At 34.6% G+C, this 60948-nt stretch overlaps 8 protein-coding genes across 25 annotated transcripts; 2 read left to right on the top strand and 6 right to left on the bottom strand.

Annotated features, from left to right (window-relative positions):
• Positions 1–4832: 4832 nt before the first annotated feature.
• Positions 4833–8225, bottom strand: LOC105158313 (cinnamoyl-CoA reductase 1). Of its 2 annotated transcripts, XM_011075026.3 has the most exons (5): positions 7937–8225; positions 7682–7836; positions 5932–6117; positions 5460–5812; positions 4833–5178 (listed from the first exon to the last, which is right to left on the bottom strand). In XM_011075026.3, the coding sequence occupies exons 1-5, from the start codon at positions 8055–8057 to the stop codon at positions 4995–4997; spliced, it is 999 nt and encodes a 332-aa protein (XP_011073328.1). In that variant the 5' UTR covers positions 8058–8225; the 3' UTR covers positions 4833–4994. The 2 variants fall into 2 exon arrangements, with proteins under 2 accessions (XP_011073328.1, XP_088734347.1); XM_088878221.1 differs by lacking the exon at positions 4833–5178 and having other exon boundaries at positions 5456–5812.
• Positions 8226–11552: 3327 nt separating this feature from the next.
• On the bottom strand, positions 11553–20347 carry LOC105158314 (sister chromatid cohesion protein PDS5 homolog D). 5 transcript variants are annotated; one of them, XM_011075028.3, is made up of 14 exons: positions 20151–20345; positions 19748–19880; positions 18213–18416; positions 17920–18101; positions 17644–17770; positions 17397–17546; positions 14377–15075; positions 14242–14298; positions 14084–14163; positions 13392–13443; positions 13000–13083; positions 12823–12866; positions 12327–12398; positions 11553–12199 (listed from the first exon to the last, which is right to left on the bottom strand). In XM_011075028.3, the coding sequence occupies exons 2-14, from the start codon at positions 19865–19867 to the stop codon at positions 12058–12060; spliced, it is 2013 nt and encodes a 670-aa protein (XP_011073330.1). In that variant the 5' UTR covers positions 19868–19880; positions 20151–20345; the 3' UTR covers positions 11553–12057. The 5 variants fall into 5 exon arrangements, with proteins under 5 accessions (XP_011073330.1, XP_011073332.1, XP_011073331.1 ...); XM_011075030.3 differs by lacking the exon at positions 20151–20345 and adding an exon at positions 20016–20150; XM_011075029.3 differs by lacking the exon at positions 20151–20345 and adding an exon at positions 19971–20083.
• A 2118-nt stretch (positions 20348–22465) lies between these two features.
• Positions 22466–28255, bottom strand: LOC105158315 (uncharacterized). Of its 12 annotated transcripts, none has more exons than XM_011075034.3 (9): positions 28097–28255; positions 27796–27947; positions 26847–26999; positions 26655–26748; positions 26359–26451; positions 25426–25587; positions 23750–23821; positions 23629–23672; positions 22466–23212 (listed from the first exon to the last, which is right to left on the bottom strand). In XM_011075034.3, the coding sequence occupies exons 6-9, from the start codon at positions 25528–25530 to the stop codon at positions 22717–22719; spliced, it is 717 nt and encodes a 238-aa protein (XP_011073336.1). In that variant the 5' UTR covers positions 25531–25587; positions 26359–26451; positions 26655–26748; positions 26847–26999; positions 27796–27947; positions 28097–28255; the 3' UTR covers positions 22466–22716. The 12 variants fall into 12 exon arrangements, with proteins under 12 accessions (XP_011073336.1, XP_011073334.1, XP_020548222.1 ...); XM_011075032.3 differs by having other exon boundaries at positions 25426–25590; XM_020692563.2 differs by adding an exon at positions 27610–27676 and having other exon boundaries at positions 25426–25590; positions 26359–26748.
• A 727-nt stretch (positions 28256–28982) lies between these two features.
• Positions 28983–33766, bottom strand: LOC105158317 (uncharacterized). The gene is made up of 12 exons (XM_011075035.3): positions 33580–33766; positions 32831–32860; positions 32542–32590; positions 32269–32355; positions 32132–32172; positions 31141–31224; positions 30870–30921; positions 30616–30696; positions 30496–30530; positions 30192–30243; positions 29951–29994; positions 28983–29796 (listed from the first exon to the last, which is right to left on the bottom strand). Coding segments are annotated over exons 5-12 (966 nt in total). The 5' UTR covers positions 32134–32172; positions 32269–32355; positions 32542–32590; positions 32831–32860; positions 33580–33766; the 3' UTR covers positions 28983–29180.
• A 2421-nt stretch (positions 33767–36187) lies between these two features.
• LOC105158318 (stromal cell-derived factor 2-like protein) lies at positions 36188–39597 on the top strand. The gene is made up of 6 exons (XM_011075036.3): positions 36188–36610; positions 37317–37457; positions 37573–37713; positions 38963–39012; positions 39101–39230; positions 39320–39597. Exons 1-6 carry the CDS (start codon positions 36512–36514, stop codon positions 39401–39403), a joined length of 645 nt encoding a protein of 214 aa, XP_011073338.1. The 5' UTR covers positions 36188–36511; the 3' UTR covers positions 39404–39597.
• Positions 39598–40919: 1322 nt separating this feature from the next.
• Positions 40920–42839, bottom strand: LOC105158319 (small ribosomal subunit protein eS12). The gene is made up of 5 exons (XM_011075038.3): positions 42721–42839; positions 42210–42251; positions 41676–41964; positions 41295–41360; positions 40920–41217 (listed from the first exon to the last, which is right to left on the bottom strand). Exons 2-5 carry the CDS (start codon positions 42215–42217, stop codon positions 41158–41160), a joined length of 423 nt encoding a protein of 140 aa, XP_011073340.1. The 5' UTR covers positions 42218–42251; positions 42721–42839; the 3' UTR covers positions 40920–41157.
• A 2675-nt stretch (positions 42840–45514) lies between these two features.
• Positions 45515–47087, top strand: LOC105158320 (putative CCR4-associated factor 1 homolog 6). Its single transcript, XM_011075039.3, has 2 exons — positions 45515–45836; positions 45997–47087. Exon 2 carries the CDS (start codon positions 46116–46118, stop codon positions 46926–46928), a length of 813 nt encoding a protein of 270 aa, XP_011073341.1. The 5' UTR covers positions 45515–45836; positions 45997–46115; the 3' UTR covers positions 46929–47087.
• Positions 47088–48517: 1430 nt separating this feature from the next.
• On the bottom strand, positions 48518–60645 carry HBT (CDC27 family protein). Of its 2 annotated transcripts, XM_011075041.3 has the most exons (17): positions 60515–60645; positions 60152–60350; positions 59321–59393; positions 59050–59153; positions 58808–58854; positions 57332–57429; positions 54330–54622; positions 53586–53741; positions 52813–53026; positions 52087–52307; positions 51935–52000; positions 51085–51204; positions 50414–50490; positions 49991–50110; positions 49686–49905; positions 49317–49598; positions 48518–49018 (listed from the first exon to the last, which is right to left on the bottom strand). In XM_011075041.3, the coding sequence occupies exons 2-17, from the start codon at positions 60254–60256 to the stop codon at positions 48968–48970; spliced, it is 2247 nt and encodes a 748-aa protein (XP_011073343.1). In that variant the 5' UTR covers positions 60257–60350; positions 60515–60645; the 3' UTR covers positions 48518–48967. The 2 variants fall into 2 exon arrangements, with proteins under 2 accessions (XP_011073343.1, XP_088734886.1); XM_088878760.1 differs by having other exon boundaries at positions 60152–60576.
• Between the last annotated feature and the right edge of the window lie 303 nt (positions 60646–60948).

Consider the following 60948-nt stretch of genomic DNA (forward strand, 5'->3'; position numbering starts at 1 on the left):
TCTCCTATGACAAGCTTGTTTATTACTATATTAATATATATAGATATACATATGTATTTATTTTCTTGCAATATTTTAATGTATTATGTAACATGATTTCTTGATTCATGCACAAATGTCGTGATCCCATGATGGGATTGAGATCATGCCCAGCTGTGGACCCTCTGAATCGACCATGAATTGAAGTCCATACCACTATTTGATTGCTAATGCCAAATAATCTATATAAAATACTCTCTCTCTATTATAGAGGACCTAATAATATAAGACAATGAAACAATGTATTGTTTTGACACTATTCCAACACAATATGCAATTAATGAAGACTTGTCAAGGTTTCTCAGAGTTTCATAGATGCATGCTTCGGTCATTCCTTTGAATTTGTTTGAGTTCATATGTATCTGCCTTATTTCTTAATTAATTCACAATAATTAATAAACCTGATCTCGCTTTTGGTTGGCCTAACTACCAATTAATTACTAATTAATTCAGAGACAGGAAAATTGGGTCTTGTTATTTGAGAATATATTCCAACAATAATGTAAGTAGTTTATTACCACTACAACTATGTTGTATCCTTCTTCTTTCTTTTTCTTTTCTTTTCTTTTCTTTTTTTTTTTTTTTGAATTTGTTCAATCGCATGGCAGTTTTACTTAATTACATGTCATTTCTGGAATCAAGTTTGATGTTGCGTGAGGTATTGTTTGTTTTTCACTTTGTTAGGAAGAAGAGACTTCGAAGGTTTATAAACTCCTCAAATTTTTCGTCTGCAATTATTGAGAGACGTTTATCTACATCATTAGCTCCTCAAACGAGGAGGTTGGGACAGGCAAATGGTATCATTCCCACTGACGGAGGAAAATGATACGACTTGCAACTCGATATCGGTATCTCACTGTGCGGAGGAAAATGGTATCATTCCCACTCCTTGTTTTGCAATCGATGGGACACCTACCTACATCAAAGTTCTACCTATAAACATTTCTTAATTGTTAGGGATAATTACATCCACACCTTTTAACCTTTGATCTATTTACACAATCACCCATATTTTTTAAAATTACATATACACTCACCATAAATGTATAATATTATTTATACAAACTACTCTTATTTTTTAAAAAAATTACATATATATCCCGCAAAACATCGATATAATTACATAAATTATCCCTAATTTTTTTGTTGACATGAGGAATTTCTATAATTAAGCAAATTAAAAATATAAATAATTAATATATCAAGAAATATGCATATAGTTATCCTTAATTATTAGCGGAGGATGTTATCAATAATGTAAAGACACTTGAAAAATAATTTGATATAGCATCAAACGCTCCACTAACACACATGATCAAAAGACGAGTCAGACAAATTCGACGTACAAATATGGTAGGGACTATTAGGGCTGTGTATTTCGGTGAATCGAATCGAATCGAACTGAATTTCTGATTAATCTAAAATTCGGTTCGGCAGTTTTAAAAACCAAACTGAAATTAAAATTGAAATCGATTCGGTTTTTAGGTTCAAAAAATCCAAAATTTATGTTTTTATAAATAATATATATCTATATATAATTTTGATATTTTTCAATTTTGTTCAAAAATACATGTACTGAAGTATCAAAATTTAAAAATTAAATGTATCATGAAAAGAATATTTATGAATACAATTCAAAATTTCAAATCAAAAGAAAAGAACAAAATAACAATCCATCCATTTAATTTAAATTCAAATTTAATAGTACAAGTTACAAATGTACAACTACAATATTTAATATCCAATATATAATGTATTTATTTTATATTATATTAATATTACTATATAAATATAATATATAATAATGTATTTTAATATAATATAAATAATAAAAAGATCAGTTTTCAATTCGTTTCGGTCACCAAACAATCACAAAAAAACTAAATCGAAAAACCAAAAACTGAAAATCGGATTGAATTTTTTGGTTCAATTTTTGGTTCACACCGAATTTTCAATAAAATCAGTTTAGTCGAATTTTGAACACCCCTAGAGACTACAAAGCATATTTATTTGGTACATTTTACGACCATATATACACGGTCTATTTTAATTGTTTTTTTTCCAAAATTCAACAGTAAAATAACTAAAATACTAAAATAACACTAATTGTATTCATAATTCCGGAATTTATTTGGTTTTTACAAATCCTATAAAATTGCCTCAATATTAACATATACAAACAATTAGTAGTAAACTAAATAATTACTCACATACAACTAGAACTTAAATTTATGATTTTATAATTACTAAATTTCAAACATTAATTCCAACAAGCTCTCTTAAAATTTGGCATAATTATAAATACTCTCTTATTATTTGAAAAAATTATCAATTCCCCCTCATTGTTTGAGAAAATTATCAATATTCCTATAATTTTAACAGTCATCCAACAACTTGCCTAATTCATTTGTCTTTGTTAAATTTTCATCCATTTTTTGTAATGAACTAATCAATATGCCTTACAAACTATGAATTATAACTTAATTTAAAAATTGTGGACTAAGCAGATAATTTCTCATTTTATAATTATTCAAGTTTTTTCCTTCATCGTGTTCGGTTTAAATTTTTAAATTTTTTTAAAAAAAATAAAAATTATATAATTTTATCAAATAAAAAAAATTCTGATAATTTTTTAAATAATAAAAAATATTTTTAATTATAGCAAATTTCTATCGTAATTTAATTTAAATTTCGGCATCTGCTGATAGAACGCAGCTTTTCAACCACATAAAAGTGTGTACATCATTGGAGGCACAAAGTATTCTGAGGGAGTTGTTTTGATGGCACACCCATTCAGAGGTGGTGGTTTCTTGTAGGCTGAAGGGCATTCGCCAATCATCTCTCTCCAAGTAACCCTTCCACCACAATTATGTAGCCAATAATAATACAACCCCTCAACAATTTTCACTTCAATCAATCATTCATTCCTTCCTTTGTTATTACACTATTATATGACATGTCTTTCTCTTACATTTACTACAATTATAACTGCAGTTGGGAATTGGAAAAAGTTAGAAATATGGAGAAATAATAATGCTGGAATACGTTTCATATTGATTGTACATAAAGAATTTGTTGGCCTTCTCTTTTTAGCAATGAGTCTTTTCAAGATAAAATTGTGAGGCAAGTACATAATCACAGTGAATAATATCTTATGCAACAGAGTATCGATTGAATCGCAAGTCATATCACATAAAAAAAATTTGATCCTTGCATTTTTTTTTTAATTTTCGAATTTGTATATTACCATAATTGTGAGGGAGGACGGTGTAATTAACCGTAAATAAATATAAGGTCACGAGTTTTGAATCCCACTACATATATGCATATTTATGTTACTCTATGTGAATTTGTAATAATTTATTTTTTTTATCATTAGCTGTAATTTAAATGTTATATATTAAGAAATATATTCAAGTATTGACAATATTTGAAAAAATAATGTAATTATTATTTTTATTAAAAAAAAAAAAAACATGTGCACTCAAACAAGATATTTTTTTATTTGTTTGGGATTTGATAATGATTGCATTTCTACAATTTTGAGATTTTAATTAATTGAGTCATCCAAAATTAATTTTGATCATAGTTTCTTGGCAACGTGCTCGCAATTGAGCTGCTCAAAGTTGACGGGCTGTTATATAGTTATATGTTTTTTTCTCGAATATTTTATGACAAATATTTCGAAAAATAAATACTTAAAACAGAGAAGTTATAGTTGAAATTGAATTTGATTAGACCTGAATTAAATTATGCGGCAAGTATAATATATTTATTTTATAATTAATTGCGTTCAATCAAACTATATTTAAATAAAAAAATTTCACCATGTCAAGTTAAAAAATAATTGAACTTTTTTCTAGCAATCAAATTCTGCAGACAAGAAGAATAGGACCAAAATGTTTTATGGAGAATGCTATTATACATATCAATGGGTCTGAATTTTTTAAAGCCTTAGAGAAAAAACTTGCATATATATATTTTTTTTAACATCAAATATTAAAATATTAAATAATAATTTAAGTTTTGGAATAATAAATCATATTATAATTAAATTAAATAAAAGATTTTAAGTTTGAATTTCAAGATTGGTTCACATGTATGCTTCACAAAAAAGAATATATAACACATTAAATAACTAATTAAATATGATTAGATGAATCTTGTATCTAAATTATATATAATAACTAAAATGCTTAAATGATGCAGTGTTGAACAGTAGGTTGGATGTGACTCCATACAGACCTTTTTCTTTAATAAAAATATAATATGTTTTAATTATGCTAAATGTTTAATATGAAAATGTTATCTTTTATATATAATATATTATCATCAGAAAGACAGAAACGTGCAACAAAACCCTCATCGTCAAATTAATAATTAAATCCATCAAGGGATCGACAACTCATGATTATGGCATATTAAATTAATTTTAATTAGACTAGACACATTTCCAAAATTTCATTATCAACAATAATGTCATATCCAGCTACAACAAAAAGCTACTCAATAATCTCAAATATAATTATTAATGCGTTCATATATATATATATATATATATAATTGTAGTCTTTATTGATTATATATATATATATATCAATATTAGAAGAAATATTTCATATATTAGTCATGATTAAAACAAACAGTCGTAATAAATAGTGATTGACTATGATCATGCTATGATTGTTGACCGTGCAAGGTTTTTAGGTTTGGGTGTAATATTGAGTGGGATTCAAATTCATTACCTCAAATGTAAAATATTTTATTCTAAACCATTAATATATCTTGTGGGATGAATAAAGTTCCGGTTTTTAGGTTTCAAAATTCAGATGATAGGTTTAAATATATTTCTTGGCACTTCCTCATGTGTAATTACTATTTAGCCCATCTCCTAAAAAAAGAAAAAACCGAGGAAGAACACACTAAAGGCCAGCAATTAAGTACAAGTTATGGGCCTAAAGCCCAATAGCAATGGGGTTAGCATTCTGAGTTGGGATTGGAAGGTGACCTTTTTCCTCAAGGCTTTTGACTGTATCATACAAACACTGCTTCACGGGTGTGAACTCCAACCCCAACTCCTTCAGCTTTTGGTTTGAGAATTTGTATGCCTTTTTTCTTGGATTCTTTTCATCTGAGCACCTGCACATTCAAAATAATAATCAGATTTTCCATATTTTTACTCTAGGATATTTACAACTTTTTAAAGTACATTACTACGGAAATCATAATTGGTTACTCTCATCATGTATCACCCGCCAACTCCATTCATTAACTTGAGTCCCACCAAATCAAATTCAACTAGAATTGACATCACATTTCAAATTTGACAATGACATTAGGATTAGGTGAGGACATTTTAATTCTTTCCACTACTAGCTAGGCATGGTTCAATCGTGCGAAAATAAAATGATTCAACTTACTTGGAAGGGATAGGATATTCCGGGAAGAACTTGGCCAGAATCTCCACCACCTCACTGCGGTGGAGGACGCTCTCGGCGCAGAGGTGCCGCCCTGATGCAGCCGGTGCCTCAAACAAGAGTATGTGAGCCAATGCCACATCCTTGACATGCACATAGGCTTGGATGGAGTTGGCATAAGTCTTTGCAGATCCAGTCAAGTACTTGAGTATATGAAGAACGCTGGCGTTCACAGTCCGCTGAAGCAACGGACCAAGCACCAAAACCGGGTTGATCACCACCAAGTCCACCCCAAACTCCTCAGCTGTATCCCACGCTGCTTGTTCAGCCACGGCTTTGCCGTAGCAATACCAATTCTACAACAACGGCACATTGCAGTTAATGCACAATCCTCTTAGCAATATTAGTAGGTTTCAATATTTTCTAGCTATAAACTAAAGATTATGGTGATGGTACACGTAGATGAAATGCAAACCTTGGTGTTTTTGCAGAATTCAAGGTCGCTCCAGCAAGTCTCGTCCACAACTTTATCAGGGTCTCTGTTGGGATCCATGTATATTGCACCTATTGAGGAGGTCAAGACCACACGGCTGACCTTGGCTTCTGCTGCCGCCCGTATCACATTTCTGGCCCCGTTCACTGCCGGCTCCACCATTTCCTCCTTCATTTACACACACATCAGACACACACACCATATGCAAGCTGTGATCAAACATGGGAACGCAAGACTAAAACACCAAGATAGGATAAACTAAGTACTAGGTTCGGCCGTCGGGAAAGTTGAGTTGCAATCAATATTAGTAAGTATTAGGCAAATAACATGCTCATCCATTGTATCATGTAGATAAGAGGCAAATCAGGACAAGTGACTTAACCTCCGCCATATCCCAAGATTATTCAGGGTCCTAGTTTAGGTTGATCAACTTACGTAAGATCATGAAACGATCTCAAAGAAAATTCAAAGTTCAGTTGTTCCAACTCTCAAACGTCATTTTCCATATGCATCACTAAGACTCCTACGTCAAATGCAAGCATGCTCACCACCAACTCTTACCACCTACCACCAATCACCAACACCACCGCCACCGCCACCCACCAACCACACCATCCCCGCAGCCAACTTAGGATCACATATGCCTAAACTTCAACAATCCGTTTCTCTCAACTTCACTATTCTTTATTTTTTTCAAAAACATCTCAAAACAAAACCTTTTCTTAAAATATATGACAACATGGCATCATTAGCTCTCAGAAATAGAGTAAAAAAGAGAAAATCGATCACTTCTCCAACTTATATGTAAAATTTGGACGCAAATAAAATGAAAATCATTCTTTTTAAGAGGGAGTAAGTTATTACTTGTTTAATATCTATAGACAACCACATTTATTAATCTTCAACAACATTTAGAGGAAACATCTTATAAGCTCCTACATAAGATGTTTTAATAGCTTAAAGATGTCTCTTATTTTAAAAATAAGCTTTTAAAATGTTTAAATAAATAAAGATGTTAGAGTTTATAAGATGTGTGTTTAGTATAATAAATTTTTCATATTATAATAATGACTGAAAAGTTATTAAACTATTAGAATTTAAAATTATATAAATAAAATAATTTTGCTTTGAGGGAAACACGTCAATTATATGAAGGGTAAAAATAAAATACTAACAAATTATAAATGTATTTTTATTTATTGAATATTAAGATTAGAGAGCTTATAAGATTCTTTAAATGGGCGAAGGTAAACTTTTTAAAAAGAGCTTATAAAATCTGAATAATCTTATATTAGGATCTTAGAAGCTATTAGAGAAAAAAAAAAAAAAAAATTTTGCCAAAACGTTTTCATTGTATCATATCTCTTTTATATATATTTATATATATGTATGAGGATATACTAATTTTTTTACTTGTAGGGACTATAGGAAAACATTGTCCATGTTTTGGTCCATATAAAAAATGAGGCAAAATCGAAACCAAACATTATGATAAGATTTGCCCAACACCCTCTTAATCGAAAAGACTAAAATGGAAAATGCGGAACCAAGCCTTGCTCATTTTCCAGACTATGCATTAACGTTGTGGTCCTAAAGAGAAAGAACGAAATTTTCCACACGGATAAAACGTGAAAAAATACTCTTGATAATATCCATAAATTAATAAAAATCATTTCTTTATTTCTTCAAATATTTACTCACAATCACTAAAAGTATCAGAAAGGGTACTCACTGGATCATCAGTAACCGGAGATGCAGTGTGGAAGACGCCATCGCAACCGTTAATGGCCTCCTGTAAACTCTGATAATCATTAAGATCAGCCCTGCACAGAATCAATCTCTCCTCCGCTCCCTCAAGCTCCCTTAGATGTGAATTCTTGGGATCATCTGCAACCCCCCAAATAAATAAATAAACAAAATTAACAAAACCCTACATGCAAGAACAGAGAAAAGAAAATTAATTAAAAATTGTTCCTGAAAATTTCACCTGGATTTCTGACGGTGCCTCTGACGCTATAGCCTTTCTCAAGGAGAAGTTTAACCAGCCAAGAAGCAACAAAGCCTCCGGCACCTGTGACGCAGACTAGCTTTCCGGGAACCGAGGCCATGGCGGCGTTGAGCGGCGGAGGTTGGTGGAGGAATAGGGGAAATGATGAGCGAGCCAAGAATGACAGTAAGATAGCGCGGTGATTGTGATGATGAAAGAAATTTGTGAAGCACCGCGCTGTATTTATAACTGTAAAACTATAATGCAATCACTTCACCAACCACTTTCGAATTTAAATGGAAAAGAGTTGCAACTTTGTGAAATTGTAGTTGATTTTTACACCTTTTACTTGCAACTTTTTTAGACTGTAAGTCAAACACAAATGTAGTAGAATTTAGGAGTAATTATTTTAAAAAATTATATTTATTATTTTTAAAATTTGTTTTTATTTAATAATAAGTTTCTTCATTAGGCAAAATATATTGAATTTATTAGTATTATAAATAAAATAAAATGAAAATCGATATTTAACACAATTGATTTATTATTGAGTTATTACAAGTCAAACAAATATTTTGTAATTAAACTACATGTTTATAACAGTGAAGATTTGGTCATAAAAGATATATTTAGCCTGTAATGAATTAATAATAAGTCAATTGGGATAAAAATATGAATCTTTATCCATTTTTTGGTTAGTACCATTAAATTTGGTAAATTTTAACTTTTGGGTTACTTATTTTTTAGATAAAAATAAATTTAAAAGGTACTAAATGTAATTTTTTTAAACTATTGGGAATTATGTATAATTACACTAAATATCAGGAGGTATAATTATTCCTGAAATTAATACAAGAGGGAGGGAAGATTGCTAATTTATGATTTTCGGCTAAAATTGTCTTGATCAAATTGCTATTTTTTTTAATTAGAGGAGTAAATTACCAAAATTAATTTCCAAATATTCAAAATTACCATCCTTATATTTAAAGGAGTGGTGTGCAATGTAATTGTTGTCTCGGTGCGAGTAATATTCTCTGTTACAATTTTATATGATGCTCATAATTTTATCGACTTAAAAAAACATTTCACTAGAAAGAGAGTTCTTGAAACTTGTAAGCCAATCAAACTTCTCATCTGCATTCGACTCGACACGAAGATAGCAAAATGACCGTAACTCCACCATCTCAAGTAGTCTAAGTTGGCTAACAGCGTTAGCAACTAGTGCACCCATATAAAGTAATTGGAATGACCAATTTAATCACAAGAACCCCATCAACGCATTAGAATTCAAAATTCAAATCCTCATTCAATCAAGTATTATAAGTTAACCCATAATATACTTAACTAAAATATGTTTGAATAAAACTGAGAGAGAGAGAGAGAGGGAGAGGAAGGGACAGAGAATTGGCACTCACCAACATGAAAGGGTGGCCTACTATTTTGACTATTTCCAAATCTTGTGTATATTTTGCTGAAATTCAATTGAAGCATATTTTCTTGTGTCATACGGAAATAGTAATTCACCCCTTTATATTAAAAATTTAAGCAATTTATTCTTTTGTGGTCTTAAAAAAAAAGTAAAATATCGCCCTCATGCGAGAGGTGCAACATATACGTCCTATGTGTAATTTTAATTAAATTTTACCTATAAAATGATATTTATATTCCTAAATTTGTGTCTTGGAGCGGTCTGTGAGGGAGGGGGATGTGTGTTGTGGGGTTGGACTATACATACATATGTATATTATATTATCTATACATATATTTCAAATATGTATTTTAAAAATTTTGAATATAAATTATATATGCAAATTAAATTTGGACTGTTGATTTTTTAAAATAAGATGTCAATTGTTAATTTAAATAAGATTTTATATGAATCATAGATTATTACAGATGTAATATGAACCATTGATTTATATTAGATAAGATCTAACAATTATAAAAAAAATATACAAAAAATAATTTAAAAAGAAAAATAGGTGTGTGTATCACACAACTCTCATAAGAAGGGGGGGGGGGGGGGGAATTTGCTCATTTTATTAAAACACATGGGGTAAATTACTTATTTCTTTTAACACGATGAGGTAAATTTCTATTTTCGCATAGCACGGGTGGGTAGTATGCATTTTGCCCTATTCTCCTTTTGCTTCAAACCATTTTATACTTCTTCATCTTTTTTTCTAATGCAAATTCTATTTAATACTCCACTACTAATTATGCATATCAAATCTTTTATTGCAAACTCTATTTTATGTTTTATTTCATTCAATATTCAGACATTATATATATAGTTTTTTTTAAATAAAATATATAATATTATCTTTATACATCTGATATGTGTATATTTAGTAACGTAAATAATAGAATATAATTTATAATAAAAAATTCAATCCGCTAATTATTACGAGAATTGGACCATTGACTCTTCCCCCTTCACAAGTTATTCTTAGGACATTGGAAGCTGCACGTCCCACCAAGCAATAAATCATCAACATATTACATACCAAAACCTCCCAAGATTTCATCTCTCCTACTTACAAGGATAATTACGCATCTCCCGAGATTTGATATAATTACATATAAATTTTATATAATTTAAAAAATTATATTTAATATTTCTAACATTTATTTTTATCTTAACAAATAAACCCCTCATTCGTTAGTCAGAATTTTAATTAAAATTTATTGATATTAGCAAAAGATTAAATAAAAATATATATTTACCTTTAATTGACTTAGTATTTATTTTTTATAAGTCAAACAAATCTTTTCTAATCAAACTACTTTTAAGATGCATCTTCACATGATAATGCATGTGAGAAAATATATCTTTTACCCTTATAAGGATATTTTTGTTAAAAAAAAAATTATTTGACCTCCAATAAATTAATAATAAGTCAATTTAAGATAAATTTGAATTTTCGTTCAATTTTTTACTAATATCAATAAATTCAATGAATTTTAACTAACGAATGAATTTATTTGTTATATTAAAAAAAACAAAAAGAAAAAAAGATCAAAAGTATTAAATGTAAAATTTCCCAACCACAAGGTATGTAGATATAATTATACAAACCTCAAAAAAGAACAATGCAATTATCCCTAGTATTAGTTTCTTCGTCATGATATAAACATACGACAATTGAAAACGTGGGCTCAAAACTACCCACCAACTAAAAACGTCCTTTTAAAAAAATTATACAGGTTAAATTACATCAACACCCCTTGATATAAAGTCTAATTACACAAACACCCAATATCTTTTATAAAATTACAAATACTCCCCTTAAGAAGGTGTTAGTATAACCCACCTTGGGGAGTATTTGTGTAGAATTTCGGTATTAAATGGGGAATTTATTTGTAACTACAAGTACAACCTCAAAAGTACTTCTAATTTTGCAAATAATAAGAGATATTTATATAATTGAACCTAACCTCAAGAGATGTTAATATAATTTACCCTTTATAAATATAAGTCATGGATCATTCAAATATAAAAAACTAATTAAATACATAAAAAATTCCGATCAGAATAAATAACTACTATAATAATAAATATATACCGAACTCATGGGACTCAAATCCACGACCAACACTGGGAACTACAAGTCAATTTAGGATCTAACTACTATGATAATATATATATACCAAACTCATGAGACTCAAATCCACAACCAACACTGGGAACTACAAGTCAATTTAGGATCTCTTACACGCATATATTCTACATACAAACGCTACAAACCATATCAAGATAATCTATCCATCGTTTCGAAAATTCCTAGATATGATCAAAACCTTGAATATTCCGCGAGGCAAAAGTACACTTTCGGAAACCGAACTCATGCTGACACATGCTACGAGAAATCTACATAATCCATGCATCAAGGGACCAAATGCAAAGAAGAGTAGCCAAATACAGCCATTTGCCAAAGTACTATGAAATCTAAGAAGACAACATGATATGACAGATACCACAGAAATGAATAGCTGTCAAAGTTGGAACAAGTCAAGAAAAGGCCAATACACTCCCCGATCTTGGCCACTTCCACTTCCTCGAACAATAGTCAAGAAATCTGCATGTTAGCATGTGTTTCGGTTCTCTTCATCGATGTTTCCTACTCTTCCTTGCCTGCGTGATGCTTTACGTCATCCTTTCTAAACACATTTGTCTCGTGCATCTCGTAGTTGGATTCATCATCCAGATGAATGATGTCGGGCACAGAATTCTTAATGATGCTGCTGTGTTCACTTTTTGATCTGACGGTAGAAAGACATTACGGGCCATCAAGATACTTAAAACTAAGCATTGGAAGTGTTGGACTGATTGGATCTCTATACTCGAATCCGCCTTTGTAAATTTCAAATCTCAGAAAGGGAAACTGACCTTTTGGATGATGAGGCAGCATGTTGTTTTTTCAATAAACCTGCTTTCCCTCTCGCAGTCTTTTCTTGAGTCCTGATAGAGTTGATAAACAAAAACAAATTCACTTTTGTCACGGGGCAAAAAGTTGTAACAAAACCGACCAAAGTGTTAATGGAGGTTACGATAATTCCAAATGGTGAATGAACATCCACGAAAAGTATGAGATCCCCTCAAACCAAAATCTAAGGTTGCCATATATATGAGTTAAAAGTTATACTTGAAATGATGAAAAAGGAGTACCATAAATTTTGACTAAAGTACTACTGCCTGAAGCAGGACAAACATGCACTTGCTTAATTAGACAAGAATGGCCTTCAAACTCCACCTCTTAGAATGCAGGAAACAAAGCTCTATTCTTTAATCATAACAAGGAATAAAGGCTCAACGAAGATACAAAATAATTGAAGAAAAACATCTGCAGATCAGATATATTTGGTACTCCTTAAATTACACTTACTTGACACGCTCTTTAGCAGGAGATGGATGGTCGGATGCTCGTTTCTGGGAGGATTTTGAAAAAGACAATCAACATTTGCAGGGAAATGTTAGCACCAAAAATGTAGGATGCAACTACAATACCACAAGGAATAACTTTAACTATTAGATAACAAATAATCAAAACAAAGAACCTTACTCGTCGAAGCTGCTCATGAGCAACCGGTTCCCATGTTTCTTTTCTCAGGTTCAAGATTTCTATTTCATCGTCATCATAGATAATCTGCAAGAAAACAAAAGGAAACTAAGCCATTAGATAAGAAGGTAACTAGAGCAATATAATGCAACGAATTCACTACGGTGGATGCATGATCTGCAGTAGTTAGTATAGTCCCCCAGTCGGAGGACTCCCTTCCTCAATTGAAAGAGTAGAATGAAGATGGAAGGAATTGCATGTTCAGAGGCTCAACAAAAAGTTCAGTTCTGAAATTCTAGTCAAAAGTAAGGAGTACTCAAGATTCATGCGTATGACAGCTAAGTAGTCAACTAAAGGAAAATACAGGAAGAAGAAGAGAAGAAGCATCTCAGCACCGTGTGCTTCTTTGTCACAGGATCAAAAGCTTTAACAGTGCCTGGATAAAACCTGCATATAATGAGTCTTGAAATTAGAAAGAAGTTCGATACGTCAAAAAGAGGCTTTATTTTGCAGTTGAGAAGGAAACAGTTTCACAGGTGAAACTTGTGGAAACCAAGTTTTATAGAAAGTGACAGTTTACTATTTCATGCAATCACTAAAGGTGTACACAGATATATTGATAGATCAATTTTATTAAAGCAAATCAGGGGAAGCATTTAATGAAACGTTTAGTTTCCACATGTAAGCAAGGCCCATTGGTAAGTAAAGCAGAAAAGTTATTCTTGCATTTTAAACCCATAATCCCAAAGTCACCTAGGAGCTAGATTATCATAAATGAAAAGAAATGCCAAATCAGGCAGCATTATCAACATTATCGGAAGCTCACAACAGTATTTTTTTAATTAAAGCAAAGAAAAAATTAATGAAATGATCTGCTTTTTCCTTTAGTCAGGCTGGGACAGCAGGGTGGCCTGCAGTTTTGGGATTTTCTAGAACAACTAAAAAGCTTCAGGTTTAGAAAACAAGAAACGTGATCCAGGTCAGTTACTATGATGCCAAGTGGTATAAGAAAATAGGATATACCATAAGATGATGTGATCACAAATAAACTACTTTAATGAGAGAATCTGAACACGTAAATACTCACATTTCGTCCATCGGCCACCAGACCTGTATCCTTAAGTTAACTAATTCCTCTCCATAATCAACTCTGGACCTCCTGGACTTCTGAATTGATAGCACACATTCCAAGATAAGGCATCTGAAAGAATATTTTAAACTTACGGCATGGTCAATTGGAGGTACCTTTTCATTTTCTTTCCTTGGGTCCTTGGCTTGCTTAGACATAGGAAGCTCCTCTATCTGCATCAATTATCCCAAAAGCAGTTAAGTCTAAGAACATGTAACCCCAAAGAACAATCACAGACATAATGTGACTACCTTGTTGGCAACGTCATCCTGTACATGTTTCTGAGAAATAAAATCTTCCCTGATTTCTTTCCTTCCGTACTGTTCTTGAGGTAACAACTCATGTTTTGCTTTCATGCGGGTATCACGAAGGATTCCTTCTTCCTTCTCAGCCCTGATATTACTCGATGCAGCAAGAGCTCTCTTACCTGTCTTCTTTGGGGCATTGTTACCTCTCTCCTTCAGCTTACTTTGCAGGATGTTCCTTTTCACAGTGGACGGAAATTGCAGATTGTTGTGCTGAGTAATCATGCTCTTTTTCTTCTTTGACTGACCCATTTTGGGTCGACTTGCTTCATAAGAAGAACGATCTTTTTTCTGTGAAGAGTCGCTTAGCATGCTCATGCTTCCCAGCTCTGATGGCAAAGCCAAGTCCTTCTTCTCCTCATTATAACCATCAGAGGATAGTTCACCGGAATACTTGCCACCTGTTGTCCCAGTATGTTCATAACCCTCCTGTGGTCTTATCACAGAACTAGGTTTTCTGCCCCTTCTCTTTTGAAGAGCACTATTACCCGTCCCTGACTTTCCGATCTGCTGACAATCTTTTAATGCCTCCACTGAATTTTCATCATCCAATTGAGTTTCATTACCATTTTTATGAGCACTCTTAGAAAGTCCATCTAACTGGGATGGCCCATCACCAACAGTCGGTGCAACTGCTTTTGACACCTGATTCATCAAATAAATGATAGTGTGGAAACAATTGCTTTAATTGCTTGGCTATTTGGATAATCACACAAAACACAGTTACAAAATTAGACATTAATGCTTCATATCATGATTATGATACTTTTCATGGAATACCAACAAGTCCAATATCGAAACGCCATGATAGACTGTCATGATTTGCAAAAAAAGTATAGGTCAAGTTCCGTAATGTTTCAATGGTAACAGAAAGTTCCAACTCATAAGTTTGTCTTTGATGTTGTATTCTAACATAATTTTGGCATGCGACCGTCTCTAGATGCATGATAGATGTTGTATTATAACATAAATTCGGCATGAGTATCTCCAAATGCATGATCAGATCTCATCATGGTTTATTTTTAGAAGAACCGAGCTTGTAGAGAAGAATTAGCATTTATTGGGGTAGTCGGTATAAAACTCATTTCCAGTATAAATATTAGCCATAAGTGTTGCCAGCTAGATTTTATGTACAGATTCCTATTTGAAAAAGACCGCCAACAGGCCGAGCCTATTACAGCAACAGGTCTAGTCTCAAGTTTTCTGTTGGTTGATGAGACAGACTTAATCATAACCTCAAAAATGTGTTGGTTAGGTCCACCCGTAAAAGGAAATAGTAAAGCCATAAATATGATATAATGACGTCCAAAGCTAAGTGTACATGCTACTCTTCTTCTAATTATATGAAAAAAATCAAATCAGTTTGCAGAAGTCAGACTTGGTTTTTTAAATCATAAGATGTCAGAAAGCATAGCGTGTCTAACTAGGTTTATCTTCATTAATGAAAAATATACAAAGGCATGCTCATTGACCCTCTGGATAACTGGAAAACTGTCACCAAGTCTCCTTTCCCATTTATCTGATATTAAATCTCAGTATTTCCCCAATGGCTTCTCTCTTCAGTCAATAAAGCAATCAATCAAGCCTGATTTGCCAGCACTCTGAATTACGTTATAACTACAGAGCAGTAAGGAAATGGACCACCTAGTTCATCTGCCCTCTCGAGGTCACACGACACCGAAGTAAAAGCTAGAAATTCCTAAATTCTACCCATTTATGTGACTCAAAGACTTTGGTTATATAAAGAATAACAATACAATTATTTGCTTAGGATGGAGCTCATTTGGAGTAATTATCAACTACTCTTGCACCATAAAATATGTGCAAACTACACGCAGGACAAAAAGAAGAAATGTGATACCCATGTAAATTGAACACTTTATAAGTTTTGGAAAAAAAAAACTCAAATGCAACCCTTGGATACCCCTTTCTGGCAAGTTGCTCATGGCCTAATTTTAGGGTGTTGGTGGGCTCAAAGACAATGAGTTCACAAACCGGAAACATGACAAACAATATCAAAGTCGATCATTAGGAGGAACGTAGAACTAAATGCGATATGGGAACCACCTCTTGAACCCATAAAAACCACCTAGATTCCCAATATCCGGCAACTGATCACAGGTTATGTCATGATGTCGCTTTCTGAAGGAAAAGTGATTGTGATACAAAGTCCCACATCAAGTAAGAAATGATAAGTGAAGACTTCATACGCTTTGACCAAAATCTCAAATATAGCTATTAGATATCCTTTTTGCTAATGCATTCAATGGGTTTGGAAGCAATTCTCATATCCAACGGGCTTGGGGCTGGGAGTGATAAAAAATGCCAGCTGTTAGTACTGTGTTCTTATTATTCTTTCCTAAACTGCCTATTGTGTAGTATAATCATTTATATTTCTCCAACTAGCCATTTACATTCTATCATAATCACCTCAAATAGTGCTGGAAATCTAAATTCCATGATCCACTTAAGGCTGCATTTGTAGCTAATACATAGTTGCTCAATTCCTAAATGTACACCTACTTGTTTTTGTAAAAATCCCTGAGTTGCTTATATGTTACCATGTATATCTTATTTATAGCTTGCACAGATCCATTTTCCATATTTCTTTGTGTTCACATTGAACGGGAAAAGAACAAGAATAAAACACATTGTAGTTTTAATAGAACAAGAATAGTTACGTTAGTTCCAAAGTATGACCAAGGCTTGATATCAAGGTATTGGCATTAACAAATGACCATCTGTGATTACACATTAAAGCAGAGGCCAGGTGTTCATCTCTTTCATCTTCCATAAACATTTGATAGTCTATCATGCAATATGATTTTTCCCATGTTCTATCAGGTTGCTGAAGCATTGATCATCTGACAAACTGAAATAGTATGGCTTAAATGAATTTGGTCCAACAGAAAGCAATGAAACAAAGCACAATTTTAAATTCAGAGACTACATGGAGAAGCACGAACCATATCATGGCATATAGAAGTAACTATTTCAGCATAATCCTCAAGAGCCAGATCCATTGCCTTCACTGCTTCTCTGAGATAAGGCTGGACTTTGGTTGCACAATTTTCAAGGACTTTTTTCCCCAAGTCCCAGGAAATAGATGAAGTATTCTGAAGGAAAGAGGAGAATACAAAATACATTTTGGTAGAAAGAAGTAGAATAAATAACAGAACAGTATAATGGATGAAATATCAAGGAAACTGCTACCTGATTGTCCATCTTGACACTAGCTAAAAGGGGCCTCAAAAGTTCAAATGATATTTCATCACTTTCTTCTATCACTAAAGTCATGATCATTTCCATGTATTTGAAGACAAGAAATGGATGATTGGACCTTCAATACAATTAAAAGCTTATTTAATAGGCATTACAAAAGAATCATAGATACAGCAACCCGATAACACACTAGCATTGCAAAGTTCAGCCACTACATTAGCGGAAAGCAAGAATCCCAACCCTTTAAAGTATACTAAAGTAACTTACCTAATATTATTGAGAAAAAGTTGGAACATCTCAACAATCAGCCCATCAGAATCTATGTCCAACAGCATCAGGGATGACCTGACTCTTGCAGTAGTTTCAAGAATCTTCTGAGCCCTAGAATAATTGCGACCAGACTCACAGGGCAAATGCTTAAATGCAATCATGAATAATCGGAAAAATACCTGTCACCACCAATAAAAACTAGTAGGTTTGTAATAGCATGATGTGTTCATAAGAAGGGAAGAATAGTTATACAATTTACACAGGAGAAAAAACTGGCCACATCTGCATACCTTCATTTCATCGTCTTCATAAGGGGGATCTGGAGCAGTTATTCTTGTGAGTTCATTAAAACAAGATGCAACTGCAACTTGGATGCTTACATCACCATGGTGCAGTATCTCATCAGTGATCAGTGCCTTCATGGCTGGAAGAAGTGCACAACATAAGGACCTCGGCGGCTTTTGCCATACCTTGGCTAAAAGGATCTCTACTTCCTGAAAGAACAGAAGACTAGTCATATCCACCTAGCTACAAACAGGATGGGTAAAATGAAGGAATGGAAAAATAACTAAAAGGTCAAGAAAATATAACAAAGTTGGTGAAAAATGTTGTATACGGTAATATCAAAGGGGAATGATGTCTGTAGCAATCACCAAGAAAGAAAATTTCTCTCTACTATCAACAGTAAACAAGCTATTTTGGATCGTAAGGCAAGCTACTATTAATGCAGTTTTTAGTCCTCAAAACTGATAAAGCAGCAAAGAAAATTGGAGATGTCTGTAGCAATCACGCATGAAGCAGATTTCTCTCTTCTGTCAACAGTAAATGAACTATTTTGGTTTGAAATGCAAGCTGCTACTAAAGCAATCTTTAGTCCTCAAAACTGATAAAGCAGCAAAGGAAATTGGAAATCAATCAAAATATCCATCAAATAAGCACTTTCTACGCAAGTGCCAGTTGCATATAGTCTAATGCAAGTGGATCAACATAAAAACAGGATAAAAAACAAGTTTTTATGGATAATATTTTTAATGCATAACCATTTTCAATCAATAACGAATCGCTTTACATTTCTTTAGATGATTGTAAGTGTGAGAATATAAGTTGCAGGTTTGTCTAATTTTTTTATATGTATTTGTTGTTCCGACAAGCAATATATATTGTAGCACATAGAGAGAATCCCACCACTACCACCACCACCACCACCACCACTCTTATCTACAAGCTGATTCAATCAACTTTAACCATAAGGAGGAAAGATGTTTCTGAAACTCGCAAGTCCATGCTTTCCAGAAGCATCCTATCATCAAGAACTAGAAACTATATGAAGGCCATACAATTAACCATTGGCAGCCCAGAGTGGTTACCAACCCAATCAAAACACAAAGTTGCACGAGCAAGATACATCAGAGATTGAAAAAATTAAACAAAGAAACAAAAATTCAGTCTGTATGTCTGCATTGATCCTCCACCAATATACAACAACTACAAATCTGAATAAGGTAAGAATGCAAGCATAAAAACTGGATCTTTAACACAAATAGGAAACTCCCACATATGCAACAATAATTAGACCATCTAAACATGCCGGAAATTCACAAAAAGGGAAAAAAACATGTGAATAGAAAATTGGAATTTCACATATTAAATAGGAATTTGAACGAATAGTTCTCCTGCATGGCATAAAATACAAGATTCTCCACACATTCACACAAATGGTCCCCTGTGTCTCCACATGAACCAGGATTATACACATAACAACATTAAAAGCACATAGACACAAGCCCGAATGGATGCGTGAGCCCATAAAAGGTAAGCTCCATACCCCAAGCAGGATGAGTAGCTCATCAGTTGATGAAGGAAGCGCGAGAAGCCTATCGCCAGCACCAACCAAGTCATCCTCAAGCGTTTTCTGGGAGACTTCATCATAACTAGCAGACCCCATTTCTCCAATTCACCTGTTAAAAAGGAACAAACAGTAAGAAAAAAGAAAAGCCAAGAACACACACACACAAGAATCAAGAACCCCAGCAGCAGCAGCAACCCACAAAAACTCTCTTATTCAAAATGCACTTCAATTTTATGATACACACCAAAAAGAACAAAAACTGAAGCTCAGACACAGCCAAAACTAATGATGAAATGGTGGGTGGAGTAAAAGAGGGGTCTTTTACAAAATGTCTTGCATGCAGAGCCCCTCTTAAACCTCCACCCGGATTTCGCCTCACCCCATCAATTACTACTAATTCTTGGGTTTCAAATCCGTGTATTACAGATTACAATTCTTTTCCCCTCCTCGCTGATGTGTTCGTTTCTTTGTGTGTGTGATTAGAGAAGCGGATTAATGCAAAAACTACACACAATCTTCGCTTTTTTACTGTCTGTTTGTCATGTCTGAAACTTTGGGGTCAGCATTGCTGAGCTGCAAAGGGGCCTTTAAAGTGTTTGTTGTAATGAGGAAGAAGAATTACGTAACTGCCCTTGGGGTCTTAGGAATTTGTACAATTTGTAGATTTTTTTCTTTTTTTAAAATAAAAGCAATGGTCTTAGGAGTTTGAGGGTGTTTTTTGTGGGTTTGCTTTTGTATTTTCCTCATTTCTAAAAGAAGAAAATAATTTTGTTCTTTATATTTATGTAAATATCTTTTAAAAAATTAAAATCTATAATTTAAATTGAAAATTTTAATTAAAACACTTAAATTAAATTATATTGTATAAAGAATATTTAATTAATTTTTTTGTATAAACATAAATCAAAGTTTCTAGCTCAAATCAATTTTTAAAAAATATAAATCAATTTAATATAAAAACTTAAAAATAAAAAAAATTTAAAAAAATAAATCTAGGAGGCGGCGGCGGCCCCAACTCTACCAACGCGGTCGCCTAGAGCAGATGTTGGCGACCACGACGATGGCCACGACGTATTTTTGGGTTTTTTTTTTAGTTATTTTAGGATTGTTTTGATCTGATTCAAAACGGAGGCGAGGGCAAGGTGAGGGGGGCAGCATTGGGGTGACCGAATGTGCCTTATATTCAATAGTAAACATGAAACTTTATTTTCAATAGTATTATGACAAACAAATTAGCAAAACGTAAAGAAATTAGTACTAAATCCTATTCTAACGTGTCACAAAAATAATCACAACTTAATTTAAATAAAACATTATTCCATATCAGCTAGTAAACATGGCCTAGTACTCCTAACTACCTATGTTAGTCGAAGTAGGCACTGAAAGATACTGATTTTCCACCTCTATCTTCTCACCATTCCTCTGCTTATAATCCAAATAAAATAAGGAATACACCACATTGTTGAAAAAAATCGTCAGGCAGAAAAGAAGTGTTGACAGCAGCAGGAAGCCAAATTGTGTGATCAGGCCATTCCCGTCATCATCATCTGTAGATATAACATAAAACAGGACATACACTGGAACACTCAGTAGTATTAACATGAGCATCAGACAATAACCATGGAATCTTCCCTGTCTAGTGATTTCTCCGGCGCGTCTAAATGCCGTTTTCCAGTGGCATTCATCCTCCACACTGGAAATGACCATCACAAGGTTACAAATGGAGGCTAAGTAGGGATAAGTTAGTGCAGAAACAACTCCGATTATAGTAGTTAATCGGGTTAAAATCACGGTTACACCAAAGAAAGCAGTCATGAGAAATGAAATATAGAGCCCAGAAACAAAGAGATTTTTCCATGTTGATTTAAGGGACAGCAAAATGTCCTGCAAGCCAAGGGATGCACTCTGGTGAGCTGAGACAGATGCAGAAGTGGTAATAGCTGAAGCAACGAGCAATAGAAGAGAAAAGGCAAATGCAAAAGGGATTTCTATTGCCACAAGAGAGATTAAATCTTGATGATCTAATGAGGAGTTTTCATAACTATCCTCCACCTTTGCCATTAAAGGAGTGACTATCAAAGAGTGTAGCAGAACAAGAATGAGAAAGGAAAACAGGATCAGAACAAATACTTGGCCCATGACTTTCTTGTTTTTGAGTGGAAAATATATGGCTTTTCTAATAATGCTACTGACTGAGGGAGAGGGAGATGGAGATGATGAGGGTGATTTCATGTTGCAAGATGGGGTGAGTGGAATTCCTTCTCCCATGGCTTTACTCTCTGCTCTCTAGTGCTTCTTTAGTTAGGCTGAATCTCTTCTTTCTAGACAGCATCATAACTTATATCAGTATCATAGAAATTTGTGGGGAAATGGTGATGTTGGTGAGGTGTTATTTGGGCAAACTAAAAACTTGAGTGAAGTGAGGTAGCTGTTATTCGGGGAGGGTGGTCTGATGAGGGACTGAGAGATTGTACCTTTTCTTGGTGAATGGAAGCTATACCTGCAATATTATATAGTAAATGCAGATCATAATAAGACATTAGATTTATAAAGAAAGGTTGGCTTCTTATGTTGATATACTAATATTTCCAATCAACTCAGAGTTGGTAACAATGAATCATCTGCCATGCTCACATCCTAAAATTCAAATTAACAATGCAAAAATGTAAAATAGCATGAAGGAACCGAAGCAAATTCAAACTCCAAAAGGGTTTTGAGACATAATATCATATCTGATATTATGATAAGTATAATTATTTAATACAAGCCCAAACCATACTCCAAACCAAACATAACTTAGTTCATGCAAAGTTAAAAACCAATTCAAGTCTCCACACAAAGAAACTAAAACATTCATAGAATGTCATGAAATTGTCTCATTCTCCAAAGTCCAAACCACACGCTTATTTCTCACAATCCTTTAACCAGATTCCAACTCCGAGCTCTCAGACCTCCTGATCAAGCAAGCTACTTTGCACTTTCTTGAAGCGCTTCTTGGCCATCATCATCATTTTCTTCTTTGCATCAAAGTCCTTTGCAGCTGCTTTGACAATGAGATTTCTTATTTCATAGAGCTCCTCGAGGGCCTTCTCCAGCCAAGAAGTGTCTATCTCTCCCATCTGTGCAACTGGTGCAAGAACCATCATATCGTCCAGGTCAACAAGGACGGTATGGAAGTCGTTCTGTACTATCTTTTTAACAACATCACAGACGACCTCAAGCAGAACAGCAGTGATTTCTGGGTGCCTCATGAATGGGACGTTGGAAGCAATATCCCCATGCTTAGCAAAAATACGACGAACCATAGGTGCAAAGGCAGGCCTCACTGGGTGCCCATCAACATACTCCAACTCGATAATCGGGATTACACGTTCAATATATATTGATGTGCGGCGAAGTGCTCTCGGTCTTCTCACATATGTTACAGTTCTTGAGGCAGTCCTGTTATATAGTTCCATCAGTGTCAAAGCAGGCGGATGGCAAGATGTCACAAGTTTTGTGGAGATTTAGTTCTATGTTATCAGTAATTAATCTAAAATAGATCACAGGTTTGTCCCTAGTCACCTATCTGATCCCGTCTCAAAGATCATTTAAGGTAGTTTTACTAGAAATTGAAGACCATCATGTATTCTTCTATTCATATTCTCAAATAAAAGTTATAGGAAGAAAAAACATGTTCTAGTTTAACTAATACTAAATTATCGTGTTAAGATACACCATACCATCAGCAGCTAATTGGTAATATCAAGAATAGGAATAACTAACTCAAAATTGAAAACTGAGGCTTGATATGTGCAGTTATCACCTTTTAAAAGAAATAGAAAAGAAATCCACTGATTCTACATTTGCATACTTACATTCTGGAAACAGCAGCAGCATTTCTCTTACGGATTGCACGACCCTGTTGAGTACTTAAGAGTAAGATATGGCACAAATTCTGACATGAGGAATTTGTAGTAGATGCAGAAAGTAGCTCACCTCATCCCTTGATTTTCTTTTAGCATCCCTTTTCGTTTCATCATTTAAGGCTGTTTCCCTTCCAACATCAATCTGCAGAATAAACAACAGTCTCAAGACCATCTTATTTGACTGCATAATTGCATATCTGTTGCCAATCTTTCAGGAGTGAGAGCCTGATACTGTTAAGTTACAAGCTGCATTCACTCTCAAAGATGGATACCGGTACCAATAATTGGTAAGTTATATCCACCTTTCAAGAAGAGAGATAAGAAGCTTGTAGTTGAACCTTAGCCATGAGAATACCTCTAGCAAGGTTTCAGGGTTAAGGTAGGATTATGAGCAAAACATTGTGCCTATCCTCTACATCAAACCTCATCAAGAACAGGATGAAGAATCCAACCATCAGCTGCTGTGTATTCTCTAGTAAATTACACTCCTTGACAACATAGCATCAAAAGATAATATGTGGTGAAATAAAAAGGCATGTAGTCACATATAAAGTAATATAAGAATTAAGATGGATAAGTTATTGACAGTCACAATTTTTCCCAAGCACAATACCCTCAAATAGAGTAAAAAGAAAAGTGTAGAAATGAAATTGGGAGACGCAGCACTTGAAGACAGGGAGGAGATCATGGGAAGTACAACTCTGTATTGACACTTGTTCTACATTTTTAGAAGTCTGAACATCTTATACACCTTCACATCAGTGAAAACATGTTTGCTTCATATTTTCATAGAAAATATATTGATTTGACACCACAATCCAATATAAAACACCATTTCATTAATTAATCCAAACATATTCTCATTTCACCAGAAAACCTATACAAAATTGAAAATACAAACTGAAAATGAAAACATAAACAAACAAGCATGTTTGTCCAAATAATCTGCAAAGGCAATTAAGGTCATTGAATCAGAAACCTCACTTTAATCTTAAATCTAGTAGCGTACGAACTAACAGCCAGAAGTATCCCACTCTTTCTCAACTATCCCCAATCAATTTCTAATTCTTCTAACTGTTTGGTAAAAAGACAAAGAGATCCTTCTGAATATAATCAGCTCTGATAGGACATGTCCAGAAGAAGAAATAAGGAGGTATCATAAGCAACTGCAAAGTTAGTAAGGAGATCATGTCTGCTCTAAATTAAAAACAGAGCAATAAAGCTAACTGTCGAGTGATAATTTCCTAGAAGATCAATCTCTTTTCACTAAAACATTTGCTTTCATATCATTCATTCAGCAACAGAAATCGAGATGATCTAAAAAATCACCTTCTTATTTTTCGTACTCAAAAAGTTAAATCATTTATACAGTATCAACTATCAAACACACATTTTAATACATCAAACGGAAACAATGAATCAGCAGAGGAGATTTACTACTCTTGGCAATGGTTACCTAGGCAAATTCTGATGTGGGCTACAACGCATCCAAGTTTGTACGAATAATCAGCAGAAAAATCATCAATTAGTGGAGTAAAAAACTTACCATTCTTAACTTTGTATCAGTTTATCACGAATCATTAAAAGAAAATCTATTACAAAAACCACCAAGAGCCAAATATTAACTCTGGGGCCAGATCCATGAAACTCATTAGATATTCATGTGATTGAAAGAGAAAGATGAGGGATTCATCCCATATTTGCAAGAGTCAGAGAAAGACGGACGATAAAGAAGAGAATTTCCACCTGATCCTGATGGAGATCTCCCTCCAACATCTCTGAGGAAACAACATCAGAAGTCTCATGTTCAGACCCTTTCTCCTCTGTAAAACCCAAACTTGAAGAAGCCATTCCTCTTTGTGTCGAGATCCAGAAAACCAAGAGAAACCTCTACTCGGGGTAGCGCCGCTGCTGATGCAAGACCCACAAAGGAAAAAATATAAATTTCAGAACCTCAATTCAAATGCCCTGTGAAATTGAAATGACCAGTGGTTTATGTAACGCACAAGGTTTGACAGAGAGGCATCACGAGATATTACTGAAATCAGATTACGGATTTTCTGAAAAGTGGGAACCATGCACGAGAGAACGCAAAACGTGGCATTTGTCATTTGTGAAATTATTTCAAATTCGGTAGGAAAAATCCAAGAAATCATGGTAGGATAGTTAATGTCCAGAACAGCAAGTATTGGCACCTACTCACCTAGTATTGTGTTTTTATGTGCACAACGTCAAAATTTTTAACTTTTTCCCCCATTTCCTAAAGTCGTCCATTAAAGTTATTCTTAAATATTCTTCACAAGTTTTCAATTTGTGCTAATCTTTAATACTTTTCTTCACAGGTCATGTCCGCCTGCATTACCTTAACTTTCTTCCTTTATGTGTTTTCTCTATCTTGATTTTCTTTTTTATATTTTGCGCCTTTGCTTATATTGCTAGTTATATCATCACCATTTGGTTCAAAATTGTGTCAAATTTTCAGCTCTAATAGAACTTCAGGATCCACCAGCCTTTTGTTCTGGATACTTCATTTATATGCCGATGAGGCCAAAACTAATTACTAACTAGTACCAAAACCCTTCACATAATTCCTTCCCCAATCCCCATTAACGAGGCTTTTCAGCATTGCAACTGTGAAAAGATTTTCTGAATGTAAAATAAATGTTAGGGGTTTTATACCTCAAGGAGGACGAGTAGTTGCACATCAATAGATGTCAACTCATCTTCAAGCTCATTCTGTGAATCATAATTAGTGGAAGCACCCATTCTTTGCTTCACAAAACAAAAGGAAAACACAAGATTTTAATTAGCTATATTGCTCTGGCCTTTGGGGCACATAAGTGAAGTAGTCTTTTCCTGCAAAAGAATTTTTTAGTGGCTGTTAAAACAGAATTAGCAATTTCCAAGATTTTAACAGCCAGCTCCTTCCTCCCTGCCAGATTATGGATGACTGAAAGATTTTGTTAGAGAAGTACCTGAGCGGCAACATTGAAACGAAATAAAATCAAAATATTTTCCAAGCTGGGTGTATTAATTTAGATAGAAGTCAAACACATGGGATTTACCAACCTACAAAAGGAGGGGGAAAACGGTAAGAGATAGAGGAAAAAAAGTGGTCCGAGGGCAGTTTATGCCTGAGAGTATACGAGTTCAAGAGAAGCAAATACCTGTTTTTCTATCTACAATAAAACAATCTTCTGAGCCTACTGGAACATCTGGATGCATCAAGTTTGGCACCGATTATGCTGCCTGTTGGAGTTCATCAGTGAGCTTGAGTGGGTCTTCTTCAAGGGTAATAACACTGTTCTTAAGATTTCCACCTGAACTAAACATACTTGGAACATTAAATGAGATGTTGATGTAAGACATAAAAGTGCAACAGGTAAACTCCTTCTATCAATTTCTAAAGCTCAGAGGATCCAATATAGATACAACATATACCAATACAGGGATAAAAAAGAAAGCACAGAATGCAATACGGACAAGTGAACAGACAATTTCCCAAAAAAAAAAAAAGAACGTGTTTTTGAAAGTTGTGTGCAGAATACTAGCACATTTGACAATGACTTGTCTTTAGAGAATTCCTTGATTTGTAAGATTATTATTAAAATGCTTTCAGCACATCATAATCTCAATTTGGTAAAAATATTCAAAACCAAAATAAAGTAGTTATTGTAAATGAAGCATTTGCTTCCAAGTATGCAACTCAATCAGTAATAACAACTCATGTTGATGTCAATTATTTGCAGTGGAAAAGGAACATTAAGTCAAGCCCAAGTGAATAACTAGAGAATGAGTTTTATTATCATCAATGAATCGTTACAAATGTCAAGACATAGAAGATCTTTGCTAATACCATAGCTAAATGTCATCTCGCAAAATTTTCAGTTATTTTCACTTAAATGAAGCTGAAAAGTTCATTAACCGAACCTTGTCCTCCCATACTTGCATTTTACAACCAAATCACCGGAAATAAGTGAGAAAGAGTTTGGTTTATCTGTAGGCAGAAATTGAACGCAATCACTTCATCCAAATATCATGATACAAACAACAGAATGACAAGAGTTAACAATTGAAATACTGCTCATATTAAGAATGTAAAAGTGGAAACTTAACCTTCCGAATATTCTATAATTTCTCATAAAGCTGAAGAACAAGGTCAACAATAGCATTACAGCTGCGGTTATCAATGTTGGCCGGACCTGCTTCACTCCAATCCCTAATCCACTCGAAATCCATTACTTCTTTCCATTGAAGCGCCTTCACAACTATAAATCACCATAGTCCATCAACCAAAAAATAATAACAATAAAGCAACTGAAAAACTAATGACCTAACCAGGAAAAGAAATGAAAAATTAAAGACACCTCAAGTTCTTCATAAATTAATTGTACATGGATGAACACGAAGTTGATACCTTCGATTTCATCCGGGGCAGCGGAGAAAGAAGCAGTCATGGTGGTGGTGGGTTGAAAAGTGATAGAAACGGCGGGATAAGACTATAACAAGATGTCTTGTGGAATTTGGTTGGGAGAGGGGTCTCACTGGAAAACGGAGAGAGAGATTTTGATATCATGTTGTTAATTACGTATTACTTTATATTTTTATAAATTCAAAATTTAAAAATATATAATCTTTACTAACATCTATAATCTATAAACATATACATATATATAAATACTTCTACACTCACGATTAGTCGTTTGTGATGCTGCTACATTAATTTTTAAATATTAAATTATACCTTTAATTATATAATTTTAAAAATTAACCGTAACTTTTTTTTAACAAAAGTGACTTTTATGTTATTTTAACACCACTGCATCAATTCTTTTATTTTTTTAATGTGATTTGTTGATTCAAATATTTTACTTATAATATATTTTAAAATTTAAAATATTATTTATTATATGTACGTATGAACAATGTTTTGACTAAAAAAAGAATATAAAATTAGGCCTGAAAATGAAGCGAAAGAAAATAATTGCATAGTGTTTGGAGAGAATAAAAGAACTGCGGAAAGTATTCATGCAAGACCATGACAGCAAACACTCTCATCAAATTGTACATAGTATAGATAACTGAAAATTTCGACATGTATAAATAACCATTTCATGATTTACGTGTTCCTAACTCATTAATATGTATTTTGACAAGAAATTTATTATTTCAACAGAAGTATTTTATATATATCGCATTTGCACACGGGTCGAGTGTGCGTTTCCGGCTTGTACATACTAAAATTGAACCATTTTGCTATGTCGGCAGAAATTAAATGAAGAGTCATTAAAACACAGCAGACGAGAACAAAATCCAGAATACAGACATATATATATATATATATATATATTTACATGCACAACTCACAACCCAGACCAATGTCCTGAAGTTGATTATACAAGAACAGCATCTCATCAAGACAGCATGTTCAGTAGATTTAAGAAAATAGACGACAGAGAAAGCAGTAGACTCCATATTCAAAAGAGTAGCATTGACAGAGCCTACAGAAGATCGTCCAATCGTCTCTTCCAGAAGTATTCTTCTGACTCGGACTCAAGTATGTCGTCATCAATTTTCCGGCTGACTAGTCGTATAGCATTCACCCGTTTCTCGGCCTCTTTGAAATGCTCCTGTGCGAGAAGCAGCTCAGCCTGACGTTGTTTCAACTCTTTAGCGGCTGCCTTAGTGATGAGGCCAGTTTTTACCTTTGTTTTCTTGAGCTGGGAAGACTTTGCTCTGAAGGCTGCAACTTTACGGACATTTACTAAATGCTCTTGCAGCCATGATACTTTGATTTTGCTAGCTTCTACATCTGAGACTTCGCTTTCCATGGCTTCAAGATCAGATAAAATGGCTTCAAAGTCATAGAATTGCAGTCTCTGGACAATGTTACATATTACTTCAAGTAGAGAAGCTTTGACAGATGTTGATTTGTACAAACAATGGGCTGCAATGTCACCGTACTTTGCAAATATGGCCTCGAGTACTGGTGCAGTAGCGCTCTTGACTTTGTAGCCATTGATATTAACCAGACCGTCATCACTCAGAACGGCTGATACTTTGGGATCAATAGGTTCAATACCAACCTCCAGTTTCGGCACTTTCTGATTCTTGGACCTGGGAAATTAGCCAATCCAAGAAGCTCATGGTTCAACACAACAAGAATCACCAAAAACAAGCATTTGGAGCCTCTTTGTACAGATTAATTTTTTGAAATTTCAATACATAAGGCAGCTTTGAATGTAAAGTCCTATGTAGGTTGCACACTTACAAAAGAGGACTTGCTCCAGCAGGCATAAGATCAAAAGTCGGACCCTGTCGACGAAAGTTAAGTTGTTAAAACAACCACAATGGGAACATAATAAAATCATTTAACTTTTTTCTCTATGAAGTTTCAATTCTTTTCGTCCACACACTGAACTTCAAATGGTTATACTTTAATTACTGGTATTTCTCAAAGCAAACACACTTTCACGTATAGACAGAGACGCTCAGTGCAAGGAAGTAGCTACCTTATGCTTTTTTGCCGCGTGCCAATGAGCATCCATGTCACTATCAGAATACCTGCACATAACTACAGAAGTTATTGTTCTGTCCTCAACGATTTATACAAAGACTGATGGCAGGAAGATTTTCAGAGTGGGCTCTGATACCTCCAGTCGAAATATAAATACCACTACAATCAAAAAATTTTGTGGCATGTTCTTTGGTAAAGCAATCAATTGCCTTAATGCATAAGATGCAGTGAAAGATATTTCATCTTTGTGTGCAAAACTGGAAGCCAACAGCCTCCAGCCAATATCTAAAAGCACTTACATAGAAGATGAATCACGAGCACGTGCTTTTTGGGCCTGTAGCAGACATATTTAACAATGAAAGTTAAAAGGATATATAAACTTGACATAGGGAAATATACTAATATATTGAAATGCCTACTTGATCAAGGGAAATGTCTTCAGCTGTTTCTCTATGATTTCTCAGGTTCAACATTTCTTCAACACCATTAGTATAGACCACCTAAATAGACATAGTAAAACAAGGTGAAAGAACATCAGAGAATGTACATACTTATATGTTAAATGACTAAGACAAGAAGGTGGGTAGGAAGGGTGATAAAAGGATTAGGTGGTATGAAATAAACTGAGGAAGTACATCAGTCAAAAAGGGCTGGTTTGCAGCAGCCAACTTACCAAATGCTTTTTAGATGAAAGGTCATATGAAGCAACAACCCCTTCAGAAAACCTGCAAAATGGGAACTACAGTGAGAAAATAATGAAAAAGAATACTTAAGGTGAAAACAAATCTGAAATCAGTTAACAGGTTATGGAGGGTCAAAAGGAAAATGGAAGAGTTGGGGGAAGTGGTATAAGCTGAATAGGATGCATGTCTGCAAATTAGACCCCTTAGCAATAACTAGGAAGTGCTCTGACACAAAAGTGGCCAATATTTTAAAACACTCACGTCTTGCTTTTGGATCGCCAAACCTTTACTCTGCAGCCAACCAATTTTTCACCATAATCTTTGACATTATCTGTTTCCGGAGGCCTGGACTTAAGAAACTAATTAGTGAATCATTTGAATACAGAGAATTCTCCTCTTAACAGAACAGAAACTACAAGCATTCATAAGTTACATTGTATTACAACTCAATGTCATTCTTTGGAAGAAGCAAAGATGTTGCAGCAATAAGATATTCAGGATTAAAGCAAGATTATAGCCTTCAAAGCTTCATTGTTTACAGCTCTAAATAAAATAATGTCACTTCATTATCTTGAATGTTAAGACTTAGAGTATGTCTTAGAAACTCAGAACTTCAGCCAGATTTTAGATTAAGATAAAAGGAAAAGGAAATTAGTCCTCTCTAATTCCTCACTTCCATTTTCCAATCGCAAGGTAACTAATCCCTCCACATTAAGGGAGAAAAGGGAAAAGCAATATACACAAGGTTCAGTGAAACACAATTTGACATATTTTTCCAACCCTCAAATTATAGTGTGAAGTGTAAACTATATTAAAGTTCAAACATATATATATACATAGTATGTATACATGTGTTGTATATAAATGTGCGCATAGTGTACTTGTGCTGTGCAAAGATTTATAAAGAGAAAGATACTGAAGTTGGAGCGATGACGAACATTGAATACTGTGACATGTGGACAATGGTGTTGCAGGAATAAACAAACTATAAGAAATTGAAAGTGCATTTTCATGAGGAACACCATTTCTTACCTATTTTAGGAATTCTTTTAATTTTTATATAAACCCTAAAATTTAAAGAATATGAAAAAAAACCCATTGTGTGGGAAAAGTGCCGACACGCCATTAGTTGTGTCCCCTGCCATATCCGTGTCTCATACATGTCTGACATTGCACACAGTGATTTTTCAGAGTGTCTGTGCATTATAAATTAGCATATAAAAGGCCAAACAGCTATCTCTGAAACACTTACATACGGAAAGAAGCTTGAGCTGGACAGTGTTTTTCTGTGCCCTATAGTAAACAAAAAAGGTAATGAGCAAACACGCATACTACTTGAAGAGAGGAACCACCACGAAGAGAAGCATTTTAACGTTACTGGTTGCCTACTTCATGGGCTAGAACATCTGGAAGTGGTTCTCCGTAGTTTCTTTCCCTTGGTTTCAAAATTTCTTCAACACCATCAGTGCAAACCACCTTATAGCAGTCGATAAGGAAGTAAAAAGTCAAGATTGATGGCTACATCATACTTTATAACAAATAAAGAGATCTTGAGTACAGAAAAGAAGGAAGAGAAATAGCTAGACAGTTTGGGCTGCCTAAATCCAGTAACAGAAATACCATGTAGCCATTAGAACTAAACGGATCAGATAGAGTCATTACCAAGTTCTTCCCTGAATGACCGTGCAAAGACACAATCCCCTCACAGAACCTACAGAATAGCACACTGAATATGAAAAACATGCATAGCAACTGATAAATAGATAGAAACCTTCTATAAAAAAATAAAAATCGGTACATGGGACATCCAAAGATTAACTATGCAAGCCATGAGATAAACAAGGTGATATACACCGATGGATCATGCAAGGCATGGAATAATGGTGAACGTTAAAGTCAAAAGGAAAACACCAGATACTAACTGAAAGCAGCTGTATTCAAAAGCACTCACAATTTGTCTTTTGGCCACCAGACCTTTACCCTGCAGCCAACTAAGTTCTCATCACAACTTTTGAAACCACTCGCCATTCTAACTGCCCGAAAAACAGCAAAATATAGCACTGACTTATGAAATGTCTTATTACCAATTGAGTCATAGAAACGGACACAGACACTGACAGAGACGGTAATGTCACTTAGAATCATATTTCTACCATTTATGAGCTGATTTAGCTACAAATATTCTCATACCTCTAACTGAGACTGTAATTGAACCTCTAAATCCCCATACCACATAACCTAATACATTCATTCCCCACCCCACATACTGCATACGAACCCAAACAAGCCATGTAGTGATCTCAGTTGAAACTTCACCAAAAAATGTCAGGCAAATCAAGCCTTTCCCAGCCATATAATTTTCTCAAAGTACCAAACGGATCCAAAATTCCAGCCCAGAACGGGAAAGTAACAATCTTTCTTGGCAATATCTTTGAGCTTCAAAGTTCATAAACCCATAATCAGTGCCCACAACAAAGTCCCATGATTGACTTTTCTTTTCCTTTCCAAGTAAAATGGGGGTAGAATTCTTGAACCAATTCCTCAGCCCAACTCCACAAGACTGAAGCAAAAATCCTCCGTGAAATATGAAAGATTGAACACGAAATACATAAACTAAGAAAAAGAAAAAAAAAACCATAGAGAGTAGATAAATTCTTGATAAACAAAGTTCATATTCAATTGTAGAAACGAATGCAACACCTTCTGTCCAAGCTGCAGCAGAAGCGCCAGAGATATTTCACTACTACTACGATAGAATCGGCAGCATTGTCTGGAGAGGATATGTAATGTTGCTCAAGCCTCAAAGCAAGGAAGGTAGTTGATAGAAATAAAATTCGTGAATTTTCACTTAGCCCCTTCAGGTTTCTGCTATTGACGCTTTGAGCAGTTTCACTTTAAAACATTACAATTTGATACCACTAAAGGTCCATCTGAATACTGGTCAGTGGTCAATAAAGAAAAGTATCAAAGAAAAAATAAAAAGCATAAAGCAAAAGAATTAGTGTGTTTTAAGCAATACCTTTTTTCTCAATGTTTTTCTCACTAAATATATTAAATTTAATTATTTTTTTTAGTTTAATGCAATTTTCCCCTTGTAATATTGCGAATGAACAAATTAGCCCTATAAAAAAAATAGCAAATCACCTTCCTATCCTTTTCAAAATAGAGCAGTTTACCCCCTCCTTCAAGGGGTTAAATTGCGTTATTTTAAAAGAACACGAAGATAATTCAGTATTTATTTTACATGGGGTATTTTGCACATGCCTTATATAACATGAGGGGTGCTTGTATTTTTCAGCGTTCTTTTTTGAATTGATAGAATAATCAAATTGATACGCTAATAAAAATCATATTATTTTTATAATTAACTATCAAGGACTATGATATGAGTTATTTGGATAATAAAATTTTAAAAAAAAAATACTTGTATTAGTATCCCATGTTTACTTTGACTGTTTGAATTAAATAACTTAGCCCACATATTTAGGTGGACTGAATAATTTAAAAGGAATAATAATTTGTACTGAATTTAAAGATAAAAAGTGAACCTTCATAATATAAAATAAACACTTTATATAAGATATATTGAGCAATTTATTCAATATAATAATATAAAGTAAACGGGCCCAAGTAAATTATTGTTTCAGGATAGATAAATTGTATTTAACAATACAAATATTTAGCATTATCTTTTTGAATTTAAAGAAATATTGTAGCTCGTTTAAATTTATAGTAAAGTTAGTGGCAATAATATTTCTTTAGTGCCTAAATAATTATAAAAAAACTCAATTAGTACTCTAATTTTTCCATTAATGACATTTTGGTATCTAAATAATTGAAAACAACTTAATTAGTACCGAGTTTTACTATTAATATCACTATTAATATATATTTATTTTTTATTTTTACTTGATTGAAAAATATAATAATTTTCTTAAGTACTTATACATACATAAAGCGTGATTTATACGTATTAAAAAAAATAATTCATTTATCTATGTGACAAAATAGGTAGCAAATAATTTGGATTGAGCTGAATACATTTTTATTCAAGCTTATGTGAAAATTATCGAACTTAAAAAAATATTGTATTTGAATTTTATTTGATTATTAATCTATTAGAATTTAAACGAGTTTTAATAGAATGGAACATAAATCGAGTTTAATATATTTTATTATTTTGACATTAATTAAGTTGAATTCGATCGCACTCACAAACTTATCAAATAATTTTTTTTCAAGTTTAATTAATAAATTAAATTTCAATAAATTTTAATCGATCTATTCTATCCCGACAATTTGATATATTTTTCTCTTTATCAGAAAATTACATCTATACTATTACAAAGAGAAGGGTAGTTTTCATATGATTTATATCAGAACTTATATTTTACTAAAATACCCTTCAAGTTAATTCTATTTTACCTACTGTATTTAGCCACAACCGCTTTAGAATTATTATAATATCACTATACCAAATTATTATCTATATCTATACTATAAAAAAAGAAAAAAAACATTTTTCTTTCACAAATAGGGTTATGACACTACAACCCCAATTTTGTTGTTATGCCAATAATACCCCTAAGTTGATTTTCTTTTTTTCTTGTTGCTTTCTTTCTTCGTTTCTTTTTTTATTTTTTAGAAATATGAAGTATTGGTTTATATATATTTTTTCTTATTTATAATATATTTTAAAATATAAATTATTATTTATTATATGCACGCAAGAGCGGCGTACCATGACGACTAGTAATACAAAAGAAAATACCTTTTATTTCCTAACTCGTGTTAAATTAACTACTCAATCAAGTTCATTTAGAAAATTAATTCCATGCAATTACATGGACTAAAAAATTAAATTTAATCCCATTTTATTTATACTTATTGTTAATTGAAATAACATAATAGTATTTGTTTTTACATGTATATAATCATCATTATCAATATAACATATATCATATAAAGTATTAATTTTTTAATTTAATTTGAGCAAAATATGTATTAGTAATTACGACATTAAAAAAAGTTACCAAATAGTTTTTACGCGTGAGTTTGTAAAAAAGTAACAAATTTTAATATAAAGAAATGATTATGACTTTAATAAAATAAAAGCATTATTAAAAATTATGTGTCCACCGTATCTAGTAAATTAAAAAACAAACAAGCCTGTTATGCCTAGCATCCAATGGTGTAAATCCACGTCAGCAATAATCCACGTGGAAGCATATTATTGGCAGCCAGTGTGAGATACACGTGGCGATCCAAAAATGCTAATCCCCACCCTTCCTTCAATTAATTAACCTTGGCGTCCCGTTTAATCTCAGAAGATTCCCCTCAAATGAACCGCATTCTCTCGTAGTTCGATTCAGAAGACCCGAATTGTAACGCAATCGGATCCTATTCGGAGCTCCGGCACCGCAAAGAAGCTCCAACCGTGGCTCCCTCCGGCCACCAGCATCAAAACAGCAGCCTCACCCGTAGAAAATCGGCGCCGGCGTCCGCCTTTGCCTCCGCTTCGACATCGGGTCCGACCCGAATAGTGTATAGGGAGTCTGTTGGCCCCTCGTCCGACTCGGATCTGAACCTACCGTTTTGGCAGAAGACTTGGTTCATAGTTTTGTTGCTTGCCATGGCAGTTTCGTTTTTTGGCCTCGCGATTTTCCTGCTGCTAACACTCGACTCTGATTATGCGTCGGCTCCGGTTTCCGCGGCCTCCGAAGGCGTTCAGGTATGTGATCACGTAATTGTTTGTTTGAAACGGATGTTGTGTGTGTGAGGGAGGAGATTTTTGGTGTGCTTGATATGTGTGTGTGTGTGTGTAGGTTGGCTATGTTGAGCGAGTTTTGGCATTGTGAATTGGGGAATTTAGTTGTTTGAAGCTTGTACTTGAATTTGAATGACATTTGGGTTTATATTTCGGGCTTGCTTTTCATTTCCGGGTACTAATTTGTTCGAAGTGAACGCTGGATATTAGTGATTGGATAAGTGGAATAGATCAAGTAACTTGATAAATTGGTGGTGAATTATTTAAATATCTAACTTGATTTGTTGTGTTCTTGAAGAAATGTGGACTTGTTAAGACTGATTTACTAAGCTTTAAGCTAGTTTTCAAATATTCTCCTTCATTTGGTTATTGTATTAATACTATAGGATTGCCCAGAAAACAGAGTGAGAATGAAGTACCTGGCTGTTTAGAAAATAAGCAGAAATGAAGGAGGGATTCAGCCCATGGTCTTGCGTGGCATCAAGTTTGAGAAATTATTTGCAATGACACGATTTAAAAGTTAAATGAAACTATTTTGCTGCTTTTGCATATATACTTTAGCCTAACTAAGTTAAATATTTTGTAGCCAACATCATGTGCAAGACTCTTATATTTTGGTTTTCAGTTGTTATAGTACCAAGAATTTATGCCTTTCTCGAATGTTTTGTAGATTACATATGGTTCTGTCATCAAGCTCATGCATGAGAGAACGAAGTTCCGGTTACACTCACATGATGTTCCTTATGGCTCTGGTAGTGGGCAGCAGTCTGTTACTGGTTTTCCTAATGTCGATGATGCTAACAGCTACTGGGTATGTAAATGCTATACCACCTGTTTTTTCTATTATATGTGTCTGCTTGGTAGAGTATGAAATACATGCCACTGCAGGTTTCCGGTGTTAATGGGAATTGTTGCTTCATTTGCAGATTGTGAGGCCTACAGTAGATTCATCTGCGAAGCAAGGGGACACAATCAAAGGCGGAACGCTCATCAGGTTGCAGCATATGAGAACTAGGAGGTGGCTGCACAGTCACTTGCACGCATCTCCCATAACTGGAAATTTGGAGGTTAGTACGCATGGGTCTGTTAAGAGACATCCTTTGTATTGCATAAAACCTGTAAATGCAAGTACTCTCTTGGAGTCATAAGACCGCCAAATCTCATATTTTTCCTCTACTCAGTGTTATCAAACTGAGCCCTATATTTATATGATGATGGAATATGTTGAATTTAAATATGTTTCTTATAAGCATGTAAATGGCGTGACAATTAACTTTCCTCAAATCAAAGTACTCATATGGCTCAACCATTGATTTCTAGTATTAATCTGGATCAAGTTTGTCATCATTGTCTTCCCCTGTCAATAGAAATAAAGTGAAACAGTTTTTCACTCTTTCATGAGTATTAGCAGGTGATTGAGTTTTAATCATGTACTCTCACTAGCACTATCATACGACAAATAATTCTTTCATTGTTTGCATTACAATCTTTTGTGTGACAAATCTAATTTTTGCTTTTGGAAGCTTGATTGCACTGAGTTAGATAAACCATATAGCAAATCGTGTAATAGCCTGTTGAGAGTTACTACGCTCTGCTAGACAAGTCAGCCTGAAAGTATTAAGATTTAGAGAAACAATTGTTAAGGATGCTTGGACCTAAGTTGCCATGCATATTTCTAGGCCTGAGGTGTGTTGCAGCAGAGATCTAATTTCTTCTACTGGATGGTTATCATCTTTTACCAAATAGACATATTTCTAGGTAAACATTTCTTTTCTTTTCCCTTTGTGAAAATAATAATGCTTTGGGATGGAATGCAATTTGTAGTAAATGGAGTCATATTCTACTATGCCATGTTTTTGTGCCATATTTTTCTGCCTAGAGTGGCTTGAAGGTTTGTGTTAGACATAATTGCAGGTTGAAAGAAATCTTGAGATTAGTATTTGAAATCTCATCCCGTAAATCTAGCCTGCGAGAAATATACAGCTACTTAATATTGCTGTAAAATATTGTGAACCTATCCAGAAAAGTCGCACATCATCAAATTCAGGACCTATTATTTATGTGTAGTGGAGGAATGTAGTAAAATCCTCCTGCTGATTACTGCAAGTTGTGGATTATGTGCTGCAGCATAAGAAAATGCTGAACTTAACATCTGAAACCATGTTTTGTTGTCTTCATCAACTGATAAACTTTTATAGCTCCGTCATGTGTGGCTTCAAGATGAAAGATGTGCACTCTTACACTACTCAAGTTTGTAGCCAGTGCGGCTAATTTTAATGCCTAAATAACTTGATTCATGAAAATCAAAATATACAGGTGAGTTGCTTTGGCAGTGATGGAGAGTCTGATACTGGAGATTATTGGAGGTGAGACCTTTTGTTAACTTATAACCTTTCTGGATTATGCCATTAGATTATTGTACAAAGCCGTAATTCATAATCCTTTTTGCTTTAGACTTGAAATTGAGGGGAGTGGAAAGACTTGGAGACAAGATCAAAGGATCAGGCTTCGGCATGTAGATACTGGTGGGTACCTCCACAGCCATGACAAGAAATATACCCGTATAGCTGGGGGTCAGCAAGAGGTAAGAACCAAATTACTGAGACTATCTATCATCAGGCCATGCTTCAGCACACGGCTCTGACACCTTCAACGATGCCACAATTCTTGCAGGTGTGTGGTGTTCGAGAAAAGCGACCTGATAACGTCTGGTTGGCAGCCGAAGGAGTGTATCTTCCCATAGCTGAAAGCAAGTGAAGTTGCCCAAAACCTGCTATCATCATCACGACAAATCCTTTTTCCCTCTTCCCTTTAATTTCCTCCAACTGCCGTCACAGAATGTAGTGTAAGCTTCTACGAAGATACAAGGGTCGAAACAGTTTTGAAAATGGTCTTATGTAATTTTCCCACAGGGAGATTAGATTTCATTATCAATTCAGCAACCTTCATTATGTCTTGCATTTTGGCTTTTTGTTTGCCAATAGTTAGATTACGCTTAAATTCTAAAATCTCTCGATGATTTTCTATGTTAATTTAAGGTCAGGATCATGGTGTCCAGTATAAAGGTATAAATTGAATCTTACAGCTACCCAATTAAGTTTACAAAATCTTGTAAATTAAGTTATTTAAATAAAATTATAAAAGTTGTTTTGCAGGTTCTAAATTACCTATGTTGAATTCAATGAAAATGGCTAATAAAGTCCAGCTTAGATGGTGAATTTCACTTTATGTGTGTAATGTTGCGTCAATAGTGGGTATATTGTGTCTATTGAATAGTCGGAGCGAATAGTAGGAATGATTGTATTCAATTTATTTTAATAAATAATTGCTAATACTTAATTCTTAATTGTTTGAACAACGTAAATATATATTTTGGTAACTGAAAATGCTTAGGTTAATTTTGCAACATGACAGGTTAGTTCAAAGATTTTCTTTTTTAAAAAAATGAGAATCAAAATTTGTTGAACTTTATATGATAATCATTCAAATACTTTGAAAATATTATAGTAACAATTAGAAATAAAATTGCGGTGTTTATGAAATTACCATTCCTCTAAGTTTCGTAATTTCTAAATGCGAACCTTATTAAAGTTTTAGGTACATAATTAAAATTTTGAATTAAAAAATCAATAAATAAAAAATATAAAAGAATTATACTAGGTCAACATGATTTATAAATTATATTACAAAATAATATATCCAAAAAATTTATGAAAATTTTTGGGTAAATACAAAATAATTAAGTTCTTATTCAAATTTAAACAAAAATAAAAAATACTTATTCATATTTCAAAGTCCAAATCAAATATGTTCATACATGATGCTTGCTTAAATAGTCATTATATTTCAATTTTATTATGTACAGAAATATAAAAACATTTAGACTTGGGGCCGGATGGAAGGGAGGGGCCGCCGGAAATTTATTTTTTAAAATATTATTTTTAATATTTTAAAATTTATCATATATATTTAAAATTAATTGAATCTAGAACCTTAATTTTCTATAAACCGAATGTCTGAGATGATTTAACTAGATCTAACGATTTTTATATCATAAAAAATGATCCGCTAGTTATTAAAATAAAAAATATAATATAATGACATCAGTCGTTCAATAAAAAATTAATATTGTTAAATGATTTTGATGGGGAGGAGCAAATAAACTAGATTTTAAAAAATAGAGAGGGCATTTTGTCCATTTTTAAAATACAAGAAAGTTTTTAAAATTCAAAACTCAATTAAGTCTACCACAAAGTATCTTTGACCCCAACTATAAACCCTCAGAATCGAGGTAAAATCCCCCAATAACATTAAACGCATAATAACCTCAGAAATGTGATCGAATTCCATGAGCACTAACTGCACTGAAGGGCAAAATCCAGTGCACTTGCTGGTTCAGCAATAATCAATCAAAACTGTTTCTTGGGAAATATTAAAGCATAATGAAAGAGAGTTTCTATCTCTAAACTCCCTAAAACATCTTGGGTAATTTGCTTCCCTGCAAGTCTGTCTCAGTGAGACTTGACATACTCTTGAACAATGTGGAGACCTTCGCTTTCCTCTCCAAAATCCTAGGTGGGGAAAAATAATATGATTGATTAATACTTAGGTCAAATAACGAAGAAAACCATCAAGTTTGCTATACTACCTTCACGACAACGCAAGAGGCTCCGACAACCTTCCTGGCCTTTCCTTCAGAATCAATCTTGCACAACTGCAAAACCATCAATCAACACTACAATCAACTACTATCTCAATGTGTCCTGTGCAATAAGAAAGACAACTGGCTCAAGATCATCCGTCATCACCATTGTTGTCCAGGATAAATCAAATTGACACTAAAAGGGCTTAAATACCTTCAAGTATAAGTAACAAATACTCATTTGAATCAATATCTCATAATCCTATATACATATTTCAGAGGAATTCACATCCAATAACATAGATACAGTATCCCTTTCTGTACTATCACTAAACACGCATTAACATCTTGAATTGTAAATAAAAGGAATCAGCAGAATGAACTTACGCCAGCCCATTCACCGAGAGTCTTAGCACTTGGAACAGTTATTAGGTTCACATTATGGTCAGCACACAGCGCTTTGACCAATTTAAGGTAGTCAGGCTGGTTGCAGTCCTCGGCCAATACACAGAGCTGGGCAGCATGCTTCTCAATTGCCTTTGCACCTTCATGAAGGCCTCGAACCAGACCTCCATGGGCCAAAGACTTCTTAAGCACAAGTTGCAAGGCAGTCATGATATCCATAGGCTCACCAAGAGCTGCCGGAGCTGGTGTCTCTGCAACAACAGGCCCTTCACTGCAACACAATTGGATGAAGATTAATAAGGATCTTCAGCAATAGGCAATTTATGACCGACCATCTTTTATTAATTGTAAAGGAGATATTTCCTCCAAAAATAATTTTCCTATTGTATCAGATCACACAAAAATGCCTTGATTCTAATTTCAGGTCATAAAACCCAAAGCAATGAATTATATACACTCATACAGAGACTTGAGGTCCAATATATATATGATCAAAGAAGTGATAGATTCACATACCCAGACATTTTGTCTTCGGTAGACAAGTTCTTTAATTAAAACCTGCCATAAACACAAAGCTTATTAGGCAAGAAGATATAAAAATAGAAAATTTTAAATTATGAATGCGGCATTCTACCAAATCATTCACAAAAAACTTTTCACGAATATACTCATCTACAGATATAACAACTCCACAATATGTTAAACCATGATAAATGAATAAAGCTTTTGAATAGCTGATTTACAAGCAAACACTACTAAGCAACACGAACCACAAACGTCAAAATCAAATTAATCAAACAAACTGAATCGACACTAAAAAAATGCTAAACCATATATCATAGACCATTCCAGTTTCAAATCAAACCCAAATTTTTTATCATTTTCAGCTAACGAACATTATTCTGGACTAAATTTCGATCAATTTGAATACATTTTCACAAGACCTACCAAAAAAAAAGTGAACAAGCACAAAGAAACTCAACTATATCAAATCGGAAGAACGATTACAGTATAGGGAGAAACCTACCAAAGAAAGGTTTTGGGGGGAGGCGGAGCAGCAAATATGGAGGCAGCATGCAACTGTAAATGGAGACTCTATCAGTGAATTTCGCGATTTTATATCAAAAGAAAAACAAGAAAACCCTAAAACCCTAGCTACCGCCAATTACTGGATTTAACAATTATGATTCCGGCCCAAGGAGTTTGGGCTTACATAGCTTGGCCCATTCATGAGGTTCTCCATTCCCTTTGGGCCCAAGTAGTTTGGGCTTGCATATTCGACCCATTTCTTTCCTATGCACTAGCGATACATGACATATTCGCTGCGTATGAAAGAATATCTAAAAATTATAAATAATTAGTTCTTTTAATAAAATTTTGATTGTACGTATAATTTCATTGCTTTGTATTTTTCTACATAATACATAGTGATATGAATAAAAATAAGTTGGACCAAAAAGGCCCAAGCAATCCTAAAAGCGAAAAAAAAACTAGAGGAGAGACTCGTAACATTTTAGAAGATTCAAAAGGACCTGACAGGCGACCCTGGCGAGTGCCCCCTAGAGAGCAAATTGGCAAAGGGAGGAGGCCTAGGATATCCTCCTACTCTATTCATGATCAAAGTCTAACAAAATATTCGATCTAAAAAACCCATACACGTGGCAGTCCACTCTTCCACGTGGCACCTCATCAGCCCAGAGTAACATGAAACCACATCAGCCCTAGTAAGGGAGAGATCCCTGATGGCTAGGACTCTTTGCAGACAATGGAGGTCTTCCAAAGCCCTGGACTCCTTGGCGGTTAGGAATCCTTGCTAATGAAGGGGACCCTCAACTCGGAGATACCCATACAACAACAAGATTAATAGAAGATAAAAACAAATTATGACTTATCGAAACAGTCTTTATCCACTTTTTCCAAAAATGGAGAAAACGTGCAGGGCTCTATCGAAATAGGGCATCCTCTATAAATACAGGTTTACTCATCCATACAGAGGACACCTTGACCACACTCTTGAACGTTGCTCACTCCTTCCCGACACCTCTGTCACTCTCTGGACGTCCCCCTCACGTCCCTCGCACTTTCTTACTTTCTAAATATTCTCTAAGCACTCTACAAGCACGTTATCACATGTTATTACAATTTTTACCAACTTCATTCACTTTATCTAGATTTCAAAATTGCATAAATGGACAGGGTAAGGGGGTTGGGGTGGGGAGGGGCAGCATGCAGCTAGTAGAGGGGGGCTTGGTGGCGAGGGAATGGGTTAATTTTGTTATTTTATATTTTTATAATATAATAATTTATATTTTATAATTATAGATATAATACATATAAAAAAAATAATTAAATCTTGACTCGTAATAATTTAGATCTAACGGTTGAAATGTATTAATTAAATCATACGACATTTATGCAGTTAAAAAAATCCAACGGTAAAGAAAATAAAAAATAATATATAATAAATAAGGGCATAATGGTCTTTTGACAAAAAATTAACACCGTTAACTTCAACTAACGGTGAGGGACAAATGTGATATATTTAAGAAAAAAAAATTATTAAACACTTAACAATATTTTATAATTTCTCAGATATCATTCGCCACTAATTGATTGATACTCGCAACAATTTCCACCTATTATGTCTATTAAATATTCTTTCATTGACCTTAAAAATGTGGTTAGTATTAGAACTAGTCATAATATGTATTTGTGTAATTAATTATAAAAAATTATTAAATCAAATTCTAAAATCACTTTATTTAAAATTAATTATTTAGAAAATCAATTATCTTATAATTAATTATACAACCAAATGTCAAAACTGAACCTAAACATGCAAGCCCACCACCAAAACCCAATTTTCTAATGTAATAAATAACATCCAAATACACAAACGTCCCTTGCTAAGTAAACTCTTTGATACTATAGTTATAATTATAAATACATTCCCATATTTAGTGATAAAAATTTTACACAAATACTCTTTGGGGAATATCACAGTAACACCTCTTCAGGGCTGTATTTGTAATTTTACTGAAGGTAGGAGGTGTATGTGTATTCAGACTAAACTTTAAGGGTTGTCATTGTAATTTATCTTATGGGATAATTACGCCACCTTTTTTTTAAGTTTGATGTAATTATATGTAGACTCTGTAATTTAAAAAATTATATTTTGTACCCTTAATTTTTATTTTCGTCCAATAAATAGATTTTTCTATTAGTAAAATTCACAAAATTTGCTGACATCAGCAAATTGATAGAACGAAAATTTATATTTACTGCCAATTGACTTACCATAGACTTATTACATGTCAAACAATTTTTTGACCAAACTACCCCTATACATCTTTACGAGCTAATTTTTACCTCATCACATGCATTAATTTGTAGAGATATATAAAGGTAATTTGGTCGGAAAAGCTCTCTTAACATGCAATGAGTTTATAATAAATTAATTGGGGGTATGATATAGATTTTCATTCAATTTTTTTTTAATTTTAGCAAATTCTAACCCAATAATTTGTTTATTGGATGAAAAAAAAAATACAAAGTATAATTACTTTAAATAATTTAAAAAAAGGAGGGTGTGGTTATGAAAATGTAAAAAGATTATGGGCAGGTGGAGGTGGGAGTGGGAGTTGTGGGTGAAATGAGTAAAGGACAAGCATGTCATTTGAGGCATGTTGGTGGCTTGGCAAGAGGAGAAGCTCTCTGGCGACATCTACGGCTAATTCAAAATCACAACTGATCTAACTGCTTGATAAAGAAGCTCTCAACAGAGCAATTCCCTTTTTCTTTTCAAGGTGAACAGAGGAAAAGGGTCCCCCATCCGTGTTCATCTTCTCTATTTCCCTTCTTCTACTTGTCTTTTTCCCCCAAAAACCAAAAATTCCAAAACAAAAACAAGAATCACATTTCTCTAAAGCTGTAACTCAATCTTCATCTTTTCTTCCTCACGTACCCGCCTTACATTCATTATCGTTTTTCCTTCTGTCAGCATCCTCTGTTTCCATATATTCCGAAGTTACTTATGCGAATATCTTATTTCTGTAAAATTGTCTGTTGCGCGACGATCTAAGGTTGGATTTTGTTTCAATTGTTCATCCGTTGTTCGGGGATCCGATATTTGTTGATTGCAAGGTGAGTTTCCTATCTGGGCTGGGTTCATTTGTTGTCTAGTTTCAGATATGGGTTTGGGTTTTTATTGAAATGTATAATCAGGGGTGTGATTCGTCTGTTTATTGATTAGGGTTTACGTTGAAATTGGGGCTGATTACGTGCTCTTGCCTGTTTTCTGCAGATTTAATTTGAAATTATTTAGGGATTTTCTAAAATATTAGTTTTGAACGGTCGTGAATAAGTAACAGGAGAATTCGATTGGATTTTGGCTTGAAATTGTTCTGATTCTCATTGGTGGAGATGTCCCTTCTGCCCAAAAGCGACTCGGTTCAAATCCGGGAGGTTTGGGCTGGCAATCTGGATGAAGAATTCGCATTGATTCGTGAAATTGTCGATGAGTACCCGTATATTGCGATGGACACGGAGTTCCCCGGCATCGTCCTCCGGCCCGTCGGCAATTTCAAGAATGCAAATGATTACCATTACCAGACATTGAAGGAGAATGTCAACTTGTTGAAGCTGATCCAGTTAGGACTCACATTCTCCGACGAGAAGGGGAATCTGCCAACATGCGGAACCGACAAGTTCTGCATCTGGCAATTCAATTTCCGCGAATTCAATCCCGATGAGGATGTCTTTGCCAATGACTCGATTGAGCTGTTGAGCCAGAGCGGCATTGATCTTGTGAGGAACAATGAAAACGGCATCGACGCCAGGCGTTTTGCGGAGCTCTTGATGTCGTCTGGTATCGTTCTGAACGACAACGTGAATTGGGTGACGTTTCACAGTGGATATGATTTCGGGTACTTGCTCAAGCTCTTGACGTGCCAGAACTTGCCCGATGCTCAGGCCGCGTTCTTTACATTAATCAATGTGTATTTTCCGGTGGTTTATGATATAAAGCATTTGATGAAGTTCTGTAACAGTTTGCACGGTGGGCTGAACAAGCTGGCGGAGTTGCTGGAGGTGGAGAGAGTCGGGGTGTGCCATCAGGCAGGGTCAGATAGTTTGCTCACTTGTTGTACGTTCATGAAGTTGAAAGGGAACTTCTTCAGCGGTTCGATGGACAAGTATGCCGGTGTGTTGTATGGCTTAGGTGTTGAGAGTGGATAATAGGTAGAAATGACAGAAAAATAAAATATTAAAAAGAAAAAAGAATTGCGCAAGTGTAGGTGTTGATTAAACTACGTATTTGTGCATGATGCACACGCTGATCTTGTACAACATTTGAAGTAATAGTTGTACGAGATGAAATTTTTACCATGTTGTCTACTTCATTGTCTAATTACTTGGCCTTTCTTGCTTTAGCTTTTTGCTGTCTGAATGGGCAGCAACTCTCACACTTTCATTTTGTCTTTTTATATGTGGCCTCTTCTTGATCAGATCAGACCTCTGTGTGGTCTTTTCTTTTGTGGAAAGGCACAACTTTTTCCTCTCTTTCTCTCCGTGTGTAGGGCATCTCTAAAGGATAAGAATCCTACTTATCTAATCCCACAATATCTAGGTCATATGACAAGTTTTTAATAAACATGATCACATACGCAATATTATCCATATAATTAATACTTTTTATGTCCTAAAATATTAATGTGTTACGAAGATTCCCAACTTAGATAAATTTAAGCACGCTCGATCGATTACTCATTTTATGCCTGTATATTAATTATATATATAATTCAGTATCATATACATCAGGACGGTGAATTCTGCATAATATTGGAAATGCAGTAAAATGAATCTCTTTATATTTAGCTTTTCAGATGACCTATTGTTTTTTTGCAAAGCAGAGGGGCATTCTATCATACTATTGGCGTATGCCCGACGTCAGTTTGCTCAGCTGTCTGGCCTCTAAGACAACTTCTTCTGTCTAAGTCCGCGGCTACTCTTAATGAGGAATTGCACAATGCAGACCGTTTTTAGAGAAGCTTGATAATAGAATCTACGCCTGGAGCGCACAATCTCTTTCCTCGTTATCTAGCTAACTCTCCCACCAAATTCAGTTTGAACTAAAATCTCCAAAGTTAGAATATCCATCCATGTCTATTGAAACAAGCATCAGATAAAGCGTGGCATATCCTTCTGAGAGTCCTCTGTCGCCCCTGAGCCTGGCGAGGACGCAACTAATGGCGATTTTCTCTCTGGCCACCATTTTGTCGTCTCCATTGGCATTGTTCTCATCAGACTTCCCATTTTCATTGTCAAAATCATTAATGTGTTTTATACACCGCCCCCTTTTTTTTTTTTTTTTTTGCAATGATAATTCTCAATTGGTGACAAGTTTAGGACTAAAAGTGTCAAATTAAATAAATTAAAGGACTAAATGTGTTTTACACAAATACATGCAGTATGTAATAACAGGACTAAACGTGTCAAAATTATAAAACATATAGGATCAAATATGTTTTTTGAAAAAATAAAGGACCAAGAGTGCAACACATCCATATTTATAGGATTGAAAATGAAAGAAATGTTCCTCTCACCTTCACGGTGGATGAGGAGGAAATAGTTGTGGTGCTAACATTGTGTTGTTTCATTTTCATGGAATTTATTCATGCACATCTCCCACGCCCTTATCCTACAAGCGAAAGAGAAACACAGAAAGTCATTCTCACTTCTTTATCTGCTCTAAGGGTGCTTTTCTTTTCTTCCTTGTTTATCACTCCAAAATACAGTGTTCATTACTAAAAAAGTATGGCAAAGTAGAAGACGCAAAATGGTTGGAATAAATTAGATAAGATACATGACATAGATCACAATCTGAAATTCAATAACTGAGGAAAAGAATACTAATTGCAGTTCAGCTTACATGCCTAAATACATGGATCATAATGAGCTAAGATTCTGAGAGGTGTATGAAGAATTCCACTTGGGTGTTGAGGCATCTTACTTTTGCAGTCGGCATAGTGGTTTGTTGGCACATGCATATACAACTTTGACAGAGGTGTAGGCTTTTCTTGTATACAAAGCGAAACCTCTGTGGAACGGCGCTCTTGCTTGTCCTGCCAATTGGAAGCAGATACCAACAGATTCTATATGCAAGAAGGGCAGAATAGCATCCAGCCGACAGCACAAGGTGGTGCAATTGTAGAGGATCATCATGTGCCATGTGACTCAAACCATCCCTAGCTTCAGCAACAATTTAACAAATGGATTCACAAACTGTCCTCTATCTCATCCGGTACATGCAACTTTTCAATGGCAGCCTGTTCGAAAGATGGCAGATTATAGAAGGTGAACCTCAGAAACTAGGTAGGAAGAGATGATAAGATGTCTGGAACAACAAGGGATTGAATCAAGTAGTCAGTGTTGCAAAGCGAACATCTAAGGTTTCTGTAACCACCACAAAACATACGAGTAGCACTCGGTGAAAGCCCTTCTCTTGCTAGGAAATTTTGGTGCTATTTTATGGATTCTAGCATCATTCATCAGGTGATAACCAGGCAAAATTTGTTGCAAAGTAAATTGCTATACAGACAAAAGAGGTGAGATGAAACTTGTTACCTTAATAGCAGCGACATCAGTTGCCGATGGCTTCAAATCCAATGCTAGTCCAAAATGAAGCATGGCTTTATCATACATGTTTTGCCGCTTGTAAATGCTACCCATTAATGCATAAACACTACTCTCACATGGGGCATACTCTTTCAGCTCCTCAAGAACTGCCAAGGCCCCATCAAGATTTCCCACGCTCACAAGGATGTTAGCCTTCTGGTACAGAGGGAGAGGGTTCTTCTTATCGGCTAAAACAGCTCTTTCCATCATCTCCAGTGCTTCATTATTTCTCTGTCAAAATTTAAGAGAGGAAGTTAATCAATGATGAAGTCCAAACTAATTCCAAGCTTTGGGATTTATTCATATAGTTCATCTAACCTTCAATGCATGCAAAGCAGTCCCAAGATAGGACATTATAACAGAGGAAAGCGGATTGATTTGGAAAGCCATCCGGAAATGATGCTCTGAGAATTCAAATTTCTCTTGTCTGAGATATATCATTCCAAGCCCATACCAGGCATTATAGTGTCTGGTATCTATACGAAGGGCACTCTGGTAGCTCTTTATACCATTTTCAAAATCCTCCAAGGCCACGTATCTGTGAATAAAGACTTTCCAGATTAAAAGGTAACACTCAGCAGTGTGTTAATCTACAGAAGGGGGATAGAAATTGTGATCCGTACTCATGGCCACACAAGGTGTGGGCATATGCAAATCTTGAATTTAATTGCACAGCTCGCTGGAAATTTTTAAGAGCAGATTCATGGTCTTTCTGTAAGCTATAGCAATTTCCCATAGCACACCTGCCATAGCACATTCAAAAAATCATAAAACAACACACAGAACAAGTCAACAGGTATACTAATTAAATATTTTTTCAGGCCACCAACATAAAAAAGCTGATTTAACATGGTCCTATAGGGTTCCCTCAATTAGGCCAAGCATTATGTCTGTAACAAGGTAGACAAAAGCAATCTATGCATATAGAGGATGATTTAATAAACTGCAATATGTGTGTGTGTATATATGCGAACACAAATAAGTAAAACAGCTAATATCTTCATCTATACATGGGAGCTAGAAATAACAAGTAAAGGTGAAGGTACCATGATTGAGGAGCTAAACGGTCAGTGGATATCAGCTCCTGAGCCAGGTAACTCAACTTCATATCTTCCTTCAAATGCTAAAACATGAAGGTAAATTGACTCAATAAAAAGTAAAACGCATAAGTTAAGCCAAAGAGCAACTGAATGACAATGACCATATTACATCTAAAGAAGATCAAGAGATATGACCATACTAAGAGAACATCAAATTTAGCCGTGGTCAAAATCCCAAAGCTCCTCAAATTAGAACTAAGCTCTTGTATGGACAAGTCTGATTCATTATAATTGTCAATAAATTACTTCATTGACGAAATGCTCCAAATCTCTGACTCTTATTATCATCTTTAAGCCAGCTTTTAAGTGATCTAAAATAACAAGATGCATACCTATCAACCTAAAAATGACATTACATCCAGAAAAGAAGAGGAAATCATTCTAGATTGGAGTGAGTTATCCAGGATACGATTATCATCCTTAATTTAAATGATCAGAGCAACACAGTTAGGGAAAAATAGGAGATATGAATGACATGTGCTTACAGACATACTCATATACAAGCACCAGATGGGAGTGGACCATAAATTTATACAGGTAGTATATTTGGCAAGGTAACCACAATTTGACACTGGAGCTAATGAATGAGATGTTGAAAAACAACAAAACAAACTTACGTATAAAACTGTAGAGTATATATCCATTCCCTCCAGACTGTACGGAGAGGCAGTACGTGCTAGACTGAAGGCACGATCAGCTTCAAGATAATCAACCATTTCAAAGTATGCTTTTCCAACCTGTCTTCCAGTAAGACGATATGCCACATGGTCAGATATAACTGTAAAGGTCCAAGGTGCTTATTCACAAATGCATAGGACTACCACAGATATCAAATCGCCAAGACTGAAGAAGAAAATGTATGAATAATGAGAAGTTCACGAGATCTATTGCATTAAAGCTATCTTAAATTACTTTTGGAAAGATAAACTTGGGATAAAGTTCTACCAGTACAAGTCTATAAAAGAAGCAGAGTCATCAGTCCAGGGCATAAATTGCCAAAATAGTATAGAGAGCAAAGAATCAATAAGTTTCAACTTCAGATTCATCAGTCTCGGGCAGGATTACCAAAATGGTAAAGAAAGCTAAGTTTCAAAGAATTTCGACTTCACAATCTATCTACCATTCATATATTTTTATAATTTTGACAGACAATTATTTTATTGTTATGTTATTTTATTTTCTTTTATTTGAAAAAGAAATTGATGTCAGATCAGAATAATATTCCGAAGTTAGAAGACCAAGAAAATGACAGAACATTTAAGCAACATAAGAACAAATAATGTCCCGTGATTTGCTTTTGGATTCGATATATGAAAAGATGCTTGGGATTTTATCAAATACTATTTAAGACCTCCTTATGATATAGGATAAATCTAGTCCATCTAGTCGTGTTTTAGAGGTAAAATAACTTGATAAGTAGAAAATGCTCTCCCAAAAATGGAGGAAAATAAAAAAGGTATAGTCTACCTGAGAGAGGACCCATCCAGTATTATAATGCTTTTGTGGAAGTTTGGTGTAGATATCTAGCGCATCCTGTCCAGAACAAGCATGATTATAACTTACATGGTGAGAAAATCAATGCCACCGACCAGTTTACTTCAAGGAGTTTGAACTACTACCTGACATCTGCAAAGGCAGGAAAGTCTAAAGCTTTCACCAAGAAGCCTTAAAAGACTCAGTATATCGGAAGCACCATCAATGACTCTCGAGCTGCTCAAAACAGCTGCACTCGAAGACCTGGTTGCTCCTTCTGGTTCAAGAGACCTATTATCAACGCCGGGGGACAAGCTCGACGAAGTGATGTTTAATCTAGAATCATCGTACGCATCATGATGAATTCCTAGGCAAGCAATATTTCTTTCGTCAGTCAGGTATAAATCAAATGAGGATCAAGATAGCAGCACAAGCAATAGTTTTTGATTTAGCCATCTCTTTCTCTTCAGACTTCACGCTTAACTAATTCGTTGGACAGTTGCATTGATCAATGCTTTAACAACTGTCAGTTAAACTTCATCATTATCAATGATTACTAATACTATGTAATCAGATTTATAACTTTAACCTCTTTACCATCCATAGTGAAAGCAGAAAAACACAAAAGTTGAATAAGTGGATTACTTTAAGTTAAATTTGACAAACTAACATTCACAAGGAATGTTGTCTGAACATTATGATTCAGCTGCTTACAATTGCTTGCTATTGTCCAGTAGTTTGAAACTAATCAAAGTCACATCACATGGAGTTTTTAGGCTTTCATACTTACATGCATATAAATGAACACACATTCCATCTAAAAGTCAAACTAAAATAATTAATTTATTTTAAAATGCTAAAAGTTTAATCACCTTCATCTGCAGTCTCACTTGCCCATGACTGACCCTTTCGAATTGTCAAAGAACGTGACGCCAAAGAGCTTGACTTAGAAGCTCCAAGATACTTGGAGGAGTGGCTAATTCCATTCCCAGAAACTACCGACGCATTTGAATTTGTGCTGACGGACTCTCCAGCAAGTCTCATGCTCCGTCGCTGGCCGGAATCAGAAAATAACCTCTCAGATACCTAAATGCATATAGATGAAACAAAACTTAGTAACGAGTAATAAAAGTGTAGGAACATATAAGAATGGATCCTATGAGGGTTGGTGTCCAAGCCAACTTCAAGCAGAAAAATGGGAAAAGTGACTTTTGCTAATAACAAGTACATACGAATTGCCAATTATGCGGAATCCAGTGGGACACAATATTGCAAAACACATCTGCATGTCTGCACATACTAGTGGGAAATACAAGAGTAGGAAAAGGATATGAACAAGATCTGGAATAAGACAAAATTTACTCACACACAGCTTAGCAGTCAACACTACAAAAGGGAAACACTGGGAAGTGAAGCAAAACTGAACTAAGTCTGAACTGTCAGCAATTAGCAATATTGCAAAGGACATCTGCACGTCTGCCCATTCTAGTGAGAAATGCAAGAGTAAGAAAAGGACATGAACAAGATCTGGAATAAGAGGAGACAAATATCCAAGAACAGGTGACCAAAATGAAAGAAAAGCATGCAACAAAATAATGATTGTGGCAGGCAGAACCAGACAAAGGAAGCAGTAAAATGTCTTAACCTTTCTTAATTTTCCCTCATCAACAAATTTTCTTCTAGGGCCTGCAACAGCAGAGTTCACTGTTACTCGTGGAGAGTTATCTGCTCCATATGTTCTCATGCTTGGACCATTTTGTTGTGCATTTCTACATACAGGTGGTGGAGCAACACCTGAAAACTGCAAGACATAAATAGTTTAAATTTAAATACAAGTATAACATAACTTCTAAAGAATCTACAAAAAACACATGCATGCAACAGAGACAACCAATCCTCTCAATCATAACTGAATGCTCTACTTCATTCTCCAATAGAAGTATCAAGCTCAATTTAATCTAAAGAAACAGAAAAGCATGATCCTATGTTTTGGCAAAATACAGGTCAGAATGTTTTCACATAGAAAGAAAAAAGAACAAAGAACATAATGTCAAAGTGAATAAGACCAACCTTCATCGTTCAGTTATAAAACACAGAATGAGCAGAAACATAAAAACCAAACACAATAGCCAGTGGGTTAGTCCTAAAACCATCAATGAAATAAAAAAGTGTCATGCTTGGTTCATAAGCAGGCAGCTTATTTAAAATAAGGCGAATAACAATTGTCACAACACGACATCTAGGATGAGAACAATGATTGCATCAGTTTGGGCCTAGGAAATGTACTAAAAACAAATAAATATTTTTCTTGAAGAAAAGAGGAAAAAACAACAAAGAATCAACCACGAGAAACCCCAAAAGCACAGTCTCATGCTATAAATGATTATACCTGTGACTGTGCAGCCATTGGTGAAGGAGTATTATAAAATGGCAAACTAGTGGGAGCACCATTCATAGACTGATTGGAAGTTGTCCCGTTTATATCCCGTAGGTTATTTCCATGTATGTGCTTCAATTTCCTGGGGCTAACATCTTCTGAGCTTAAATTCCTAGTAGAAGCAACATCATGCTCCTCACTAGGTGCATGCAAACTCTGGGAAGCCAATCCATGGTGCATGTATTGCTTTTGAATACACAGAGAAGCCCCTTCATCAAAGACTGAAGTTGCTTCTTCAGCAGCACCTGAAAATCATTCCAATTATCCAGATAAGAACATACAGATTAGAAATCCAAGATGTTGCGATATAATAACTGAAATGGAAGCAACACAGTCAAGTAAAGGTCTATGGCAAAGTTGTCGCACATAAGCACTAGGATGCCACTCTTAGAACCTGATTGCTCATACAAATGTTAAACAGATCTTCAGTTTCACTCAAGGCAGAATGCTGAAATGTCAGGGACACAGTATGAACACAATAAATGCACCCAATTCAGTATCTCTTTCATTTCTTCAGTGCAGAAGAAAGGAGTATGATAGGTGCTTTTGCAAGAGCATGGCTGAGTTTCACAGCTTGTTTTGGCTCAGGACAGCTGCAGGGTTCAAACATGCAATAACTGGAAATGGAAATAGATTTAGGCATTCACTAATTTTCAAGATATCTTTTGTCTTCATCTGTTTCAACACAAAAATGAAGAATGCACGCTAAGAATGCAGAAAATGATTAGTTTAATATTTCATATAATGATTACTCTAATTTAATCACACAGCCATGCATTACAAATAAAGGTCTCTATTGGACAATAAAAATAAGCATGCATCTTTAATGCTTTTTCAACTTTTCTAAGAGCCATGCTTGAGTCCATGTAAAATAGAAAAGCAGCCGGCCAAAAAAGGGAAGTCTCCGGAGTAAAAAGAGTAACACAAGGCTTTTTTAAACAGGACATCGGCAGACCACATGTTTTGATCAACTACACTGCCATAATTAGGGTGATTCCTGCTTCTGATTTTCTTTTTCTCTTATCATTTTAATGGAGACCATGACTTCATCATAACATAGATGTGATCACAATCTAAATCAGTTATTACAGTAGATTTCTTCACTTTTATAATAACCAGACAACATGAACTGCAACATATGCCGAACTTCCAGAATCATAAATCTGGACAGAGAGAGTAAAAATAAAAGATTTGCAAACCAACATGGAAAAGGAAAATGTATTTCATCTCTAAAAGGTTCATCAACTCAAATTATTATACCAATTCAGGGAAGAGACTACCATACACGATATCAAAGTAGCCGTCCAACTTTTATGCCAAATGAAAGAAAAGTGCACCATGCACAATGTTGAACTTCTCCTCGAGTTATCTCAAGTATTGAAATTAAAAAGACAAAAGCACCGGTCTAGTCTAGCTGTGCAAATAAATGGAGACAATGCAGAAGCTTTTAAAACTGGCACGAATGTATTCCATTTTGAGCACACACCGATCAGACTAAGCTGGTTTTAAGTGGTACGAATATCTTTAATTTTATCTTATATAATTACATTAACTATATTAAGCTAATATAGGTTTTCCCATTTATTTTACTGTTTTGCCCCTTCACCGATTTGCAGATTGCCTAGATTTGCTGCACTTTCTGGCATCAATCTTAACCTGTCATAACTCCAGACGAATTTCCTTCTTTCCCCGTTGGAAAGTATAAGATATGCCAATTGAACCCCCATGCAGATCCCTAAGCTTCTTACCATTAGAATAATCAATCTCTCATTCTCGCATCACAAGTTACAAAGGTCAGGGATTGAGAAATCAGATCTCCCATTCTATGTCCACCATTTACGAACTGACGGTGACAAAAATGGTAAAGGCAAGCTGTGAAAATCTAGGGAGCAGTAAACAAACTTTCCTTGCAAGCTCCCGCAAGAGTCCTCCTCCAATGTGGTCTCGGCGATATCTTACAGTGACAACAATAATAACACCACAAAAAGACAAGACTGTGGTTTTTCAGTTCAACTTTTTTCCTCACCTTCTTAGAAGTGTTTTAGAATAATTAATTTTAGATTGCATCTGTATTTCTATTATTGTGTAGAATTTATAAAGACTAAGGCGAATTAGAAAATTCAAGCCACTGGAATGATTGCTCAAGGTCCAGATGTTGGATGAAGTTCAGACTCAAACTTGTCCAATGTTTAGCTGGAATCTGCTTGTTTGCACCACTACCCAGTTCAAGAATTGGTAGCAGTGCAACACATGATGATCAAAACTTCAAAATTAATAGGCACTGTTTGGTAAAAGAAACACTCTTTCTTCCCTTGGTGTTAAGTTCTCTACGCCTTCACTAGGTAAAGATCTCTGGTGCAGCTATAATCTAATTACAAAATGTGTTTATACACAATACAAAGTAGATTCAGGCCATCCGAACTCAAACGTCCTATTTTGAATCAAGTTTGCAGGTGGAAGTTGAAAAAGTGAACGATTTCAGAATCTCAACATTTTAGCCATCAAAAGTAGTTTTGGAGTTAATGTCGTTCCTCTAAGGGTACCTTTGGAGAGTTATTGTCATTTAGATAAATAAGATTTAATATGTGGACTTTACTATATATGCATAGACATATATATGTATTATATATGACATTATAATGAATATAGGTTCACAAAAAACATTATGTGTATTATTTATGTAGATACCACGTACACAACATTACATAAAATTATAAAGTATGCATGATTGTACCTTTAATTCGTTGCTTTGATGAACCTCAACTTAAAGCATTAGAACCATCAACCTATCTATTCTAGCTTTTATATCCCAAGACGGTAGCCAAACACAAGCATGAAGAAAACCTTAAAAGAAAGAAGCTTGAAAAAGCCATTCACTTTACTGGACAGAGCTAAAAGGCAAGTTAGAGGCCAGTGAACAATTACTAGAAACCAAATTAATACACTGAACATACCTAATATACAAAGTTCCTCATAAGCAGCCCATAATAATGGATCCAGTGATAAAGCTTGATTAAAGTGATTAATAGCACTCTGCCTTCTGTCCGTATACCTGAAACAATTATTATGACATGATGATAATAAATCAACATCTTGAAGTATGAGAATTACATTTTTAAACACAAATTGATATATCGGAGCACAAGTTCTGTCTTTTCATCTTTGCATGATAATCGGGCTAACAGAAAAATATAAGACAGTGGGTTACACACCCAAACAACAGAAACATTAAACAAGAGAAAACGACATTGTCTTGTGACTTCCAGCTTGCTGCAACTCTCATCTTATTTGTGCATTTTACAGCAGAAGCTATCACTTTCCCTTCCTATTTCTCCAGCCACAACTGTACAAGTTTATACTAGGAAGAATAGAAAGAAAACTTGTATTCGAGTTTTTACAGAACAAACTAATGCATAAACAACACTTTGCATGTCATTTTGTAAGTCTTCAGTGGTTATGCCTCTAAGCATGCTCCCAAATGTTTTACTTTTTTTTTTTATTTACTAAATCAAAGTAAAATACATCAATGTTCCTGTTCTGCACTATCACAATGCTAAAATCCATCATGACATGCTTTCACCTCGTTCTCCTGTTAAATGGATGTCTCAAGGACCGACATATCAAGACTGGGTAGCCAGTTTGAGTGATAGGAGAGAGATTTAGGGTCTATGTATTAGGAGGACTTTTACCCTGAGAAACGTATTGCTGGGAGATTGATGAGATTACAGGTAGCTTGAGAGGAGATTCTCAAAGAATGTTTAGCTGATCTCATGATAAACTAGGACACACTCATTTATCAACTGTCATTAGTGATCAAGTGGCACCAAAAGGCCAGCAGCATAGTGGCCAACATGCAAAGGAAAGGGACTTTACTATCATTAAGAAAAAGGAACAAAAGAAAAGGCATGGACCTTCAGGGAAAAATCTGCAGGACAATTTCCCTAAAAATAATAAGATTCTATTATCAAGTGAACGAGATAGTCCAACTTTTTGTCTGAGAGTTATTAGCATTCGAGACATGTGGTTCAAATGGTTCCAGCAATATATTATATGTTGCTTCCAAGGTCCAAACTTGTTAACAGCACAAGTTTCAATTAAGTTAGTCAACCTATCACTGCCAGTCATTTCTTCTAACAATAAAAAGCTAAATATGACTTCACCACCAAAAAACAGTACACAATTAAAATATGCAACAACTTTGCCATAAAGAGCAGAAAAGAAACTACAGCATTTTATATGGAAAATGCGAGCGCGAAGTCGTCAATTTAGTCTTATAATGATAGTTTACAAGTTAATAATTACATTCTGGTGACACCCATAAATGGAAATACAATCCAGCTCTATTAGCTTGATTGATGCAATTGACATGAAATGGAACAAATTGCATGAAAATTTGAGCATTGAAGAATTGAACATAACATGTTAAGAACCTGTATACAAGTCCAAGAAGATAATGCCCAGCAGCTCCATTTGGAACCTGCAACAAGAAAATAACACACTACTCAACCTCCAGAAATGATCATTTCAGCAAATAACATGCATAGAACAAAATAAGTGCTACAATAATTATAACAGCAAATTTCAAACTCAAATAAATAGTGAATGACAGGAGTTCTATTACTTTGTAAAATGAATTACATGTGCTTGCCTGGATCATATTTAATAAGCATACCTCTGAAGACTCATTAGGGGATAATGCTGCTTCTGCTTCATTCATTAGATCCATCTGAAAGCATGACAGTGCAAACAAGTAGCGGCACTGAGGCATATGTGTCCCTTAAAAGCAAAGACAACATCAATAATGAACTAAAGCATTTTCCAAGAGAAGTGAAATAATATCTAAGTACAGGATCCCACAAAGACATGAGAAAAATTGATCATATGAGATTCATTTAAGGAGGATCAGCTGGCCAAATTAAGATGAGAAGACCAGCGCCACATACCCTTTAAAATGTGGTAAGCACAGTGTGCCTGATTGTTTTGCAAGTAACAGCTAGCAAGCAGCTGCATGTTTTTCTGCAATCAATTGAAAATAGTCCAAAACTTGTCATCTGTATAATTCATTAAACATCTGGAGCTAAAATCATAAAAGAAAATTGCAATTGTGGCTTTCAATATGCATCACCAATTCATTTTATGCAGCAAACATAATACGAAATGACCAGAAAACTCATTCCAACAAAAAGCTATGACCCATGCCATTTTCACTAAAGTACTAAACACAAGAAAGTTCCACATTTCACTCACAGTTTGAACCAAGCCAAACCCTAAACCTGACTGTTGTTTCAAACGAATTAGAACTGAAATAATACATATTCGGGTCTACACCCCATATCAAGATGTTGCTCGCTCCTAAAACTGGCTCCAGTACAGTGAAAGGATGTCTGAACTACATGGCATTACAACTTCCCACCAATAGTCTCAATTACTTAGCTTCTCCACATTCAATATCAGAACTCAGGAATCAGAAATAAGTTCTCTGTATACTTATCAACAGAAATAGATTCATACCATTTACAATAGACAAGCAGGCAATTTGAATTACCCAAACTACAAAAGATGCATCGTTCCCATATTCAGCTCAAATCTGAATAGGTAGCAACTTCAAAAAAATCCCAATTAGGTCAAGTGCATCAATATATGTAATTATGAAGACACAAGTAAAAGCAAACGCAAACGCAACTTGCAGCAGAAATTGGATCCATTCTAAAGATTCTAAACTGCATTTGAACTTTTATTCGCCACCCATTATTCAAAAATGATTCACTGCTGACCTCAGAAGGGAACTCAGCGCAGAGGCGCTCGCACATGAAAATGGCATTACGGTACATCAGCTGCTGTAGGCTGTTCCGTATACAATCCGTAAGTATAGCCTCCATTTCTACCGTACATATAGAGGACCGAGAAACCGCTTCAATCAGACGATTTGTCCACTTTATTGGCCACCCACTACGTATTGGGAGATCTTATGCACTACGCAGACAGAAAGAGGGAGAAGAGATTTGAAAGAAAATTCGCTCGACTATCACGAAATATAATTCCACTGAGAATTAACCCGAAAATAAACAAAATTCGGGAGATATAACTAATAAGTGAGGAATAGATTCAAGGAATTAGGCATGAAAATTTAAAATAACCTCTATCAGTATCATCAAATTCCGTGAAAAACCCCCCATTTCACCAAAACCCTAACTCTTCAAATTTTGAAAAAGGAAAGAAATTGCTTTTAATCCCACGAGATAGGGGCTATGCATTTCTAACCCCGTATTTTGTTGAAAATTTCAATTAGGTTCCTCATTTTAAAATACTAGGCGAGTTTAGTCCTTTCCATATTAAGCTTAATAGCCAATTACATTTCCCACCAAATTCACTGAGGAGACGTTGCTTATGTAATAAAATTAATTTATCTCCAATTTCATAGTAATTTTTTGTATCTACAAGAAAAATTAATTAATTTATATATATTTTAAATTTCAAATAAATATATAAAAAATCTTTGATGATTCACTGTATAAATACAGTTCTATTATAAAATCATATAATATTGTAGCAATATAAGAATTGAGAGGAA

Source organism: Sesamum indicum, linkage group LG3, assembly GCF_026168435.1.
Source record: "Sesamum indicum cultivar Baizhima isolate 11 linkage group LG3, ASM2616843v1, whole genome shotgun sequence".
Classification (NCBI taxonomy): domain Eukaryota; kingdom Viridiplantae; phylum Streptophyta; class Magnoliopsida; order Lamiales; family Pedaliaceae; genus Sesamum; species Sesamum indicum.

Excerpts from the sequence above, each read along its gene's own strand:
- LOC105158313 (XM_011075026.3), bottom strand. The coding sequence starts at position 8,057 with ATGGCCTCGGTTCCCGGAAAGCTAGTCTGCGTCACAGGTGCCGGAGGC. Across the intron at positions 7,837-7,936 it reads AGGCACCGTCAGAAATCCAG|ATGATCCCAAGAATTCACAT; the intron begins GTGAAATTTTCA and ends GGGGGGTTGCAG. Across the intron at positions 5,813-5,931 it reads AATTCTGCAAAAACACCAAG|AATTGGTATTGCTACGGCAA; the intron begins GTTTGCATTTCA and ends CCGTTGTTGTAG.
- LOC105158314 (XM_011075028.3), bottom strand. The coding sequence starts at position 19,867 with ATGGGGTCTGCTAGTTATGATGAAGTCTCCCAGAAAACGCTTGAGGAT. Across the intron at positions 18,102-18,212 it reads ATGAAGACGATGAAATGAAG|GTATTTTTCCGATTATTCAT; the intron begins GTATGCAGATGT and ends TGGTGGTGACAG. Across the intron at positions 12,867-12,999 it reads CTCATGAGCAGCTTCGACGA|AAACGAGCATCCGACCATCC; the intron begins GTAAGGTTCTTT and ends AAATCCTCCCAG.
- LOC105158315 (XM_020692569.2), bottom strand. The coding sequence starts at position 25,530 with ATGGCTTCTTCAAGTTTGGGTTTTACAGAGGAGAAAGGGTCTGAACAT. Across the intron at positions 23,673-23,749 it reads AAAGAAAATCAAGGGATGAG|GGTCGTGCAATCCGTAAGAG; the intron begins GTGAGCTACTTT and ends AGTACTCAACAG. Across the intron at positions 23,213-23,628 it reads GCTGCTGCTGTTTCCAGAAT|GACTGCCTCAAGAACTGTAA; the intron begins GTAAGTATGCAA and ends ACTATATAACAG.
- LOC105158317 (XM_011075035.3), bottom strand. Across the intron at positions 30,697-30,869 it reads TTTCATCTAAAAAGCATTTG|GTGGTCTATACTAATGGTGT; the intron begins GTAAGTTGGCTG and ends ATGTCTATTTAG. Across the intron at positions 30,531-30,615 it reads AAGACATTTCCCTTGATCAA|GCCCAAAAAGCACGTGCTCG; the intron begins GTAGGCATTTCA and ends TGTCTGCTACAG.
- LOC105158318 (XM_011075036.3), top strand. The coding sequence starts at position 36,512 with ATGGCAGTTTCGTTTTTTGGCCTCGCGATTTTCCTGCTGCTAACACTC. Across the intron at positions 39,013-39,100 it reads GATACTGGAGATTATTGGAG|ACTTGAAATTGAGGGGAGTG; the intron begins GTGAGACCTTTT and ends TTTTTGCTTTAG. Across the intron at positions 39,231-39,319 it reads TAGCTGGGGGTCAGCAAGAG|GTGTGTGGTGTTCGAGAAAA; the intron begins GTAAGAACCAAA and ends CAATTCTTGCAG.
- LOC105158319 (XM_011075038.3), bottom strand. Across the intron at positions 41,361-41,675 it reads CTCTCGGTGAATGGGCTGGC|TTGTGCAAGATTGATTCTGA; the intron begins GTAAGTTCATTC and ends ATGGTTTTGCAG. Across the intron at positions 41,218-41,294 it reads CCTCTTGCGTTGTCGTGAAG|GATTTTGGAGAGGAAAGCGA; the intron begins GTAGTATAGCAA and ends TTCCCCACCTAG.
- LOC105158320 (XM_011075039.3), top strand. The coding sequence starts at position 46,116 with ATGTCCCTTCTGCCCAAAAGCGACTCGGTTCAAATCCGGGAGGTTTGG.
- HBT (XM_011075041.3), bottom strand. The coding sequence starts at position 60,256 with ATGGAGGCTATACTTACGGATTGTATACGGAACAGCCTACAGCAGCTG. Across the intron at positions 50,491-51,084 it reads TATACTCTACAGTTTTATAC|CATTTGAAGGAAGATATGAA; the intron begins GTAAGTTTGTTT and ends TTCATGTTTTAG. Across the intron at positions 49,019-49,316 it reads CTGATGTCGCTGCTATTAAG|GCTGCCATTGAAAAGTTGCA; the intron begins GTAACAAGTTTC and ends TCTTTCGAACAG.